This window comes from Molossus molossus, unplaced genomic scaffold, assembly GCF_014108415.1.
Source record: "Molossus molossus isolate mMolMol1 unplaced genomic scaffold, mMolMol1.p scaffold_m16_p_10, whole genome shotgun sequence".
Taxonomy (NCBI): Eukaryota; Metazoa; Chordata; class Mammalia; order Chiroptera; family Molossidae; genus Molossus; species Molossus molossus.
In genome coordinates this window covers 45,965,171-46,037,259 of record NW_023425345.1, presented here as the reverse complement: position 1 = coordinate 46,037,259, position 72,089 = coordinate 45,965,171, and the positions used below count along the sequence as shown (strand labels likewise).

General features: G+C 36.8%; 2 protein-coding genes across 4 annotated transcripts; one reads left to right on the top strand and one right to left on the bottom strand.

The window, feature by feature from the left end:
• Positions 1-14,400: 14,400 nt before the first annotated feature.
• Positions 14,401-41,007, bottom strand: IRAK4 (interleukin 1 receptor associated kinase 4). 3 transcript variants are annotated; one of them, XM_036252144.1, is made up of 13 exons: positions 40,941-41,007; positions 39,891-40,157; positions 33,515-33,684; positions 30,532-30,677; positions 29,302-29,478; positions 28,106-28,266; positions 27,134-27,198; positions 22,612-22,726; positions 21,939-22,048; positions 20,412-20,595; positions 19,497-19,559; positions 16,325-16,483; positions 14,401-16,193 (listed from the first exon to the last, which is right to left on the bottom strand). In XM_036252144.1, exons 3-13 carry the CDS (start codon positions 33,673-33,675, stop codon positions 16,158-16,160), a joined length of 1,377 nt encoding a protein of 458 aa, XP_036108037.1. In that variant the 5' UTR covers positions 33,676-33,684; positions 39,891-40,157; positions 40,941-41,007; the 3' UTR covers positions 14,401-16,157. The 3 variants fall into 3 exon arrangements, with proteins under 3 accessions (XP_036108037.1, XP_036108036.1, XP_036108038.1); XM_036252143.1 differs by lacking the exon at positions 39,891-40,157 and having other exon boundaries at positions 40,941-41,006; XM_036252145.1 differs by lacking the exons at positions 14,401-16,193; positions 39,891-40,157 and having other exon boundaries at positions 16,346-16,479; positions 40,941-41,006.
• Positions 41,008-42,740: 1,733 nt separating this feature from the next.
• PUS7L (pseudouridine synthase 7 like) lies at positions 42,741-70,400 on the top strand. Its single transcript, XM_036251763.1, has 8 exons — positions 42,741-43,666; positions 52,803-52,962; positions 54,945-55,137; positions 60,052-60,150; positions 61,705-61,786; positions 63,782-64,062; positions 68,187-68,240; positions 69,467-70,400. The coding sequence occupies exons 1-8, from the start codon at positions 42,757-42,759 to the stop codon at positions 69,791-69,793; spliced, it is 2,106 nt and encodes a 701-aa protein (XP_036107656.1). The 5' UTR covers positions 42,741-42,756; the 3' UTR covers positions 69,794-70,400.
• Positions 70,401-72,089: the final 1,689 nt, after the last annotated feature.

The following is a 72,089-nucleotide window of genomic DNA, read 5'->3' as shown; positions in this document are numbered from 1 at the left end:
AAGGGGTGGAACTTGAGGGTCCAACTGGGGTGATCAGGGAGGCTGTGTCACTGGACCCTACAGGACACCTGCTACAATAGGCCACCCTAGGAAGCCTAGGAGACATAGCAACTCTACCTAATATATAGAAACAATAACAGGGAGGCAACCAAAATGAGGAGATAAAGGACCATGTCCCAAATGAAAGGACAGAACAAAACTCCAAGAACTAAATGAAATGGAGATAAGCAATCTAACAGATACAGAATTCTAAACACTGGTTATAAGGATGCTCAATAAACTTAGTGAGGACCTCAAGAGCATTAAAAAGGACCAGTCAGAAATGAAGGATGCACAGTCAGAAATGAAGGAAGCACTAACTGAAACAAAGAATAATTCGCAGGAAATCAATAGTAGAGTAGAAAAAGCCAAGAAGAAAACCATCTATTTAAAATATAAGGAAGCAAAAAACACCCAGTCAGAACAGCAAAGAGAAAAAAGAACCCAAAACACTGAGGATAGTGTAAGTAGTGTCTGGAACAACTTCAAATGTATCAACATTCACATCATGGAGGTGCCAGAAGGAGAAGAGAGAGAACAGAAATTGAAAACTTATTTGAAACTAATGACAGAAGACTTCCCTAACTTGAAGAAGGAAGCAGACATATAAGTCCAGAAAGCACGGAGCATCCCAAACAAGATGAACCCAAAGAGGCCCACACCAAGACACATCATCATCAAAATGCAAAAGGTTAAAGACAAAAAGAATCTTAAAAGCAGCAAGAGAAGACCAGTTAGTTACCTACAAGGGAGATCCCATAACACTGTCAGCTAATTTCTCAAAAGAAACTTTGCAGGCTAAAAGGGAGTGGCAAGGAGATTCCAACATGACAGTGGAGTGAATGGAAGCTACACAGACCATCTCCCAGGACCAAACTGTAATTACAACTAAAGTAAAGACAAATCAACAGGAAAAAGCAACAGAAAAGCAGCTGCGAGGACCATACAACCAGGAATAATGAACCAATTCTGGTAGGATTGCACAGGCGTGAGAGGGGGGCTGGGAGCCCACGGACAGCAGCGGTCTTAGCTGTGAGCAGTGCCCTCAGGGTTAAACTCCCAGGCCCGCTCTACAGTGCAGAGGGCCAGGACAGAGCACTAAAATAGCCACAGCCACTCACCTTGGGCTCTGGCAGAGGCAGGGTGAACAGGACTGGAACTCTGTGGGGACACTTGGGATTTGGAGGGAGCTCAGGGCTTTTGCTGAGTTGCAGGACAGTGGTCATCTTACTCCTTCCCAGGGCTCTGGGGAGAGGTGGCAACCCCTCCTTTGAAGATTCAGCCCCACCCTGTGGGCCATTAAAATGCAAATGGAGGCCCATTAACAACCAGCATCTGCCCCACCCTCAGGAAATCCCCTTAAACTGAACACCTGAGGGAGTTTTTCATTCAACTGAGAAGCCAAGGCTCTTCAAGTAACCGCTACTAATAGCCTCCAGGCAAAAAGCTAGAGGATAACTGAACCATTCCTGGGCTTGCTACTCTACCCAGGAGAGTGAGACTTGACAGTGGTGATTAACATGGGTCCTCCCTCGCTCATCCAAACCCAGCAGAGGGAGCCACAAACAGCAGAATACCAACACCCACAGGAAACATTTGGCAGGCTTCAAAACCCACTGAGATAGCCTAAATGGTGAAACAAGAAAACAAATCTCAAATGAAAGAACAAGAGACCTCTAGCAAAGATGAGATAAATGAAATGCAGTTAAGCAAGTTAACAGAGCTAAAATTCAGGGACATGATCTTGAGGAAGCTCAACAGCATGTGTAAGGACATTAACACCATGAGTAAAGACAAAGAAACACTGAAAATCAACCAATTGGAAATTAAAAACCACCAAGAAGAAATGAAGAGTGACATAGCAGAAATAAAGAACACATTGGAAGGACTAAACAGCAGAGTACAGGAAGCTGAGGACTGGATCAGTGAATTAGAAGACAGAGTAGAAAAAAATCAACCAATCAGAACACGAAAAGAAAAAAAAAAACAATTAAAAAACAGGAAGACAGCTTAAAAGAACTGTGGGACACCTGGAAACATAATAATATTCTCATTATAGGAGTCCCTGAAGAAGAAGAAAATGAGCAAGGGTGAGAGAATATATTTGAAGAAATAGTGACAGAAAAATTCCCTAATTTGGTGAAGGAAGAAGGCATTCAAGTTCAAGAAGCACAGAGAGCCACAAGTAAGAAGAACACAAACAGGCCCACACCAAGACACATAGTAATTAAAACGCCCAAAATTTTAGGACAAAGAGAGAATCCTAAAGGCAACAAAAGATAAGCAACAGGTTACCTACAAAGGAACTTTCATAAGGCTCTCAGCTGAATTCTCAACAGAAACACTATAGGCAAAAAGGGAATGGCATGAGGTAATCAAGGTCATGAAAAACAAGGATCTGATTCCAAGACTACTCTACACAGTAAGGCTATCATTCAAAATAGAAGGCCAAATAAAGAGTGGTGATTTTTTTTTTCCAGACCAAAAAAAAAAGGCTAAGGGAATATATTAACACCAAACCAGCACTGCAAAATATGCTAAAAGAACTGTTGTAATTAGTAGAACAAATAGGAAGAAAAATATAACCAAACAAAACAAAAATGGCAATAAATAAGTACATATCAATAATCACCTTAAATGTAAACGGTTTGAATGCTCCAATCAAAAGACACAGAGTAGCTGATTGGATAAGAAAGCATGACTCATATATATGTTGTTTGCAAGAGACCCACCTCACAAGAAAAGACTCACTTAGGTTGGAAGTGAAGGGATGAAAAAAAATCTTCCAAGCAAATGGAAAGCAAAAAAAAGCTGGGGTAGCAATACTCACATCTGATAAAATAGATTTCAAAATGAAGGCCATAACTAGAGACAAAGAAGGCCACTACATAATATTAAAAAGATATATCCAACAGGAAGATATAACCTTCGTAAACATATAGGCACCCAATATAGGAGCACCAAAATATATTAAAATCTTCTGGAGGACGTCAAAGGAGAAATTGTCAGCAATACAATCATAACAGGGGACTTCAACACCCCGCTGATATCACTGGATAGATTCTCTACACAAAAAATTAGCAAGGAAACAGAGACTCTAAATGAAGCACTAAACCAAATGGATTTAATAGATATCTACAGAGAATTACACCCCAAAATCGCGGAATTCACATTCTTCTTAAGTGCACATGGGACAGTCTCAAAGATAGACCACATGTTAGGGCACACACTAAGTCTCTACACGTTCAAGAAGATTGAAATCATATCAAGCATCTTCTCAGATCACAATGGCATGAAACTAGAAATCAATTGCAACATGAACATGCAAAGACATTGGAACACATGGAAGCTAAATAGCATGTTATTAAATAAACAATGAATGGGTTACCGAGGAGATCAAGGAAGAAATTAAAAACTTCCTGGAAACCAATGAAAATGAACACACAACAACACAAAATCTATGGGATCCAGCAAAAGCAGTTCTGAGAGGAAGTTCATAACACTACAGGCCTATGTCAAGAAGCAAGAAAATTTTCTAATAGACTATCTAACCTCACAACTTAAAGAACTAAAAAACAAACAAAAAGAAAACCCCAGAGTAAGATGAAGGAAGAAAATAGTAAAGATTAGAGCAGAAATAAATGAAATAGAGACCAAAAAAAAAAAAAAAAAAAAACAAAACAGTTCAAAGGAACAATGAAACAAAGAGCTGGTTTTTTTGCAAAGATAAAGAAGATTGATGGACCCTTAGCTACACTCACCATGAAACAGAGAGAGAACTCAAATATACAAAATCAGAAATGAAAGAAGACAAGTATCAACTGACATGACAGAAATACAAAGGATTGTTAACAAATACTATGAACAATTATACGGCAACAAATTCGATAATCTAAGCGAAATGGACAAATTTCTAGAAAAACATAGTCTCCCAAAAGTGACCGAGAAGAGATAGAAAATTTGAACAGACCAATAACAACTAAGGAAATTGAAGAGGTAATTAAGACTCTCCCAGCACACAAAAGCCCTGGCCTGGATGGCGTCACAGGGGAGTTTTACTGAGCATTCAAAGAAGAACTAACACCCATTCTCCTCAAACTATTTCAAAAAATTCAAGAAGAAGGAAGTCTTCCAAATGTGTTTTATGAGGCCAGCATAATTCTAATTCCAAAATCAGAAAAAGACACTACAAAGAAAGAAAACTACAAGCCAATATCCCTGATGAACATAGATGCCAAAATCCTGAACAAAATACGAGCAAATTGAATCTAGCAATACATCAAAAAAATGATTCACCATGACTAAGTGGGATTCATCTCAGGGATGCAAGGATGGTACAATATTTGCAAATCAATAAATGTGATACACCACATAAACAAAATGAAGAATAAAAACCACATGAGTATATCAATAGATGCTGAAAAAGCAATAGACAAAATCTAGCACCCATTTCTGATAAAAATGCTCAACAATGTGGGAATAGAGGGATCATATCTCGACATAATAAAGGCCATATATGAAAGACCTACAGCTAACATCATACTCAATAGGCAAAAACTAAAAGTATTTTCCTTAGGAACAGGAACAAGACAGGAATGCCCACTTTCACCACTCTTATTTAACATAGCATTGGAAGTCAGCCACAGTAATCAGACATGAAAAAAAAAAAAAAAATTAAAGGGATCCAGGTTGGAAAGGAGGAAGTAAAACTGTCATTATTTGCAGATGGCATGATATTGTGCATAGAAAACCCTAAAGACTCCATCAAAAATCTACTAGGCTTAATAAATAAATTTGGCAAAGTAGCAGGATACAAAATTAACATCAAGAAATTGACAGCATTCATATACACCAATGATGAAGTCACAGAAAGAGAAACAAAGAAAACAATCCCATTTACCATTGCAGCAAAAGAAAGAGATACCTAAGAATAAACTTAACCAAAGAAATAAAGGATCTATTTGCAAAAAACTACAGGACATTGAAAAAAGAAATACAGGAAGATATAAAAAAGTGGAAGAACATACCTTGTTCATGGATTGGAAGAATTAACATCATTAAAATGTCCATATTACCCAAAGCAATCTATAGATTCAATGCAATCTCCATCAAATTACCAATGATATATTTCACAGAACTAGAACAAATACTTCAAAAGTTCATATGAAACCAAAAAGACCCCGAATAGCCACAGCAACCTTGAAAAAGAAGGACAAAGTAGGTGGATCACAATACCAGATATTAGGTTATACTACAAAACTACTGTATTCAAAGCAGCCTGGTACTGGCACAAGAACAGGCATATAGACCAGTGGAACAGAACAGAGAACCCATAACTGGGCCCAAGACATTATGCTCAATTAATGTTTGACAAAGGAGGCAAGAGCATACAATGGAATAAAGACAGCTTCTTTAATAAATGGTGTTGAGAAAATTGGACAGCTACATGCAAAAAAATGAAACAAGACCATCAACTTACACCATATACAAGAATAAACTCAAAATGGATAAAAGACTTAAATGTGACTCATGAATCCATAAAAATCCTAGAAGAAAATGTAGGCAACAAAATTTCAGACATCATACGCAGCAGAATTTTCACTAATGCATCACCTAAGGCAACAGAAACAAAGGAGAAAATGAACACATGGGACTACATCAAACTAAAAAACTTCTGCACAGCAAAAGATACAATGGAAATGGAAAGGCAACCTACTGTATGGGAGAGCATCATTGCCAATGATACATCAGATAAGGGGTTAATTTACAAAATATATAGAGTACTCATACAACTCAACAGAAGGAAGACAAAGAACCCAATTTAAAAAATGGGCAGAGGAACTAGATACCTCTCCAAACAGGACATACAAATGGCCAAGAGACATGTGAAGAAATGCTCAACATCACTAATCATCAGAGAGATGCAAATTAAAACAACTATGAGGTATCATCTCACACCTGTTAGAATGGCCACCATCAACAAATCATTAAACAACAAGTGTTGACAAGGGTGTGGAGAAAAGGGGACTCTAGTACACTGCTGGTGGGAATGCAGACTAGTGCAGCCACTATGGAAAACACTATGGTGTTACATCAAAAATTAAAAATTGAATTGCCACTTGATCCAGTGATCCCACTTCTAGGAATATACCCTAAAAAGCCTGAAACAGCAATCAGAAAGAATATAGGTACCCCCATTTTTATAACAGCACTATTTACAATAGCTAAGATCTGGAAACAGCCCAAGTGTCCATCAGTAGACGAATGGATAAAAAAGCTGTGGTACATATACACAATGGAGTACTATGTAGGTGTAAGAACAAAAGATCTCTTATCCTTTGAGACGACATGGAGGGACCTGGGAAGTATTATCCTAAGCAAAACAAGCCAAGCAGAGAAAGACAAATATCACATGATCTCACTTGTTTGTGGAATATAATGAACATAACAGTCTGAGGAATTGGGTAGACCCAGAGACATGGAAGTAGGGTACAGACTGACTGCCCTCAGAAGAGGAGTTGGTAGGGGGGAAGGAAGAGATAAACTACAGAACTTATACGTGTGTATGCATAGCCGATGGACACGGACAGCAAAGCCAAGTCTGTGGTGGGGCAGATGGGGAGGAGGGTATCAATGGGGAAAAAAGGAGAAACATCTATAACAAAAATAAATTAATAAAAATTTTTTAAAAATAAATAAATAAATAAATAAAAAGAAAAAAAAATCACCATTAAAAAAAAGGAAAAAAGGGGGAGTGGCAAGAAATTTTTAAAGTGATGAAAAGCAAGGACCTATGACCAATATTACTCTTTTCTGCAAAGCTATCATTTAGAATTGATGGACACATAATTTTCCAGACAAGAAAATGCTAAAGGAGTTCACCACCAAACCAGTATTATATGAAATGCTGAAGGGTCTTCTTGAAGAAAAAGCTAAAAATTATGAAAAATAAAATGGCAATAAATACATATCTATCAACAATTGAATCTACAAATGAAATTAGCAAGCAGAACAGAAACAGACTCATAGATACAGAAAACTTTTCCATGGTTGCCAGATGGGAGGGGTGTTGGTGGATGGTCAAAAAAGGTGAAGAGATTAAGAAGTACAAATTGGTTGTTAGACTGATGAACCTCAATGGGAAGGGGGGGTGTGAGAAGAGATAAACCAAAAATGTATATACATATGTGGGTAACCAACAGACACAGACAATGTTGTGGGGAAGGCAGGAGGAGGGCAGGGGTAAAGAGGAAGTGGTCAATAGGAGAAAAAGCAGGAACATCTGTAATACAATACATCTGATACCGGAGCATCATCTTCAGACATTTTGATATATTAGGTGGGCCCAGGAATCATAGTTCCACAAATGATTTATGTGTAGCCATGACTGGGTACAGTTTGCATTAAATGATGTAAATTGAATAAAACTTTTTCCTCCCATTCAATAAACAGACCTCATGAGTATTATTATGTACTGGTATATAATGGTAATGATTTGTGGTGACATACAGAGTAGAATCCAGACTTTCCTGTTGCCCACTAGATTCTGCATTATTTAGTCCATGGCTCTCTCCTCCTCCCTTGGTCTTCTCCATCTCAGCTGTTTGCTGTACCTCTAAAGGCACATTGCTGCCTCAGGAACATATAGAGTGCCGTTCCCCCACACTGGATCACTATCCTAATATCTACATGCCTTCCTTCCTCACTTAACACAGGTCTCTGTTCAAGTGTCCTCCTTAGAGCTTCCTTGACATATATACATGTGTATGCACATATTGTTTGTCCTCTCTAAAGCACAAGCTCAATCAGGATAAGGGACTTGGTTTTATTTACTGCTATATTCTCAGCCCTAGATCAGTGTGTATAACACAGTGGATATTTTATCTGTTGAGTGAATAAAAGAATGAGAGATTTACCTTTCCTTAAAGGACAGTGGAGAAAGAAGCACATGCCAGCAGTTGTAGGTACAGCACAGATGCTCTGGCCTCCATCACTGTATTTCTGGTTAGGGCACCTACAGAGCCTCTTGCCCTCTGGAAACCATGGTTTCTACCACAAAAGACGCCAATATTGACCCCTTCCTGTTCAGCAAGTGTCTTCCGATGGGAATCCTCATTTATCCGACTGTTCTGGAAAGACCAAGACCAGCCTCTGCTCAACTGCCAGTGCTGATCCACCACCATATACACTGGCTAGGATTCAGCCAGGCCCTAGCCCCTTGTAGAACTCTGGATGCCTAATGTGAAGAGGCAAATCATTCACAGGAGTTAAATTAATTTGTTAATTTTCTATTACCTAGCTGTATGAATAAGACAACATGGGTCATATCTATACATGTGCATGTGTGTGTGGGGGATGCTGCCACTTACTGGCTAAATGGCTGAATCAGTTTTGCACTGCTAGCATACTAATGTATAACAAAGTACCCCCAAATGTAGTGATTTAAAACAGTAGCAAATCATTTTTCATTGTCTACAGTTAGACCAATTCTCTTCTGGTTGTTGTTTGCAAGGTATATATTTTTCATCTATTTTACTGTCAACCTATTTATATATTTGAATCTAAAGTGTGTCTCTTGTAGACAGAATATAGTTGGATTATGCATTTTTTACCCATCTTCAATCTGCTGTTTCATTGGAGAATTTAGTCCATTTACATTTATGTAATTACTGAGAAGGTGAGATTTACATCTACCGTTTTGCCATTTATTGTCTATATTGTCGTTCCTTATTTTCTCCATTACTTCATTCTTTTGTGTTAAATTGATCAATTCTTGTGTGATATTTTAATTTCCTGTCATTTCTTTGTATTTTTATCCTCACCGAGGATTTTTTCCATTTATCTTCAGATAGAGTAGAAAGGAGGGAGAGAGGGAGAGAGAGAGAGAGACACACTTCGGTGTGAAAGAGACACATCTACTGGTTGCCTCCCACATAACCTCGACTGGGTCTGGGGCAAACTGCAACCAAGATACATGCCCTTGACCAGAATCAAACCCACGACTCATTGGGCCACAGGTGGACGCTCTAACCACTGAGCAACTGGCCAGGGCTCCTGTCATTTCTTTTACCATGTTTTTAGGTAATTTTCTTAGTAGTGTCCTGGGACTTATAAATAGCATCTTAATTTATAACAATCTAGTTTGAAATAATACCAAATTAATTTCAATTGTACACAGAAACTTTGTTCCTATATAGAATTGCTAGTTGACATTTTTTTTCTTTTAGTAATTTGAATATATCATCCTATTGCCTCTGGCCTCCATGGCTTCTAACGAAAAATCAGCTATTAATCTTATTGAGGATCATTTATACCTTGCTGCTTTCATAATTGTCTTTGAGTATGATGTTTCTAGGAGTGGATGGCTTTGAGTTGATCCTACTAGCAGTTGTTACTTTCTTGCATGCATGGATTAACATTTTTCATCAAATTTGGGGAGTTTAGGGTCATTCTGTCTTTAAATATTCTTTCTAGCACTTTCTTGCCTCTCCTTCTTGGACTTCCCTCATACACTGTTGGTAACCTTGAAGTGTCAGACAGGTCTCTGAAGATCTCCTTATTTTTCTTCATTCTTTTTTCTTTTTGTTTCTCAATTTATTTATCTTCAATCTCGTAGATTCTCTTGGTTTGTCTGCTCAAATCTGCTTGAGCTGCTCTAGTGAATTTTTCATTCCTGTCATTGTACTTTCCAACTTCAGGAATTCTATGTGGTTTCTTTTTATAATTTACCTCTTTCTTGATATTCTCTATTTGGTAAGACATTGTTTTCATACTTTCCTTTTGGTCTTCAGACATAATTTCCTTTAGTTTTTTGAACATGTTTAAAATAGCTGATTTAAAGCCTTTGTCTAGTAAGTGCAATATCAGGGCTTCTTCAGGTATCATTTCTATTGATTTTTTTTTCCTGTTTATGATCCATACTTTGTTGTTTTTTTGCATGTCATTTTTGTTGAAAACGAAATTTGGCAACTCTGAAAATCAGACTCTGCCCTCCTCCCCAAGGTTTGCTGTGGTTGCTAATTGTTTTAGTTGCTGTTTATTTAGTGACTTAAGTAAACGACTTAAGTAAAGTTTCTATGCTTTATTATGTGTGGCCAATGAAAGCTCTACTCAGCTTAGTCATCAGCTAATGAATGGACAGATTTCTTTAAACATCTGTAACCAATAAATCTCCCAGTATTTGCAAAGGGCTCTGTATACATGTCAAGACACATCTTCCACAGCAGTTTAGAGTATGCCTTAGTCTTTACTTCTTGCTTGTATGGAGTGTGAAGGTCAGCCAGAGGTAAAGCTTAGGGCCTTCTCGGGTCTTTTTATTTTGAGCATGTGAATGGCCTTCCTCACATGCATGGCTTTCTAGGTTCCTAAGAATATGTTGGAGATTTTCAAAGCTATGGATATCTCGTTCCTCTGCATTTTTTAAAAGCTTTTTGTTTAGCCTATTGTTTGTCCCAACTGTTATTTATCACCTCAGGCAGCTGTGATTAAAATATTTGCCAGTAAATGTTTTTGACAAATGACTCTACAGAGAGGCTTTTAGCAGTAGGTGAGCTTTAGTCAGGTCAAATAAAGATAAGACTTTGAATGGGGTCTTCCAGGGAACTGCCAGAGAGATCAAATAATTATAGTTTGTCTTCAGAATAAGCTCCAGCTTTGTTCTGCTCCCTCTGGTACCAAGAATGTGGGCTGTTATTTTTCAACGCTACCACTGAGCTAGGGTGCAAAGAATGAGAGACTAGGATACGTTAATATGCCACAAAGCTTGTTCTTCCTGAGATTCAGCTGTTTTTCTTGGATAAATATCTTCTGGGTTGCTGCAAGATTTTGGTTAGTTTCCAGTTCTGAAACGATCAGTTTTCATTATTTTTATGGAGAGGTGAATTTTCAGAACTCCTTTGTCATTTGCCAGGCCTGAATATTTAAGGGCAGAAGTTATTGGTTTTTCTTGGCCACAAAAGAATGTTTTATGGCAAGGATTCCTAATATATTTAACAGGATAAACTATAGCATGTTCCCTCTACTAACTTATGAATTGATTTAAGAATATTTTACCACCCTGGCCGGTTTGACTCAGTGGTTAGAGCATCGGCCTGCGGTCCAGAGAGACGTGGGTTAGGTTCCCACTAAGGGCATGTACCTTGGTTGCAGTTTGTCCCCGGCCCTGGTTGGGTCATGTGGGAGGCAGCCACTCGATGTGTCCCTTTCACGTCGATGTTTCTCTCTGTCTGTCTTCCTCTCTTTCCCTCCCACTCTATCTGAACAAAATATGGAAAAATGTTCTCAGGTGAGGATAATATATATATATATATATATACACACACACACACACACACACACACACACACACATATATCTCCAAAGAATGGCACTAATGGAAGTGATATTGAGGTGTTTTTTGTTTTTAAAAACAACTACAGGTCAGCATTTCAATAATTTTAAGGCCTCTCACTAACTTATAATAGTCAAACTCTGTTATCATTATGAAGATAAATACTAGTCTTCCTCTAAAATATATGATGGGGATATACATCTCTTTATAATAAAAGTTGTTTCATTTTTCAGAGATTTTATTAAGTAGATGAGGAGCTAAGGATGTGGACTCTGTTTAACTTTTTAAATATAACATTGTGTAAGTTTAACAGGTACAACAGTTTAAGGCATACCATGTGTTGATTTGATACACCTATATATTGTAATCAACACTTATATATTGTAGAATGATTACCACTATAGTATTAGCTACTTTTTAGTTCTTAAAAGAGGTGGAAATGCCATCTTGCTGTTCGAATGGCTGCAGCAGGAGAAAGGATCACTCCCAGTGTAGGGTTTGGATTTCAGTGCTGAAGGACAGCCTCTGAAGATTTAATTCATGCTAACTTTCAAAAGACTTAGGTATAAACCAGAATGTGATTTTATTAATTCTAAAAAGATACTCTGCAATAGAAACTAATATGTAGTTGCAATAGTCTTTGTCACTGTGCATTGTCTTCTAAAAGCAAATCTAGATAAGAAATAAGAAATCAAAATCAAAACGCTGCTAGATGAGCATGGAGTCAGTGCAAGGAAAACCGATTCGATGACCTTCACAAAAATCATCACCAGACTACCATGATGCAGACATAGCCAGTAGAGGAAATATGTGACATAATCTGGACCACAACATTCCTCCCCCCCCCCCCCCGACAGCAGTAGAAACATTATGACAAAGATTTATTCATCATTCCTGAGACTATACATTGGTAGTAGCCTTTTTTTTTTTCCTTTGAGCTTATGTGTTGTTAAAGCTTCTCGGCCAAGGGAATCCCTCGGTCACAATATATAGTTTTAATGTTTCTAACACCTGTCACTTACTACCTGATACTGTCTTTCTTAATTATTAGCATCTCATCTGAACAGAGCTTCTCCTGACAAGCTCTTTGGGAACAAGGACTGTGGATGTATCCACTACTTTGATAAATGCCTGAACCATAGAAAATAATCAAATATTTGTTGAATTAATTTATTATTGTTTTAGGTGAGAGTATTTTATAAGATGATTTTCCTAATTTCATCAGAGGAATAAAATATTATTTACTGGCATTGCCCCCATATTGACTATTTCTGAGACTAAATCTGAATGATTAAAAATCTATTCCTATCTTGTAGTGGAATAGTACAAACTTTAAAGGAGTCTGGATAGAGAATGGTCAAAGCGTATAAACTTTTAGTTTTAAGATGAGTAAGTTCTTGGGATCAAATGTCTACCATGGAGATTATAGTTAAGAACACTGTATTGTATACTTAAAATTTGCTAAGAAAGTAGATCTTAAGGGTTTTCACCATACCAAAAAAAAAAAAAAAAAAAAGGTAACTATGTGAGGTGTTGGATTTATTAATTAGCTTGATTATGATAATCATTTCACCATGTATATATAAAATCAAGCCATCATGTTGAATACCTTAAATACATACACAATTTTTATTTGTTAAGTATACCCCAATAAAGCCGGAAAAAGTAAAATACATGCTTAGTTTGAAAGTGAATAACAGGACTATGAGTGGCTGAGGCCTATGGCCATTTAATATGGCCACAGCACTGAAAAGTGGACAGAGCAATAAATGATTTAGAATGTCTTAAATTTCTCTTAATTATATATTAGAAAAGTAAAGTAAAACATTGAGTAATGCTCCTATTGCCTGCCTGTTCCTCATACTAAGTTGAGAGAAAATAGAATTTAAAACTGTAAGTTGGCTGACTAGCAAACCAATGGGCCAGAAACATGGGAATAAGGATAGTTGTTCTTTCTGGAAATGGGGTTGGTAGGTGGTTCTCAGCCATGTTGTCACTGTCCATTGGTTCGCACAATTAGTTGTTGAAGGCAACACTGAAAGTTCACATCAAAGCTTGTAAAACCTGTCAAAAGTTTTTTTCAAAAATCTGTTTAAATTTTTTTGTTTCTGTAAAAATTAGAGGGAAGCATATTCCAAATGAAGTTAAGAAAAAGCTTCAACTAGATGTCGCCCCGCGTTTGTCATTTCTGCCTCAGAGAAACACGTGCAAAGAGCCTGGACATTATTCTCCTCAGGACTTTAGTGAAAGTCCTGTTCATGTCTGAGCTGAGGACAACCCCTCCATTATTCATTCCCAAATCTGTGTGAGTCATACAAGTTCAGTGGTCCATGATACATCACACACAACCAGGCAAAAACATGAAACAGTGTGGTTAAAACTTTGGAATCTTGGATTTACTATACTATTTCTGCCCAAAAAGCTAAGGTGCAATCTTATTGTAAGGGAAGCTATGCCCAATTTTGGTAAATCTGATATCAATTTTATTTTATGGAGTGAAAACATCTACCAAATAACACTGTAAATTTTTCAAAATCAATAAAATGGTTTACTCATTTAGAAAATTTAAATATAGTTCAGTAACAGTCTACAATCAGATATAAATATGTCATTTTACATAAATGCTTTTTATTTAAGAAATAGTTAATTATATTTTAAAATAACATAATTATGTTCAGTGTTATAAATCATACTGTGCCTCAAATTATGTGGATTCCCATTGAGATGAATTTGACTAAGTCATTTTACTTATTTTTCCCTTTTAAACTAGCAAATGTTTCTTTCTGCTTAAATACCTAGTTTACAAAGGTGATTAGAAAGATGTGCTATTTTTTTAAAGCATTCTGTCTTTTGTTTTCTTTTTAAATGAATGATTGTTTCTATTTTTTTAAATTTTTTTCTTTATTGATTTTTAGAAAGGGACAGGGAGAGAGAGATAGAAACATTGATAAGAGAGAATATCGATTGGTCGCCTCCTGCATGTCCCTCACTAGGGACTAGGCCCACAACCTGGGCACGTGCCCTCACTGGGAATCGAACCGGTGACCTCTTGGTGCATGGGTCTATTATCAACCACTGAGCCACACTGGCCAGGCAGATGTGCTATTTTTGCTTCCCAGGAAAGCATGGAGGGTCTAAACAGTACAATATAGAGGACGAGCATCTTGTACTGTAGCTCACTATATATATTCTTGTTCTGAGTATGTTAATGAAAGAACTAAAGATAGAAAGCTTATTGAATGAATAATTACAGACTAGTTATTCCTTCTATACATATTAGCTTTTCTATCAGACAGTTTTCATACTTAAGTAAATTACTTCCTTTTGTTCATCCAAACCTGAAAAATCAATTTTCAAATAATATAAACCAATTAAAATTTTTAAACTTAGGAGAAATAGTTCAAGTCATTAAAAAAATCAATTTATCACTACTACTATCCAGAGGTCTCTCACTCTGTAGTAAAACAAACTAACAAACAACAAGAGTAGGGACTGAGGAAAATTGAGAAATCCAGTGAAAATCAGTACACTTCAAGCCCCTGGTATACACACTGTTTAATCCCCATCGGCCCCTTGAGTATGGGCAGAAGCTGTGAACATGACGGTATAGCCCCATGGGAGCATCATCACAGGAATATCTGTATTCATTTTCTATAGCTGCATAATAACTTACCACAAACTTAGTGGCTTATAGTAACTCATTTATTATGTCACAGTTCTGTATGTCAGAAGTACAGGCACAGCTTAGCTAGATTTGCTACGGAGGGTCTCACAAGGTCAAAATTTACATGTCAGCTGGAGCTATGGTATCATCTGAAGTCTGGAGTACTCTTCTAAGCAAATTTAGGCTCTTAGAAAATTCAATTTCTTGTGGTTATACATCCGAGGTCCCAGTTTGCAATGCTGGCTGACAGCCAAGAAGGTAGTCTCATTTCCTGGAGGCCACTCTTAGGTCTTATCCAAGGTGGTGGCCTTCTTACTTTTTTAAGGCCCACAGGAGTCTCAGACTTCTTGTAAGAGCTCACCTTATTAGGTCAGGCCCACCCAGCACAGTCTGTCTGTTAACACTCAAAGTCAGCTCATTAGAAAACTTAAATGCATCTGCAAAATTCCATTCACTTTGACATATAACATCTAATTATGGCCATATCATGGGAGTGTCATCTGGGATTATTTGGCTTGTGGTGACTAATTGCTTAAAGTAGAACACCGTTAACGTGACTCCATAAACAAATGACTGTAATAAAATTTTATAATCATCTATATAAACTTAAAATTTTATATCACTTTGTAAGTTACAAACTACTTGTAAACATTCTGCATCCTTTGATTTTCATGACTACCTGTTAGAGAGGCACAGTAGGTATTGGTCCAATGTTACAGGTGAAAAACAAACAAGGCTCAAAGCAGCTAAGAGAGTGCCCACGGCTTTACAGAAAATTAGTAGTGGAGCTGGGCTTCAGCCCAAGGTCTTTTCATTCTATGGTCTGGACCTCTTTTTTGCTAGTCCTGTAGTTTTCAATTTGTGTTTGGTGAGGTTCCAAGAAGACGTCCAGGGAGTACTGCAAGACTGAGGGTGACACAGAGAAGGCAGGACGAAGGGTTGATATGGCAGCTCTCCTTCTGTTTGTTCTCTATGCTGGGAGTTCTTCATAAGCTTCAATAACCACTGCACTGCACCATGCTGCCTTGTTAATGGTAGAAGGAGAATGTTTACTAAAAGCATTTAGTCAAAAAACGTTTTTGATAACTAGATGTAAAAAAGCCAAAAGTCTATCCTATTAAAGTTTTAAGAAGCCGTCATTTCTTCCAGCAGCTGTTGGACCTTTTATAAAAAAAAGAAAGAGAGAAAAAACAAAAAGAACCCCATTAAATAGTCGGTTTGAAATGTACACTTAGAAAAAGATGATAAACCCCACCTCCTTCACTTTCTAAATGAGTGTAAAAAATTAATACCTTCTTAATATCTGGTCTCTTATTTTTCTTTTCATTCAGACACTGACTGGCAACAGAGTACATAGTTTCAACGGAAGTGAAATCAATGTCATTCATCTTCTTATCAATATAATCTTCAATGGTCTTTTCTTCATCTTCAATTTCTTCATTAATATCTAGCTTTAAAACAAGTGTTAAAACTTTAAGAGTTTCAAATGAAAGAAAAAAAATCAGAACATAAATTTTAATTATTTAATTTATTTCATAATAACATGTACTCTTATTTTATTATCTACTTTTATAACCATATTAAGAACTGAAGACATACAGAAGAAACCTTATTTATACATACATACACCTCCTAGGTACTTCCCATTTGCCTTCTAATTTTTGTATTCATGTTGCTCAGCTAATTGCTGTTATGCTCCCATTAGCAGCATTTACTGGGCTGTCAGCACAAGGTGGTCTGCTTCTTGATCTGCTCCTGATAATGCAGTTCCAACCTCTAAAACAGACTCCCCCACCTTCGTACACTCTCACTTCTCTATGGGTACTCAAACTGTTGAATCAAAGAGACAGGAAGAAAGAAAAGGGGGGCAGGGCCATGAAAAAGTAATGAATAGGGAGAGAGGCACTGGACTTGGATGATACAATGGGTTGAACAGTGGCGTCAAAAAGATATGTCGAAGTCCTAATCCCCAGAACTGTGAGCATGGCTTTATTTGAAGAAAAAGGTCTTTGTACTGATGTAATTAAGCTACCCAGGTGGGCCCTAAATCCAATGACAAGCATCTGTATAAGAGACAGAAAGAGACAAAAACCAACACAGGGAAGAAAACCATGTGATCACAAAGGCAGAAACTGGAGTGATGTGGCTACAAGTCAAGGAATGCCAACAACCACCAGGGGCTAGAATGGGTAAGAAAAGATGCCCTGGCCGATTTGGCTCAGTGGTTAGAGCGTCGGCCTGCGGTCCAGAGAGACCCGGGTTCGGTTCCCGCTAAGGGCGCGTACCTTGGTTGCAGTTTGTCCCCAGCCCTGGTTGGTCGTGCGGGTGGCAGCCACTCGTGTCCCTTTCACGTCAATGATTCTCTCTCTCTCTCTTTCTCTTCCTCTCTCTCCCTCCCACTCTACCTGAACAAAAATGAAAAAATGTCCTTGGGTGAGGATAAAAAAAAAAAAGAAAGAAAGAAAAGATACTCTCTCCCCTACAGCCTCCAGAAGTAATGTACCCCTGACAAAACCTTGGTTTAAGAATTCTGGCTTCCAGAACTGTGAGAATACATTTTTGTCATTTTTTAAAAATCCTTACCTGAGGATATTTTTCTATTTATCATCAGACAGAGTGGGAGGGAAAGAGAGAGAGATAGAAACACTGATGTGAGAAAGACCCATCTACTGGTTGCCTCCCGCACGACCCAACCAGGGCCAGGGACACACTGCAACCAAGTATGTGCCCTTGACCACAAGTGAACCCACGACTCATTGTTCTGCTTTAACCACTGAGCCAAACCGGTCAGGACACATTTTTGTCATTCTAAGCCTCATTTTGCGGTAAATTTTTTTTTTTATGGCAGCCCTAGTAAACTAATACAGATGGCAAAGACTATTTGTGGGAGGTCAATGTAAACTCTTCAGAAACTCTTCCAAAAAATAAATTTTGATAATATTTGGGTAATGGCAGAATATAGTGATATAAAGGTTCTTTAACAGACCACTCTCTTTTAGTTACACCTGTATTAAAATCTCATTACTTTATAGTCATACCACATTCAAACTTTAATAATAAGTCAAAGAGTATACTCTTTCTTGAAGTATTATGATTTTTATTATATGAGGATAAGCAAAACTTGTGGCTGAGATGGAGTGTATGTTTTCTGTATGACATACTTCTTCAAACCGTAAATTTGAGGCTTCTATAATATTCTGAAGGGGAAAAAGCCTCAGGTGGAAAGATGGAAAATTGTACGCCTTCAGACAGGTAGGCCTTGCTTAAAAGATATACAACATAAGGTAGTAAAACACTGTGCTTGCTTACTGTCCTCCTGGATTATCAGTCTACACACTTTCTCTGTATAATTCAGTCCATACCCCAAACTACATCTATGCCTGTACACGAATGGCTCAAAACTGCACCTGCAGCCTGGGCTTCTTTCCTGACCACCAGCCACCCATGAGACAGAATGTTAAATTTCAGTGTGTGCCACCGTAGAAAATTCATTATAAAAATAATAACTTTTCACAGTAATATTATGTTCTATAAATATACTTTAATGTGAAATATTATATAGCATGTAATATTACTGCATTACTACATGTCCAGAAAACCATGGGAAGCTTTACAATGTAGTTTTATAAGGAACGCTGTAGCAATATTATAATATATGATATTATATTCAAGCTTTTCTTAAAAGAGTATGGTACTCAGCTCTTGAGCATATATATTATCCCTTTGACTTTCTAATCCCCATTCTGGGAAAATAATCTGGTATACATATATTGTGTGACTGTGTCACACTGGTTTATCCCATTAGAACGTATTAATTAGAATAAAGTCAGTGTGGTTATTTAACGAATTTTAAGAAAACCTTATACATGATAGCAGATATTTCTATAAATCTTCAATTTTATAAAAATACCCTAAGTTCTTAAATTTTATTACATAGGGAAAAAAGGGGCATGACATAATTTTCCTATAGCTTTAGCATTCAGTTAGTGTATTTGTGTCATTGTTAATGAATGTCTAATATAACAAACACATAGGTGATATGTCCTATAACTTCATAAATTAAATACTCCATAATAGAAAAGAATAAAGAATTTTGCTAGGAATTCTATTCTGATACAAATTTGAATAGAAATCATGTTTTTCCCCTCTGAGCTAAAAAGGCTGTTAGTAATCGCTCTGAAAGTACCAAATAAAAATATACTGAAGATGACCTCAGAAATCATATAGTTCTATTCCTACTTACCTGCAAAGAAACTAGAAAACAAAATATAAAAGTGACTTTTTTAAGCTTCACAAATATTTCACGGCAGACCTGAGATTAGAAATATCTGATGTTCTTTCTATATGCCGCCATGTAATTGCCAAGAGAAAATGACATTTCTAGATGCCAAATTTATCCATATAAACTTAGATTGTAAATACAAAGAGAAAACAACTAGGAAAAAAAATGAATCTTTCCATTACCAATAACTGAGGTTCCCGGTGTTCATCCACAGCTGGAAGTCCAGTTATTATTTCTAGTAAAACCTATGAAGACAAAAAACAACAAATCCATTAATGTAACACTCATGGCAACATATAGACACTGGAAGAAATATGAATCTTGATTATGAAATCTGATGAGTCATTTCCACACACTGCATTGTCTTTTAGAAATTAAAGCAGAAAGAACATGAGCGGTGGTCATTCCTCACCACCCTTCCTTCACTTCCCACCCATCTTCACAAGCAGTTCGTTTCTGTTGGCAACTTACTAAACAATCAGCTCCACTCCACGTGTGCTGGACACTCCTTTTCCTGTTTTGCAGGGACTTCTTCACAAGCATAATTTTCTCTGGCTCTTAGGAGAATATTATTTTCTAAACTTGAGGCATATCCTACAACCCTGTGCCTTGAGCTCACAACGCTATGAAGTTAAATTTCCATATATAAAACACATATGAGAAAATAAGATGAACGAAGAAGCACTCAATTTCTCCAACCGCCCCACTCACTCCTTACTCCATCGTAAAAGTTATCAGGAACAGACCGGTAGGTCAGAGAATGTCAAAGTGTATTTCTTTTAAAAAATATTTTATTTTTAAAATATGACACTAAATACTGAATGACATTATTTATTTAATGCACTGATTCAATTTAAGTTTCATACTAATTCATGACGATAGTGTGGCCAAAAAATCGTTTCTTGCAGTCATTTCAGAAATCAATATAAAAGCAATGCAAAGTTGGAGATGTTTTTGTAATTTTCTCATTTAACTAGAGGTTAAAGTGAAAAATTTACAGAGAGCTAAGCAAAACACGAATATTCAAAACAGTCTACTTCAATTTCATAATTATTACCAAAATGATTACTGTTACAAATTATATATACGAAACATACCACACCAAAACTGTAGATGTCGGATTTGGGTGTTATTTCTCCTCGCAAAGCTTCAGGTGCCATATAAGCGGTTGTTCCCACGATTCTGCTAGTCATGACTGTCTGGGAAAACTTCTCCGAGGCCCGTGCAAGCCCAAAGTCAGATATTTTAGCTGTAAAGTCTTCATCTAGTAAGATATTTGCACTGAAAAAAATGTCAAGTTCAGAGAAAAAAAATGTTTTTCTTTTCAGGTAAGTCAAATGGTTCCTTAATTAGGTGTATGAATGTTTTTATGTATGTATGTATTTACGGAGTATAACATGTTATAATGTACACCATAAAAACCTGAAGTTTGTGTAAATAAATCTACATTTCAAATTAAAGTACAGTGACTGTCTTCCTTTCCTTTTTGTTTCTTGAGGAAAAATTTTAGGAGAATAAAAATGAAATAATGCTCTTTACATCAATATTTTCATTATGTCACAACTAATTTATTATAGGGTCATTTCCCTTAAAGTCTCTCAAAGCACTACCCTTAGTTCCTTTCCTAACATTTCTAAATTCATTTGAAAACAAAGTTCCAATCCAAGTATCTCAGTTATTCATTCATTCATTGATTCAGTTTTTGTTCGATCTGAAATCTTTCTAAGAAGAATATAGCTAAAAGATCTTCCTTCATTCATTATATACATTCACTCATACTTTCATTCCACAAAACTTATTAAGGACTCCCTGTGTATTATAGTATTTAAGTTCAGTGCTGGACATGAAAGAATATTCAAATCTTGTCTGTGACAAAGGTACATGCATAATATATATTTTTAATACTCACCCAAGGATATATTTTTATTGATCTTTAGTGGGGGGGGGCAGCAGGGGTAGAGAAAGATTGATGTGAGAGAAACAGTGATCAGTTGCCTCCCGTACATGCTCCCCAACTGGGGATAGAACCCACAATCTAGGTATGTGCCTTGACTGGGAATTGAACCCACAACATTTTGGTATATGGGAGGTAGCTCCAACCCAGTGAGTCACCCAGCCAGGGCCACGCATAATTTTTAAAAATCCAAAAAGTACTCCATAATTAGGATATTGGGTATAAAATGCAGAGAGAACAACTACATGAGTAAAAGAACTGGAGAAAAATCCAAGGAAAAGCATGCTTAGTCTTGAATGATTATTAGAAGTTGATGGTTAAATGAGGGAAAGAAATGCATTTCCGGTAAATAAAGCAACATGTAATAGTGATTAGAACATAAAAACATACGACCAATTTCAAGAAACTAGTATCCAGGCTTGATTTTTAGGGCTATAACCTGGCAATGTAGTGAATAGATAAGAACTGGTACAGACAGGTTAAAGGCTGATCAGAAGGGTTTGCAATAAAATCAACAACAGATAGTGAGGGTCTAAAGGCAGAGCACCTGGGAGAAAAAGGACACCCATAATCCAGGAGTGATCTAGGTTAAGACATGCATGGACATAGTGAATAGAAAGAGGGAGAGCAAATTATTCTTTAAAGATGGTTTTCCAAAAGTAGCATTTACCTTTTAATATCTCTATGAATTTGATGGTTTTCATGTAAAAAACTGATGCCATTAGCTGCACCCTGAGCAATCCTGCATCTCATGTGCCAAGACAGTGGTGGAGTATCATCCTTATGAAGAAACAAACCAATTTAAAAAACAGGATAAAAATACCTACAGATAATATATAACAGAAAAATTTTCTAAGCAACTTTAAAAAATGTTTTTATTGATTTTAGAGAGAGAGGAAGAGAGAGGGAGAGATAGAAACATCAAAGAGAGAGAAATATCCATCCATTGGCTGCCTCCTGCACATACCACTGGGGATCAAGCCTGCAATTGGGCATGTGCCCTGAGTGGGAATCGAACTGGCATCTGTTGGTGCATCGGTCAATGCTCAACCAACTGAGGCACATGGGCTGGGCCTAAGTAACTTTTAAATGAAGGTTAGCATTTTTCATTTGACAATAAAAATATGTAAGAGCATCATCAAAGTCTAGCCTTGACTAATATTTTACATTTTAGATAATCACTTAAAAGAATGGAAACCTCAGTTTTTTACATATCAACTGTAATTTTCATAGAGCAGGAAAACTACTAATATTAATGCAGTTTAAATGATCCTGCCACAAGGTGAATATTAGTATCCAACAAAGAAACAGAAAGCCAAAATCTAATGAACAAAACATCTTACCAAGCAAGACAGTCTGTCCAGTAGTGAACCATTAGGCATGTAAACATATACTAAGCAGAGGTCATCTCCATCACTTGAGAAACCAAGTAGTTCTACTAAATTTTTATGTTGGCACCTGTGACAAATAATTTTCCACTCAAAAATTATTATGATACATACATGTATTCGGCTGTAGGTGGGAAGTTATTCAATTTAGAGCATTAACAGAAAAAAGAGCAAAAAAATAATATGCTTTATATCATATGATATGTTTATATGTGTTTCTTGTAATTGTTTAAAATTTTCTATAAACAGTTCCCCTTCTAGTCAATACTGATCAACTTAGAAGCAAAACCTCTTTCTATTTTATAGTAAAAGTTCAATAATTCAGACCACCGGAAGTTGTTAGTTTGGTTAAGGACTATGCTGATGTTTACCTTGTTTAGCACAATTTTCAATTATTGCACAAACAAGATTTCAAAAAGTCTGTTGAAACCTGTATGACAACCCTTTCAAAGCACTGATTTACAGACATCTGATCTTTAATCACATCTAATTTAGACATTTCTGATATTTAATCATATCTGATTATAACTTAACTTGAGTTTCTTTTTGTTTTAATCATTTCTTACTTTCAATTACAGTTGACATACATCATTATGTTAGTTTCAGGTGTACTTGTGAATAAAAATCCAAAGAGAGTTGAAATATAACAAAACTGCAGACATTTGTGATACAGTAGCAAGAAAACTGGGCTCAGTGTTCAGTCCTATGCCTGAAGTTCAGCTCTGCCACCTCCTGGATATGTGAACTATAGCAGATGAACAACTCCCTGAGCCTCAGCAAATTTACCTGCTAAATGTGGATAGTAATATGTGACACGGATGCTATGAGAATTAAATGAGCAAATATTAAGAGCCTAGAAATGTACCTAGAACATGACAAGTATTCCATCTAAGTGCTTACTCATTTGTTCGTTCAAAATGATCTATAAATCTGGCATTTCATTATTTCAAATCAGATTTTGATTTGAAATTAGTCTATCCTCAAAAATATTTTATAAAGTGTAAATTAAAATGATAAGTGCTCCATGTTTCAACAAATTGACACATTTTAGAAATGAGTAGATAACATTTGCTGAGTTTATATATATAAAGCACTGTAATAATTTACCTGCTTTAATTATTCCTCACAATAACATAATGAAGAACCCATTATATTATCCCATTTTATAGATAAGAAAACTAATGGATAGAGAGTTAGTGAACATGGCTAAGGTCATTCTGCTAGTAAGGTACAGAGATTGATACTTATTAAAAATAGCAATAATATTCAGTGGTGGTGAGGAAGCAGTGAAATTTGAAATCGTAATACATTGCTGGTAAGAGTATTAGTTATCATACCTAGCTATAAGGCCATTTAGATATTATACTTGGAAAGCCTTTAAAAAGTTAATGCATTTTGAATCAGTAATTCTTTTTATTTTTTAATTTTTTTTTTTTTTATCCTCACCCGAGGACATTTTTCCATTTTTTGTTCAGATAGAGTGGGAGGGAAAGAGAGAGAGAAAAACATTGACGTGAAAGGGACACATCGAGTGGCTGCCACCCACACAACCCAACCAGGGCCAGGGACAAACTGCAACCGAGGTACATGCCCTTAGCGGGAACTGAACCTGGGCCTCCCTGGACCGCAGGCTGACACTCTAACCACTGAGCCAAACCGTCAGGGCGAATCAGTAATTCTTCTAGGACTCTACCTGATGAAATAGCAGAGTTGCATTTAAAGATTTATGTATTAAGAGATTTAAAGGAGCTTTAATTTGTAATATTGAAAATCAGAAACAAATCTATCAGGATAATGGTTAAATAAAATATAATACTCATATATGCTAGAATTATATACAATAGTTCAAAACATTTAAAAAATTATTATTATTATTATTATTTTTAATCTTCACCCAAGGATATTTTCCCATTTATCTTCAGATAGAGTGGGAGGGAGAGAGGTGGAGGGAAAGGAAGACAGAGAAACATCGACGTGAGAGGGACACATCGACTGGTTGCTTCCCTTATGATCCTAACCAGGGCCAGGGACCAACTGCAACAGAGGCACTTGCCCTTGACTGGAGTTGAACCCACGATTCATTGGTCTGCGGGCCAACACTCTACTGCTGAGCCAATCTGGCCAGGGTTTAAAAATTTTTAATGATATTGGGAAAATGCGACACAGACATCATGAAAAAAGTATATCAAATATGGTTGTCAATGGTTATCTCTGAGTGATACAAATAAGAGATGACTTCTATTATTTTAAAAATATTTTCCTGTATTTCCCAGATTACTTACTTTGAAAAAATTACTTTTAGGGTTGAAGAGTAGGGGTAGGAGTGGGGAGAACAAATCATAAAAGTGTTTTAATTTTTTTATCAGCGTGCATTATTTTTATTGTAAATAAATTAATTCCAGTCTATTATTTCTTTCTTGAGGTTAAGCAACTAGAATTGGTGATTTATAGCAATGGATCTAATGAGGATCATATTAAAAACTCAGCTCTGGAATCCGACATATCTGGATCTGACAGATCCAGCTCTAATATTTATTGGTTATGTGGCGTTGGGCAAGTTATTAAACTTTCTAAATCTCAGTAGAAAAAAAGATATTGGGGGAGAGGTTAAAGCAATTATTGTGAGGATTAAATGAAGCAATGCACATAAAAGACATTGCACAGTGCCTGGTGTATTATATATACTCAAGTATCAATTACTGTAATTATTAGAATAAATTTCCTAATTTGTTTCTGTTACTTTTCCTGACGATACCCAACAATATTCAAGCATACTGGGTCAATGCCTTGTAAGCATTCTTGCATATAACACTCTCCTGCTTTATAGGTGTTAACTTATATCTAAGGGTCTATTATTCCTTTTTTAAAATTTATCTTTATTGTTGCAAGTATTACTGATGTCCTCCATTTTCCCCCTCTTGATAACCTCCTCCCCACTGCTTTCACCACACTTGTCTGTATCCATTGGTCATGCATATATGCATATAAGTTATTTGGTTTATCTCTTCCCCCCCTCCCCCCCCCTCTGAGATTTGTCATTCTGTTCAAATGACAGATTTGCTTAGCATAATGCTTTCCAGGTCCCTCCATGCTGTCTCAAAGGGCAGGAGAGCTTTCTTTTTCACAGCTGCATAGTTTTCCATTGTGTAAATATACCACAGCTTTTTTAACCACTAATCTACTGATGAACACTTGGACTGTTTCCAGATTTTGGCTATTGTAAATAGTGCTGCTATAAACATAGGGGTGCATATATTTTTTCTGATTGATGTTTCAGTCTTCTTAGGATATATTCCTAAAAGTGGGATCACTAGGTCAAATGGCAGTTCCACTTTTAATTTTTTGAGGAAATACCATATTGTTTTCCATAGTGGCTGCACCAGTCTGCATTCCTACCAGCAGTGTGCTGGAATACCCATTTCTCCACATCCTTGCCAGCACTTGTTTGATGATTTGTTGATAGTCATTCAGGCAGGTGTGAGGTTATACCTAATAGTCATTTTAATTTGCACCTTTCTGATGATTAGTGGTGTTGAGCATTTTTCCATATGTCTACTGGCCATCAGTGTGTCTTCTTTGAAGAAGTATCTATTCAGGTCCTCTGCTCAGTTTTTAATTGGATTGTTTGTCTTCCTTTGTTGAGTTGTATGAGTACTTAATGTATTTTGGAAACTAACCCCTTATCCGATATATCTTTGGCAAAATATTATTGTTCCATACAGTGGGTTCTTTTCATTTTATGCTGCTTTTTTTTTTGTTGTTTTTTTTTTCTGTGCAGAAGCTTTTTAGTTTGACGTAGTTCCATTTATTAAGTTTTTCCTTTGTTTCTCTTGCCCTACGTGATGTATCAGTGAAAACTTAAGGGCCTATTATTCTATACTTGTTTTTTATCTCTATAATTTATCTCTCATAAATTCTGGGAGCAGAAAACACGATAGTGGAAGAAAGTTGAAATTCTATGTAACTTTGCTGTGATTTAAAATAATGACTGCTGCCCTGACCAGTTTGGCTCAGCGGTTAGAGCGTCAGCCTGCGGTCCAGAGAGACCCGGGTTCAGTTCCCACTAAGGACATGTACCTCGGTTGCAGTATGTCCCCGGCCCTGGTTGGGTTGTGTGGGTGGCAGCCACTCAATGTGTCCCTTTCACGTCGATGTTTCTTTCTCTCTCCCTCTCTCTCCCGCCCACTCTAGCTGAACAAAAAAAGAAAGAATGTCCTTGAGTGAGGATAAAAAAAACAAAAACAATATAAAAATAAAATAATGACTGCTGTTTAATCTAATAGGCATAAGGCATATGGGTACGTTTAGTCATAGAACTGTAGTCAAAGTTCTTCCAATTCCTCTAATCTAAACCCTTTATTTCATTTGTACATATTTGAAAATACCACTAGTTCATGGCATACTCTGGGTGACAAACCAGATCTCTCACTCCCTGCCACGCTCTTTTCCACGACACCACACTGCCAAATAAACTTACTTTGCCATTACTTTTATTTCTTGATCAAACTGTTGTTTTAGTTCTTCAGTACTAATGTCAACCACCTGCAAAAATAAAATAATATGCAACATAACACAATACAATAACCCTACAGCTTTCAACCCTAGAATGTGGCTCAAGAGATTGATTGGCTGATACTGCTTTCCTCAAAATAATAAGACATTTTTCTCCCTGCTTTATAGAACAACTGAGAACTAGAAATGTAATGATTTGCTCAATTATATGACTGGTTAGTGGAAGGAAAAAAGTCTTATAACCCATGTAACCATATAAACCTCACTGAGTTATTGTGGAAGCAAAAAATATAACATGAGACTTCACTGCATAAACATTTAAAAAAAATTCTGTGGAGCAGAACACATATGCCAATTTGAAGGCAAAAAGAAAAATAAAACCTGCAAAAGTATCTTTAGCATATATAACAGGGTGACTGTGTTTATAATATAAATATGTACTATCTATATTGGTATTTTTAGAATAGAACAACAAATTTAAAATATAACTAATCAATAAGTTAAAGGTGAATATCCTAATAGAAATGGAAACAAAGGATATAGACAAGAAAATTTTCAATTTGTTTCTTAATGTACATCTTATGAACTTTATTTTTAAATGGGAAAAGCAGTACAAGTAAGTCATTTTTATAAAATTTTCTGAGCATCTTACCATTTGAATCTTTAGTATGCATGAAGCACTGTGTAAAGCAGGAGATCTCAACTTTATTTTGTGAATCTCCCATGACTGTATGTGCGCATGACAACATTTTTGTAGGGATAGGGCCCATAATTTTCAACAGATTTTTAAATGTTAAGAATTACTAGCTTAGAATGATATTTAAAGAAAATATGACTGAAATAATATAGTTCCTAAAGATTAATTTAAAACGTATTATATAGCACACTAGAAAGTAACTTCCTTTAAATCTTTTTATTCCTTAAAACTATCACTTACTGCAGCAAGCCTCTTCACAGCCACAGTTCTGTTGTTCACAAAGCCTTTATAAACAACTCCAAATCCGCCCTCTCCCATTTTGTTGCCACCAAGAGAAATAGGTCGTTCATCAAAGTTATTGGTAACATCCTTCAATTCATAAAATGAAAAACTGTGAAAACCTACAATGCCAATAAAATAAGGAAAAAGGTGCTTCAATAAAAAAGAAATTGGTTTTAATAATTCCAGTCTTTTCTCAATCTGTATTTTATATTTACATACTTATTACTGTGGGTTACACACAATGGGAGAGAGCAAAACCATTTTTAAATAAAAATTTTAGTCACTTATTTTCTTTATAAAATAATTCTTTCAAGTTATGTAAATATTTACTTATTGCCTCTACTCACTGATAACACACTGACTTATACAATGAAAATGGAGCTTAATAAATCAGGAGGGAAAAAAACTACGAAAGAGCTATTGCCAGTACGCACAAAGGAGACATTTGTTTTTAGCAGTAATGGTCTTAATAACAAACCACTGGTGCAGCAATTTTCAACCTTGTTCCTCTCATGCACACATAAGATAACTACTAAAATTCTGTGGCACACCAAAAAATATGTTATATTTTTCTGCCTATCAGACAAAAAAATAGGCAGCATGGAGAGACCTGGAGAATATCATGCTAAATGAAATAAGCCAGAGAAAGACAAGTATCACATGATCTCACTTATACGTGGAATCTAATGGACAAAATAAAATGACAAACAAAACAGATCCAGAGACATGGAAACATGGAACAGACGGATAAACCTCAGAGTGAAAAGGTGGTGATGGGGGTGGGGAGCTGGGCGGGAAGAAATAAACCAAAGAACTTATATGGGTATATGCAAACCAATGGACACAGACAATAGTGTGGTGAACGCAGGGGTGGGGGCGGGAGCGGGGAGGTAGGGGTCAATGGGGGAAAAAAGGAGGGACATCTGTAACACTTTCAACAATAAAAATAAATTTAAAATAAAAAATAGATATAATTTTGATTCATTCACACTGGACAGCTATTGTTGTGTAGGCTGCTGTTATTTTTTTTGACAGTCTAAGGAAAAGAGGTCAATAGCCCTGTCTAAATAGTCAGGATTGCATGTTTTAAAAATTCTTGTGGTGCACGGTTGAAAACTACTGCACTAGTGGAATGCACTGCAAATGTCACTTACGTGTATCACTAACTTCTACACTTTCTGGACTTGAGGAGTCCGGTGGCGTATAATTTTGTTGAGGATTCTGCACAGGTGTCACAAATGCCTTGTCTTTGTCAAAGAGAGGCATCTGATTCTGCTCAGCTGTCACAGGTTCTTTACAAGGCAGTGTATTAACGGTTTTGGGAACAGCATCTGCCAAATGAAGTAAGATACAAGTTGTCTTTCCATAGAAATAGTGTTTGTGAAAAAGTTAATCTAGAAACTTGGTTCATTTAACACCATTGCAGTTTCCATGTTAGCCCCATATTCTCACAGCACACACAAGAAGCTACCTAGTAAGAATTTTGTTTTGTTAAAGATGGGTAAGGCAGAGTTTTTAAAAAGTGGTCTATGAGCCACCTGCATCAGAAGCACTGAAGTTTAAAACACAGACCTTGCCCTGGCCAGTTTGTCTCAATGGTTAGAGCGTTAGCCTGCAGACCAAAGAGATGCGGGTTTGATTCCAGTCAAGGGCACGTACCTGGGCTGCAGTTTGGTCCCTGGCCTTGGTCGGGGTCATGTGGGAGGCAACCAATTGATGTGTTTCTCTCACATCAATGTTTCTCTCTCTCTCTCTCCCCCTCCCACTCTATCTGAAAATAAATGGAAAAGTATTCTTGAGTGAGGATTAAAAAAAGACCAAAGACCTTGAACCCAATTCCAGAATTCTGATAATGATGTCTACAATAGAGCTCAGGAAACTACCTGTTTACAAAAACCCCAGATGATTCTTATGTACACTGAAGGGTGAAAACCACCAATGTAAATGACATCAAAGGGAAAAAGTAAGGTTAATAGGAAGGCAACAAGACACTAACCCATCAGGATACAGTGTAGGGAAATCATGACCACAGAGTCCCATTGGGGTAGAAGTGGAGGGTGAAAAAAAGCAAGAGCCAAAAAAAAAAAAAAAAAACCCAAATAAAAACAAATTCCCATCCTCCTAACTTCCTATTGGCACCAAACTACCTTACTTTAATGGTGGGATCAGGCTCAATTACGAAGCCTCCATCTCCTTAACAGCAAGCAAGTCTGCAGTGCCCTATGTCTGGGGTGCTTGTTAAGAGTTGGGGAAAGAATGAAAAGGAGTCTCAAATGTCAGGTTCATCTGCTATGAGAAAAAAGTAAGAGTAAGAAGAAATGGTCCTATTTCTGCCACTTGTCTGTCCACCCTCACGGTTGATGCCCCAGTCACACTCAGTTTACCTGGCAGCAAAAGATTCGCAGGAGCAAAAAACTCATTTTGGATCAAAAGATCCACGAGATCACCGACTGTGCAATTTGTGGTGCCCCAGTCAAACAGTAATTCACCAGTGGGACTTTTTCCAGTTTGAAGTAATGCTTCAAATCTCCTTAAAAGCAACGAAATATAAAATTACTATGTAAATAGAGTTAACATAAAAATAGTAATTATTCCCTTGTCCCTTTCTCCAGCAGCACCTCCTAGAATATTAAAGAAAAGGGACAATAAAAGAATACCAGAAATAATTACAGAGAATAGGAAAGACAGGCAGAATGAAAAAAGATGTTGAAGGTGATGACAGGTTAACACATACTGAGCACTTACTGAGTATTTGCTCAGTGGGCTACAGGACGTACACATATGAACCATTTAATTCTGAAAGATACTATGAATATCATACTACTTTATAATGAGAAAGCCAGGTGTGGAGAGGTAAAGTAACCAGCCTGTAGCCACAGCCAATAAACTGTATCTAAATTGAGATCCAAATTCAGATTTCATTTGACATAAAAGTGCGTTTTCAACTTACTAAGCTATATTACTTCCCTACATGACATATTAACTCTGCTAGCCATATGATTTTTAACAAACCAGCTTGCTTAAAGATATCAAATATTCATAAACTTGGAGAATTATTCCTTTGATCTTAACTGTATTTCAATTAAAAGAAAAACACTGATCAGTTTTTCATTCCCACTTCCTTAAAAATTAATTCTGAAAAAAAAAAAAATTAGTTTTGAGCTTGGTCAGTGTGGTTCAGTGGGTTGCGTGTCATCCCATGCCCGGGAGTTCTCCGGGTTCTTTTCAGGTCAGGGCACATGCCCTGAGTAGCTGGCCCGACCCCCTAGTAGGGGGCGAGCAGGAGGCAGCCTATAAATGTTTCTCTTTCTCGTTCTCCCTTTCTCTATTTCTAAAAAAAAATTAATGAAAACAAAACAAAAACACATGTATTAAAAAAAATTAGTTTTGAAAAGTAACGCTTAAAAACTTGTTTTTTCTTTCAAATTTTTTATTTTGAAAAATTTCAAACCTACAGAAAAGTTGAAAAAATAATACCATGAACAACCATTTACCTTTCATAGATTCACCAACTGACCAATTTGTAACAATTTCCAAGTTGTGCGCTTACTCTCCCCCTCTCCATCTGTGTGTGTGTGTGTGTGTGTGTGTGTGTGTGTGTATCACATCTGGAGGCACATAAGGGCAGTTTGTACCATTACTCGTGACACAAAGTGTGATTACTTGGTTAAAAAGGTGTGCTTCAGATTTTCTCTCTTTTTATAGAGAAATTTCTCTATTTCCTTTTCATAATTCATAAGCAACCTATGGATAATACTTTCAAATCTGTGCAGTCTTATTCATTAATAACTTTTCATGTTGTGGTTTTCAAGCACCCACTGATGAGACTTGTGTGAATAAATTACTCATTGGTGGTTGTAAACTGGTAACTTTTTTCTTTTTTAAAAAATGTGTTTTAATTGTTCGGCCAGTGTGGCTCAGTGGTTGAGCGATGACCCATGCACCAAGAGGCTGCAGGTTAGATTCCCAGTCAGGACACATGCCCAGGTTGTGGGCCCGATTCCCAGTGGGGGGCATGTAGGAGATGGCCAATCGATGTTCTGTCTCTTGGATGTTTCTTTCTCTCCCTCTCACTTTGTCTCTCTAAAATCAATAAAGAAAAAAATGTTTTTATTGATTTTAGAGAGAGAAAGGGGGGGGGGAGAGAGAGAGAGAGAGAGAGAGAGAGAGAGAGAGAGAAATAAAAATACCAGTGAGAAAGAGACATCGATCAGCTGCCTCCTGCACACCACCTACTGAGGATAGAGGCTGCAACCCAGGCACGTGCCCTAATGGGGAATTGAACTGGCAACCTCTTGGTGCATGGGAAAATGCTCAACTGAGCCACATCAGCCGGGCAGTAACTTTCTAATTCTATTGTTCCTTCAATAATTATTTGCTGCCATTATTCTGAAAAGAAGGGCTTTTTCTCCACACTACCACTGCCTCAACTATCCTCTCAAAACTTTTAATAGTAATATGAAATAGTAATATCTTTAAAAATAGGCTGCCAAGCTTTAAAGTGAAGCTTCTTCTAAGTAATTTAAGATGTTCATCCTTCACATGAGGAAACATTTCCTAGAAGGGAGCTATGGTTTTAGGTTCTTTATCAGGTTAATGCTGAAAATCACAAATGCATTTCTTTTCCTCTTGGTTATAAAGACATATTTTGACATAAGTTTGAGCTAAAATAACTAACCAAAATTAAATCTATAATTATACTCTACACTAAATCAAGCAGAAATGAATAGAGAGAAAGAACAGAAATTATCTGAAGCTACTGTTGAAAAATCCTGGCTAAGAACTAAAAACTCTGTTCATAGATATATATATTTACAAGCAACTAGGAAATGTCACTGAATTTCCAAAATACACTGTTAAAGTGAATTAGAGATTCACACATATAAAAGTTTAGGCTCCAGCATTTTGCTAGCAATTCTTATAATATTCTTATGTTACTTCAAACTGGAAATGACAGTGTGAAGCAGAGTGAACTGTACTTCTCAGATTGTCAGAGAACCAGAATAAGAGTGGGAATCTTGGGTCACTTGTCTTCTCTGCTCTCTGGTCTGGTTCTCTCTCTCTCTCTCTCTCTCTCTCTGTTTCTCCCTCCCTGCCCCGCCCCCATCTCTCTCTCCTCCTGTCTCTCACCCCCACCCCCAAAAAGTGGGAATCTTGATTCTAACCCCAAAACTTATTTTCCAGATTACAATATTAGCCTAGCTGAATGAAGCAAACATTGCAAAAAAAGGAGGGGGTACTTATTACTATTATTTCCCTGGAGAGTGGTTTCTTTTCTGAATGGCAATATTAGACAGCACTTATACCTATTAATCATTCTAAATTGTGATGTAAGAATTTAAAAAGAAAAATAATTTTATATGTTACCTTATGTGAAACTGATTGTATCTATCATCACCAGATGGTTTTTTAATAGCTACGGCTAACTTCTTCCATCCTTCTTGAGGATCAATAAAATCTGACAGCTTTCTAATTAGTCCAACGTTGAGGCAGCGCACATATGTTGATGGTGTTATGGGTTTGCTCATCTTCTATTCCTGTAATATAAAAAATTCTCATTAAAATTTTACTGTTGTCTTAGTGATGACATCTGTAAGCTTATATCTCACTCTTTGCTATAGCATATGAACTGTTGGCAAGTGACTACACCATAACAAAGGATCAGTCCAAAGTCAAGTACAGCTGACCCTTGAACAACACAGGTTTGAACTATGCAGGTCCACTTATATGTAGATTTTTTTCAATAACTACTATATATATATTTTTTCTTATGATTGTCTTAATATTTTATTTTCTCCAGCTTACTTTGTTATAAGAATACAGTATATAATACAAAAATGTAACATACAAAATATATGTTAATTGACTATATTATCATTAAGGCTTGTAGTCAATAGTAGGTTATCAGTAGTTAAATTTGGGGGAAGTAAAAAATTACACACGGATTTTCAAATTTTGGGGTCAGAGCCCTTAACCCCTGCATTGTTCAAGGGTCAACTGTAGCTGATAGCCTAAGAAGAAATTTAAATTGTAGTTTATTTGTCTATCTTCTAGGCTTGCATTTTCCCCCTACCTATAATAGCAATTAAAAAATTAGAGGATTTTTCTTTCCTGACATATTTTCTGAGTGAAATTTACACAAAAAGTAAAAAGTTTACTTTTTTCCAGAAAAATTCCTGTGAACATATTCAGGAATAAAATCTATTAATAAAAGAGATTTATTTTTCAATTTAATAGTTTTATCATTCAGTACTTAACTTCTATGAAATATTTATGCAACACTCTTTGGTAGAAGTAAAAAAAATATATATCCGGAAATAATCTGTGTAGCATTAAAGGATATGATCCATGCACCAACATTTTACATAGCATGCTCTTCCTTGACACCTCCACCTTTTTTGCGTTCATCCGACCTGCCTGATCACAATTCATTCCCTATTAAGCGAAATTCTGTGGTTCACCATCTTAACTACTTTCCAGACAGAACCTTTATTTCCTCTGTCCCCCTTTTTCTTCTGCTACCCCACCATGGAGAGTTGCAGCTAGCAATAAATCTCACAATTTTAGTTGTACACCAGCGCTGCTGAATATAGCTAGAGAACTAGATGACAACTGAGCAGATTGGTGTGAATATAAATGTATGGGGATCCCTTTTCCATTGGGCCTTCTACATTGCTACTAATCCCTTTACTTGTCTTCACTCATTGTCCTTAGCAACTATTTCACACATTTACCTCTCTATAAGTGGCTTTATTTGATCTCTGTGTCCCTCACTCTCAACAGGTGGTTACCTTTCCTTCTAATTAATTAAGACAAATAGATTCAGATATTCTTCTGCCAATTATTGTCCTGCTTCCCTATATATATTGACACCTCCACCTTTTTTGAGTCCATCCAACCTGTCTGATCACAATTTTTAAGATGCAATATAATTAATTTTTGAAGTAAGGAATATATTCATATGGTACAAAATCCAGAAGCTATAAAAGAGTAGGAAGCAAAAAGTCTCCCTGTATCCTAGGCCTCTATATTAGCATTCTCTTCTAATTGGCCTTCTTTGATCATCACAGCTAAGAAGGTCTATCTGCCCTCAATCTAATTATCTTTCATCACTGCACAATGTATTTGTAATCATATATTTATTTGTTTAATTGTTTACTAACTGTTTCCCCCATTAGACTATCAGTTCCATGAGTTCAGGGACTATGATCATTTTATTCATTAATATTAATGAGTGACTAGCACATTGTAGATATTGGTGTTAAGTGTTAGGAATTAATTTCCCGCCCAGTACCATGCTAGATGATTTATACATTTCTTAATCCTCACAGTGACTAAGGCAGTTGTATCATCTCTATTTCACAAAGGTAGCAAATTCAAGCTAGGACTTGAACCCATATCTGACTCCAAAATTCACGACATATGTCTCTACTTATTTAACTCAATGCCTTGCTCATTTCATGCTCTTTTCTAGAAAAAGCAGACATTTACTTTCAATCTGTCATACATTTGCAAAATATGTGTATCAGGCTTTGTACTGAGTCAGCAATTTTCAAGCTTTTTCATCTCACAGCACATATAAACTAAAATTCTACGGCACACCAAAAATATACTTTTTGTCAATCTGACAAAAAAAAAATAGGTATAATTGTGATTCATTCACAGCAGATGGCTTTTGTGGTGTTGGCTGCTGTCATTTTTTTGTTTAACAATCTAAGGGATAAGAGGTCAGTGCCCCTGACTAAATAGGCATTGCATGTTCTAAAAACTTGGCGGCACACCGGTTGACAATCGCTGTGCTTAGTAATAGGAGCTACAGAGAACAGAAAATCTTTGTTTTCAAGTCTTTCAGTCTAGAAGGGCTAAAACAATTTTGAGTGATAAATGTTGCAAGAGGGGTGTACAGAGTGTTATGGGGCCCAGAGAAGGAGCAGCAAGCTGAGCTGGTCTGAAGGAGCTGTCTCAAGACAGATTTGGGTATGGTGGGAGGATAAAAGAATGAGTAAAAAGGATTGAGGATAACCTTCCTCTGCTAGATAGATTAGATAGATGGATGGATGGATGGATAGATAGATAGATAGATAGATAGATAGATAGATAGATAGGCAGGCAGATAGATAAAGTTGAGGCAGCAGTAATAGCACAGGAGAGCATGGGTTAGGCTCAGAGGATGCATGTCATTAAGTAATGAGAGATGAGATCAGGGAGGCAGGCAGGGCCAAATCATCATGTGCCTATATGCTACGACAGGAATGTAAACTTTATACTAAAAGTTACAGGGTAGCCACTTCGGGATTTTCAGAGAAGGTATTATGTGATCTTATTTGGTTAAGTGGATTCCTTTAAATAAAGATATGAAGAGAGACCAGTTTGAAAATTTTGCAATAATCTAGGAGAAATGAAAACCTGGAAAGAGTATATGATCAAGGAATGGAGAAGAAAAAGATTACAAGATTTAGGAGACCAAATCAAAATAATTTAATGACAGATCAGACATTAGAGTGAAAGAAGAGTGAGGGAAACAAAGAAGCTGATTCCTGGCTTTTTTGGCTTGGGCAATTAGGTAGATGATAGAGGAAATAAGTTCTGCTCATGTTAAACGTGAAATGTCTACTTCTGTCACCATCCAGGGAGAAAGCACTTGGTAGATATATGGTAGAGCTTAGGAGAACGGTTTAGGTAAAGAATGCTTACTCTATGAGCATTCTCATACATTTGTATATGAATAGTTGGTTGAAGTAGCAAGTAAATATGAAGTTGTGTATTTGAATATATAGAATATGAAGAAATAAAGAGAAAGAAGAAGCTTTAAAAAGTACTGATAAGTCATGGAAGTAAGAATAAAAAAAACAACTAGATGGTAGCAGATTTCTACAGTGGGGAGATAGGTTAGTATGAAAGATTCGATAAAGGTCTTTTACTGGTAGGTGTGTTAGATATAGAAACCAGAAGGCCACTGGGTGACTAAGAATAGTGGTAGTGGAGCAGTGAATAAATGGTAGAAATGCTTTCTCCAGGAAATCTGGCTGTGAAGGGAATAAAAATAAGAAGAAAAGGAGAGGGAGAGGGGAAAGAAGAGAGGGAAAGGAAAATCAGGAGAGGGAGGGAGGGAGGGAGAGAGAGAGAGAGAGAGAAAGAGAGAGAGAGAGAGAGAGAGAGAGAGAGAGAGAAAGAGAGGTCAACAGTTCTCAGTACCCTTTATACGCTTAAATATTATTGTGCATTCCAAGAGTTTTTGTTTATGTTGGTTATATATACCAATATTTATCATATTAGAAATTGACACCCAGAAATTTAAAAAAATAATAAATGTACTATATGTTAACATACATATTTATTTAAAAAATAAAATATTTTTTCCTCAAAATAGAAGAGCGAATTGTTTTACGGTTTTGCAAATCTTTTTAGTGTATAACTTAGTAGATGATAGCTGGATTCTCGCATCTATCTGCCTCTGCATTTAATCTACTGCAATATATTGTTTTGGTTGATGTATATGAAGAAAATCCAGCTTCACACAGACATATAGTTTAGAAAGAAAGAATTTTAATAGCTTTTTCACAAGTTAGTAGATATTTTTCTTTGATACCATACTAAAATTTGACAAGACATAATTCCTAAAACTTCATTGCAATGTGGAATCTGAACCCATACAACAAACTTTGTCATATTAAAATCCATTGTACTCTTAAAACTACAATGAGATATCACCTCATACCTGCCAGAAAAGCTACCATCAATACATCAACAAACAACAAGTGTTGACGAGGATGTAGGGAAAAGGGAACTCTCGTGCATTGTTGGTGGGAATGCAGACTGGTACAGCCACTGTGGAAAATAGTATGGAGTTTCCTCAAAAATTTAAAAATGGAACTGCCTTTTGACCCAGCAGTCCCACTTCTGGCAATATATCCTAAAAATCCTGAAACACCAATCAGAAAGAATATATGCATCAATATGTTTATAGCAGAGTTATTTACAATAGCCAAAATCTGGAAACAGCCTAAGTGTCTATCAGCAGATGAGTGGATAAAAAAGCTGTGGTACATTTACACAATGGAATACTAAGCGGCTATAAAAAAGAAGGAACTCGGACCTTTTGTGACAGCATGGAGAGACCTGGAGAGGATTATGCTAAGTGAAATAGGCAGTCAGAGAAAAACAAATACCATATGATCTCACTTATATGTGGAATCTGATGAACAAAATAAACTGACAAACAAAATAGAAATTGAGGCATGGATACATGGAACAGACTGACAGATTTAGAGGGGACTAGATGAAAGAGAGTAAAGAGATTTGCTAATGAACATATATGCATAGCCCATGAACACAGATAAGGGGGTGGGGTGGGGCGGGGGCTGAGTGGAGGTGGGCAAAGGAGGGGGGAATTGGGGACATAGGTATAGTGCCAACTATATATATATATATATATATATATATATATATATATATTTCACAAAAAAATCCACTGTACTCTGAATATAATTTTGATCTTATGAACCTCCTGAAAGAGACTTGGGAACCTCTGAAAACTGCTGATTTAAGACTTAAGCTTGGCATAAGATACAAAAGGAATATTAGATAGAGTATAGGTTAAGAGGTCAGCTTTGAATAGAAGGAAACCTCTTCTGAATCTAGAAAGAGGGAAGCAGAGGTTTGAATATGGATATATTTGAAGGGAGAGAAAGAATTCCCACACAATGTTATTTTTCTCTGTGAAGCAGGAGGTAAGATCATTTGGGGCTAAGTAAAAAAATTGTGTAAGCACCTTGAGGGCCACCTGGTAAACGCCTACTATCTCTTCAAATCCAATGCAAAAGGTACTATTGACTTTCCTAATCTCTTTTGCTTCAAACTGTCACCTAGTTGTTATTTTATTATAACAATTACCATGTTATTATTTATGTATCTACCTTCTCTCCTACACGGTCTCCTCTCCTGGAGAGAGATCCAACCAAATTCAGCTTTAGTAGCTACTTGTGTTAAATAAGAGAAATACTTTTTTTTTTTTTTTTTAATTAAGAAATCCATATGCCACTAGATTTTGCAGTTGCTCTATTTATATTATTTTTCTTCTTTATTCATATTTCTATATTGTGATTGACAAAGCTGGTAAAAGTAGAACTGCTTAGTAATCCTAAAAACTAAAGATAAATATATAGGGAATTGAGAATAAAAATAGTCTATACTAAAGCCAGAGATAAATTGGGTAGCTCTCCAGCACCCAGATTTCTAATAGATATGATGGTATGGGGGTGCCAGAAAAAGAAAGGCTTTCTAACAACTCCTCCACACATATATGCGTGAAAGTTCTACATCTCAAATTTAAAAAAAAATTTAAAAAATATACATTTATATATCACCCTTAACCCATAGTTGGAAGAACATGCACCAAAATGTTAAGTGTGGTTATCTCTTGAAGGTGTTTTTTTTTCTCTTGAAAGTGATTTTTATGGAGGTTCTTTCATTTGTTTTTCTGCATCACCAATAATGAAAATAAATGATCTGTGCAGAAACATTTTTTTTAAAGTATCACCTCTTTCAAAGTGTTCGAGATTTTACTTTAGTGCACTTAAGTAGAATGGGATATATTGCTTACAAATAAATAAATAATTAAATATCTCCATGATTATTTTCTCATACCATTAATTTTCATGGTAAAGAAACACTATTCATGTTTTCAAACAAGACAGTTCAGACAAGCATACAAAGTAAAGTGACCATTGAGAAATATACTAACACCAGTGTCAGCTTGTGGAACCCAGCACCTTTCCACTCCTATACACACTTTTCAAACAAAGTCCCGAGCCCAAAGCAGGATTTAAAAAGTTCTTGTCAAATGAATCAATAAAACTTTAAGACTGCTTCATTAGCACTCCCAGCAGAGGAAAAGTGCAGAGGGGTGGAGGGAAGATGGACTCTGAGGGTGCATGGGCCTGGTTTCCAGTATAGCTCTTCCACAAACCAGGGCAATAACACAATTCACTGGAACCCTTGGTTTCTTCATCTGAAAAACAGAGATGGTAATATCTAAGAGATGCTATTAAAGTCAGCAAATGCAAAGGATCTAATCCTGTCAATCACAGGTGATAAAAAAAATGTAGTGGATTATTTTATGGCAGAAGTTATTCTTATATCTCATTTTTTAAAAAAGTAGAGTTGTATTTAAGCTCAATTTTCAGAATAGTGAGGGTCTAACGCGAGAGCAGATGGAAGAGGTCTGAGAATACAGCTAAGCTTTTCAGATTATGTCGGCTTTATTTGATCCAGCACCGCTTCCAGACTGCCAGGTACACCCATCCTGTCTGACCCCTACCACCCTCTCCACGTTCTAATTTCCCGGAAGCTTGGAAGCCGGAGAAAGAATCTAAGAAGAATCTTGGGGATGCGCAGCTCTTCCCACGTCCCGGGCATCTCTGCCGGTGCTGGCCTTACTTCCTGGTTCTCAGGCAGGATTGCGTAAACGGGTTCTCGGAACACACCGCGGGGAAGCCGCGGGCCGGGAACCGGGTCCAGCTCGGCCACGGAATGGCTGGGTGACGCCTTTCTACGCCCAGGTTCCTCCTCAGGTCCGCCTCGCTTTCTGATCCAGGGGTCTACCCAAGGGTTCACTCTGCAGCCAGCTCTGCCCACGCAACCTACTTCCTCTCTAACTTTTCTCACTTGGAAGATAAGGCGATTTTCCTTCCGAAACGGTCCCTCAACAACCCTTGGGCAGAGGGACGGCGGCCGGGGCGCGGACCTCCGACAGCCGGAGGGGAAGAAGGCGCACACAGTCGGAACCCCTTACCTGCCCAAGCACCAGGACCCGGGCCGGACCGGACCTTGCCGTGCTTAGCCAGCAGCTGAGGAACAGGGCAATGGGGCGGGGCGGGCTCGAAGGCGGGGCGGGGCGGAGCCTAAAGGCGCCCCGCCCTCAAGCCCGCCCCGCCCCGCCCTTCCTTTTAGAGCCTTCAGGCGGCTTCACACTGAGAAATTCCAGGTCTCGCGTGAGGCGCTACTGCAAATGGGCGCCTGGCCCTTTAAATACGCCTCAGTCGGAAGCTAAACAGTCTGCCTTGCGGCACGCGCACAGCGTTGTTCGGGGGATGCTTTCACCTGGACGTCAGGTAGACCGGGTTTAGCGTCTTGCGCGATCCCGGGCTGGGTTGGGGCGAAGAGATGGTTAGCATTGGGGCCCAGACTCTTTACCTTCAAGAGGAGGTGACGTGGGCTAATCCTGCGCCTTGGGACAGGCAGGGGTCGGGGAGGGAGAAGCAAGTGGAGGTGCTGGCGGGTCGGGGGTACATTGGGACACCCCGGAGGCCACGCCGCCGCAGACTTTGTTTCTGTGGCTTGCTGACAGGGTAGGAAGGAGTAGCTCCGCCGAGCTTTGGAGATGAATGAAGTAAGAGCATGAGGGGAAAGGCGCCACCTTCCTCCATTTCTAACATCTTCAACCAGCAATTCCCCTACCTTGTGTCAGGTGACTCTCGCCCTCCCCACCCCGCACCCTCATCAGCAAATCTGTTGCTGAGCAACACTGCACGTGGGCCCCGCCACTCTCCATCTTGGAGCCACTATTCCACGAAGATGCTTGGTTGTAATTCCCTCTTAGAAACATCGTTCTAGCTTAGAATGTCTTCTTCCTTTTACTGGGGAAAGGGTGAGTTATTATTATTATTCTTTTCAAAGCCAGGCCTACAACTGTGCTCTGATTACATTGTTTTCCAACTCCTCTTCATCAGTTACCTTGCTCAGTGCCATCAGTTATCTTACTAAAACATCTTTTGGGATTGTGTCATTTCCTACCCAAACACCTCCAGTGGCCACTCATTGACCACTCGGTGGATTCTAAATCCTTGACAGGGTATCACATGCCTTACATAGTTTGTCACTAATCCAGCTATATTTTCCAGAACTGTACTAGGAAGCATTTTCTCTTGCAGCTCTGTTATCTGGGCTGTTCAGTTTTCTCTAACACATCACATATTTTGTTTGTACGTTGGCTTGGGTTCATTTCTTTTTTATTTTCCCCTCACCCGAGGACATTTTTCCATTTTCTGATAGATAGAGTAGGAGGGAGAGGGAGAGAAACATCGGTGTGAAAGGAACACATCGAGTGGCTGCCACCCACATGACCAACCAGGACCGGGGACAAACTGCAACCGAGGCACGCGCCCTTAGTGGGAACCAAACTCAGGTCCTTTGAACTGCAGGCCGCCGCTCTAACTGCTGAGCCAAACCGCCCAGGGCTTGGCTTCATTTCTATTGCTTGGACAATTTTGAGGACTTAGATGGCCGCTTCTTGCATTATGCCTTTACTGATTTATCACAGGCAGAAGTGATCTCTTATTTCTTCCTCTTCATTCTTATAACTCTTATTTTGTACTAGTTGTTTCATTTATTCAACAGTCACTATTAATTGCTTGCCTATTATGTGCTTGACAGTCTAAACATGAGATAATCGGTGAATAAGGCAGAAACGGTTCTTGCTCTGGTGGACTGAAAGGGAGAAGGAAAATTAAATAAATCTTGCAAACATTTATACTTTCGTTATTCACAACTTTTCTTTCTGGTAACTAACATTGCCTTTTTGTTTCTTTTGTAGACATTGCTATTTAAGAATGGAAGAAGATACAGATTTTAGAATAAGGTTTAGTTCTTTGTGTTTCATTACTGATCATATTGGATTTCATGGCACTATAAAAAGCTCACCAAGTGACTTTGTTGTTATTGAGATTGATGAACAGGGACAGTTAGTTAATAAGGCCATTGATGAACCTATTTACGAGATTGGTAAAGTACTGCCTGAGACAAATAATTTTGCCAAAAAACCAAAACTAGGTTTTCAAAATGTATCCTTTGAAGAGAGAAGCAACCAAAAAGTCAATACTTTAGTCCCATGCTCTGATGATGACAAAAATCATGAGTCTGGTTCAGAAAAAGAAGATACAATCAATGATGGAACTTCTGGAGATGAAAAAGGAAAAGTTTATGCATTAGGCTCTTTGTTAGATGAAAAAACTAATGAATTACTGAATCAGTTTGCCTGTAATATAAAAAAGAAATGGAATTTTAAAAGTGAGCTAACTGGACCATCTCCTGAATTCTCACTAGGCAGAATTCTTGACAAAAACCAGAGGGCTATTTTGCACAGTGCTGTTCGGCAGAAATTTCCTTTTTTAATAACTGTAGGAAAAAACAGTGAAATTGTTGTAAAACCAAATCTTGAGTACAAAGAACTCTGTCACCTGGTATCTGAAGAAGAAGCATTTGACTTTTTTAAGTACTTGGATGCAAAGAAAGAAAATTCTAAATTTACCTTTAAACCTGATACAAACAAAGACCACAGAAAAGCTGTTCACCATTTTATCAACAAAAAGTTTGGAAATCTTGTGGAAACCAAATCTTTTTCTGAAGCTAAATACAATGTCGGTAATCCCAATATAGTGATAACAGTAAGATTTCGTGAAAAAGCATACAAGCACAGGAAAAGGTCTGTTGAATGCCAGGAAAGAAAAGTTATATACACAGGTAATTTAATAAGTCATTCCCATTTTCTTTGATAAACTTAGTTAAAATTGTAACTCAGTGAAAAAAAAACAGTGAAAGCTAAATAATTCAAATGCTTGAATAGACTTGTCCAAAAAAGGATATTGGAAAAAATATATGGGTCTATTTTTGAATGGATGATAAAGACTCAAATTACACTAATTGTAGAAATTAATCCTGTTGATGACAGTGTGGTTAACATAGACATTTATACTTAACAGTCACAAATATGTAAAGTTGAAACAGTTAATTTTGTGTTTAATAAGATTCATTAGAAGTAAGTCATTTATTTTTATATTTTTTAATCCTCACCTGAGGATATCTTTCCATTTATCTTCAGATAGAATGGATTGGAGGTAGGGGGAGAGAGAGAAATATCAGCGTGAGAGGGACACATCAACTGGTTGCTTCCGGTACGACCCTGACCAGGACCTGGGACAAACTGCAACCAAGGTACATGCCCTTGACCGGAATCGAACCCGCAACTCATTGGTCTGAGTGCCAGTGCTCTACCACAGAGCCAAACCGGCTAGGGCTTTAGAGAAGATGTTCTCAAATGTTATCATGCGTTATAATTACCAAAAGAGCTTCTTAAGACAGATTTCTGAAACCTTTTCTCAGAATTTCTGATTTAGATGTGGCCTATGGCTTTCGCAATTTCTCAGGAGGTGCTTTTTCTGCTGGTCTGGGGACCACATTTTGAGAATTGCTATTCTCAGTTCCTAGGATGGGATGGTACTGATGAAATCTCACTCTACAAGTTTGGCTGACCACGTTTAGTTGGCCTATATTCTCCATGAGGCATGGAAAATGTTTCAGATGGCCATGTTTTATAAATTTGTATAGCAAATCATTTAATATAAAAGTAACCCAAATTTGCCCAGATGTGTGTGGCACAAAAACAAGATTGTGCTTTGTAGGGACTCTGTGGTGTAAATGAAAAGTGTTTGGACCTTGGAACTGTGTGGGTTTTATTTCACATTATGACTTTAGTTCATAAAAAGATTTATGACCTTTATAATATCTTTAAGGCTTAGTTTCTACAAATGTAAAACTAGAGAGACTAACACCATGGGTAAGTTACTTAACAATTCCTAACTTTTTTTTTTTTTTTAATCCTCACCCAAGGACATTTTTCCATTTTTTGTTCAGATAGAGCAGGAGGGAGAGAGAGGAAGAGAGAGAGAGAGAAACATCGACGTGAAGGGACACATCGAGTGGCTGCCACCCGCACGACCAACCAGGGCCGGGGACAAACTGCAACCGAAGTACGTGCCCTTAGCGGGAACCGAACCCGGGTCTCTCTGGACCGCAGGCCGACGCTCTAACCGCTGAGCCAAACCGGCGAGGGCAACAATTCCTAACTTTTGGTTGTACTTTAAAAATGGGATAATAGTAAATTATAATTCACAATGATATTCTAGGATTAGAGGAAATAATTAATGAAAATGTTTAGTACATAATAGTTACCCAAATGTTGGCATCTTCTCTCCTGAAAATTTCTGGCTGGTTGTGTGACTTGTTGTTTCCATGAGAAAGTTGCTAGTATATAGGACTTGACACATGAGGCATGCAGTAAATGTTAACAGATAAGTATATTTATAAGGACAACAAAACTAGCTTTACATGTAGGGGAATGAATTGCTGATAGTTATTTAAGCATCTATAGATTTTTACTATTTGAAATTCTAAAAGTATTAATTTGAGTTAATCAAAAAAATTGTGGAAACTTTTTACATATTAGTTTACATTAGTTTTATAAAAACTATGAATAACTAGAGGGATATGTTTAAGGGAGGAATGGATGGTTAACTAGAGGATAGTAAAAAGATACCAGCATACCTAGAAGTCCAAGAACAAAGAAAAAGACATAGATAAACTTTGCCTAATCTAAAATTTTGCTTAGGCCAACCTTTTGTAACAACAAAACTAGATCATATTTTAAAAAATTTTTTAATAAGTAGACCTATCAAAAAAATAGAACACTTTAAAATTTTATTTATGTATGTATGTATTTGTTAATTCTCACCCGAGACTATTTTTTCCATCGATTTTTAGAGAGAGTGGAAGGTGGGTGGGAGGGGGGGGAGAGAGAGAGATAGAGAGAGAGAGAGAGAGAGAGAGAAAGAGAAATGGAAATATCAGTGTGAGAGAAACACATCAACTGGTTGTCTCCTGCACCTGCCCTAACTGGGGCCAGGGATCCAACCTGCAATCCAGGTATGTGCCCTTGACTGGAATCAAACCCAAGACCCTTTGGTGCACTGGCTGATGCTCTAAGCACTGAGTCACACTGGCCAGGGTTGCCATCTCTCAGCCTGCTGGGATCAGTGCAACACAATGAAACTACAAGTACACGCTGCTTGGAGTGAGAGGGAGCTTTGCAAGAGAGCAAATGTTTCAGATCTCTGGATGCAGTCTCATTTATTTGCAGATTGGTACCCCCAGGTTATAAGTGTATTTATGTAAATTATTTCCTTGAGATGGCATTACTGCAAACCATACACCCTGGCTTTGTCTCTTGCTTTTTACAGGAAGAGACCTTGAAGCCAAAAGATAACAAACCCTTATTATTCACATGCAAATGAAGCACCCAATACACCTGTGTGGGCCAAGTTTCATTCCTCCCAACCCCCCACCCCCGGCCAGAATTCCGAGAATGCATTAACACAAGGTTGAGAGTGCTTAACACAAGGTTACAAAAGGTCCATCTTCCAAACCCCCAACCGCACACAGGGCAAAAAAAAAATTCTGTTTTTTTCATTGTAAAATATATATAGCATAATTTTCCATTTTAACTAATTTTAGTGTATAGTTCAAGGGCATTAAGTGCATTCACTACCATCCATCTTCAGAACTTTTTCATTCTTTGAACTGAAACTGTTCCTGTTAAACAACAACTCTCCATTACTTCTTCCCCCAGCCTCTGGCAACCTTCATTCTGCTTTCTGTCTCTATGAATTTGAATACTTTAGATATCTCATGTAAGTGGAATTATACAATATTTGTCCTTTTTTTTTTATCCTCACCCAAGGATATTTTTCTATTTTTTATTCAAATAGAGCAGCAGGGAGAGAGAGGAAGAGAGAGAGAGAGAAACATCGATGTGAAAGGGACACATCGAGTGGCTGCCACCCACACGACCCAACCAGGGCCGGGGACAAACTGCAACCGAGGTACGTGCCCCTAGCGGGAACCGAACCCGGGAACAATATTTGTCCTTTTGTGATTGGCTTATTTCACTTAGGTTAAGGTCCTCAAGGTTCATCCATGTTAGACATGTGTTAGAATTTTTTTTCTTTTTAAGGCTGAATAATCTTTCACTGTATATAAATACCCTATTTTATGTATCTATTCAGCTGCTGATGGACATTGGTTGTTTCTATCTTTTAGCTGCTATAAATATAAACATATATGTTTATATACGGCCCTCTTTTCAGGCTGTTTTTGGTATATACCCAGAAGTGGAATTGCTGAATCAAATGATAATTCTATGTTTAATTTTTTAAGGCAGTGCCATGCTTTTTCCTAAAATACGTTTTTGAAGAAGGAATTTTATGAAAGATTTAAGCATCCAAAGCATCCAATGCAATTTTCATTTATATACTGTATTTCTCAGCTCTGGAAGTTTCTTTTTTTTCCCCTTAGGTCTTTGATTTCTTATATATTCATGCTTTCCTATAATCTTCGAGCCTATTTCTAATAGGCCTTTAAAAATATTTGTCGGCTAATTACATCTGTCATTTCTGGGTATATTTTTATTGACTGATTTATTTGGGTATGGGTCATATTTTTCTGCTTCTTTGCATGTCTAGTAATATTTTTTTGAGGTCAAACATTGTGAGTGTTACCTTGTTGAGTATCTGGATTTGTTGTCTTCTTTTAAAGAGTGTTGGACTTTGCTTTAGCAGGTAGGAAGTAATTTGCAGATGCATTTGAGGATTCATTTTGAGTTTTATTAAAGGAGGTATAGAGTAAGCTTTCCTCTAAGCTAGCAGTTCTCAACCTGTGGTTTGCGACCCCTTTGGGGGTCGAACGATCCTTTCACAGGGGTCACCTAAGACATAATAGTAGCAAAATTACAGTTATAAAGTAGCAACAAAAATAATTTTATGGTTGAGGGGTCACCACAACATGAGGAACTGTATTAAAGGGTCACAGGATTAGGAAAGTAAGCGTATCATATAGCTCTACTATTATAGCATGATCCTTTTGTGGTTTCTACTAAATGCCCTTGCTTTATATATATATAATAGTTGATATTTTTAGAGAGAGGGGAAGAGAAAGAGAGATAGAAACATTAATATGAGAGAGATACATCCATCGACGGCCTCCTGCACGCCCCCCATTGGGGTCTGAGCCAGCAACCTGGGCATGTTCCCTGACCCAGAATCAAACCAGGACCTCTCAGTCCATGGAATGACACTCAGTCCACTGAGCCACATCGGCCGGGTCTGACTGCCCTTGCTTTTCGATTAGATTTCTCTCTGGCCTGGCTCCCACTTTGTGTAATCTCTGGCAGGTTACACATATGTGGTACTTCATTGTCCAACTTGGTGGAGTGTGGTAGTCAGCATCTACATGGCCCCCAGTGGTCTTTTATTACTGGTATTTATGCCCTTCTGTATTCTCCACCTACACTGAATCTGGGCCAGCCTGTTTGACCAATAGAATACAGAAGAAATGACAGTGAGTAACTTTTGTGGCTAGATTGTAAAAGGCATTTCATATTACTCTGACAGAAGCAAACCATCATACCTTGAAAATGCTCAAGAATCCCTGTGGAGAGAAACTGAGGCCCCACCAGTAGTCAACATTAATTTACCACCTATGTGAGTGAAGCAACTTGAAGCAGCTCCTTCAGATTCAGCTGATGTTTCAATTTCACAGTAGACCCCAAGCCAGAACTGACCAACTTCTGAATATGTGACCCACAGAAACTGCAGGATAGTGCATTAATCTGCTCAGGCTGCCATAACAAAATGCCATAGATGACGGGGTGACTTAAACAACAGAAATTTATTTTCTCATTGTTCTGGAGACTGGAAGTCCAAGATTAAGATTCTAGCAGTGTTGATGTCTGGTAAGAGCTATCCCCTTGGGTTTCAGGTAGTCACCTTATCTCTGGAGGCTCACATGAGCGCTTCTTTGTGTGTACACGGAGAGAGAGCTTAAGAGAAAGCTCTCTGGTGGTTTATAAGGACACTAATCCTATTGAATCAGGGCCCCTCTTGTGACTTCATTTAACCTTAATTACTTCCGTAGAGGCCCCATCTCCAAATACACTGGGGTTAGCACTTTATCATATGAATTTGGGGCAAGGAGTATAGATATTTAGTCCATAACAGATAATAAATGGTTTTTGGATTTTTATGTCACTAAAGTCCCCTGTAGGGACTTTAAGGGCATGTCTCATGGATTCCCTGGGTTAAACAGTAATTCTAGGAATTTAGGGACGTTTTCCCTCAGCAGCTTTAGCAGAAGCCCTATTGTAGAAAAGATCCTTTCTTGACAAAATATGAGTGTATTTTGGGCTAATAGAGTGAACCCAAAGAAGACCTACCCAGTTTTGAAAGGGTCAAAGATAGTATAAAATAAAGAGAAAACTTTGGATGTTTTAATCTTTAAAGGCAGGAATTAGGCTGGGAAAACTACTCTGCTGTAAACAGGCTCTTTTATGGAAACAGAAGGTTTCCTCAGAGGGCACAACTAAGACCTAGAGCAATCATTTCCAGATATTGGTAGGACTGAATTCTAATAAAGGAATAATCAACATATACCTGGCTAAATTTAAAATTGCTGCATACCAGTAACTTCTAGGTATTTCCAGTTTTTCCCATTTGAACAGAGACTGTAGTACTTGTTCAGTGTGTTTCAAAGCAGATTTGTCTCATGTCACAGTCCTTCATAGTCTTCATATTAAGAGAAATTATATTTGAGGATTCTAGTACAAGATGTACTCATGGAGCCTCATTTACATCTGGACCTAACTTAGATGAAAAAGTGCTAGGATTTGCATTGATGTTTTTTTAGCGCAATGAGTCTTTGGAGCCTTGGGAAGGAATGAGTATATTTTGAATGGGGGTGGGCCATAAAGTGTTAGAACCAGAAAATAGATTGTGGTTCTCAAGATCCAAGAAGACTCTCAATGATCTGGTGTTCATACAGAGTGGCCTGTGTGACCAACAGAATATGACAGAAGTGATGGTGTGTGACTACTAAGGCTAGATCATAAAAAGTATTGTACTTTTTGCCCTTGTTTTTTGTATTGCTTGTTCTGGGATAAGCCAGCTACCATAATGTGAGAGTACTCACACAGCTCTTTGGAGAGGAACTGAAGCCTCCCCTCAACAGCTACCTCCCATCAACTTGTCAGTCCTGTGAGTGAGTCCCCTTAGAAATGGATCCTCCAGGTCCTGTTAGGTTTTTGAATAACTGTAGCCCCAGGCACATCTAACTACAGCCTCCTGAGAGAGTCGGGCTAGAACCAAGATCCTCTTGATTCCTGACCCTCAGAAATATTAATCAGCAACAAATTCAAGGGATCAGCTATGTGGATTTCTGGAACTCTTTCTTTGCATGGCTTCCTCTTATCTGGTACTCTGGCCTAGGAATTCCGGCCCACTCAGTCTTCCTGAATTTCATCTTCTATGTTTGTAATTCAGCAAGACCATACTGCTCCAGCTGGATTCCTTCTCCCCATGCTATGGTCCAGAAAGTACCTCTAAATAGAAAACCAGGGTATCATCTGTTTCCCTTTTCTTTGGATCACAGTTCTGCGTTACCTGTTCTCTAGTGTCTAAAAACAGGTGTTTCATATGCTTTGTCTAGTTTTCTGTTCATTTACAGTTGGGGGTCAAGTTTGGTACCAATGATTCCAACATAGCTAGAAGTGGAGGTCTAAAATTGAAATTTTAATTTAGCCTACTTGATTTTCTTTTTAAATCTTCAATTCTTTTTTCAAATAATTAAGTGTTATAAATCTTATAAGTTAAACTTATAAATTTAGTGACCTTTAAGTTGTTCTATGTTTCCATATTGTTTATTAATTTAATGAGATGTCGTTGTAAAAAGACAAATTTAAACCAATTAGATGTTTTTAATTGGAATTACTTAAGTCTCATTCTTTTAAACATTGCGGGTATATAAGACATTAACACAAATACTAAAATCATGGATTTGATTCTATTAAATATTTCTATTCTAAATTCTAAATCTTCGTGGCTAAAAAATGCTTATGTACTGAAGTTAATCAGCAACAAATGGATACAATCTCAAACAATTTGAAAGTTTCTTCTTATATGGCTGAGTTTGCCTGATAACCACTGAGTGATGTGCCCAGATTGTCAGGGTCAGATTCAACACATTGAACCCTACTTTCAAACACATGAACTTTAGAACTTCAAGGATTGATTTCCTACCCTTCTTCCTTTATATATTATACTTCCCTAGTCTACTTTTCGAAGTTTGCAACTTCTAGACAGGCTGATGTAATACTTGATAGAATTTTGCATTTCTTTTAAACTCTTAAGATTATTTTAATGAATTCTGTCTGGTTCCATAGATTTGGTATACTTGAGGTATTATATTTTTTTACATTATTCCTAATTGGTTTTCAAACATTTTGTTTCCAGAATCCTTGGAGAGTATAGCTCTTTTAAACCATTATGAACTCAACCAGCTTTTGTTTATATGGTTATTATCCATTGATATTTGATCTATTAGCAATTAAAATAGAAATATTAAAAATATGAATTGTAAGATAAATATGTTACTAGTAATGTGATAATATTTTTAATGAAAAATGACCATATTTTTCTATTAAAAATTAGTGAGAAGGATTGTATTAATTTTACAGGTCTATAAATATTTCTATTATCTGACATAAAAGAAGTCCACTAGAACTATCATTTCTTTTTCTGGTGTAATTTTTTTGTTTTGATTGAAGCAAATAAACAAAATTCAGATTTACATAAGCATGTAGTTGAAAAAGGGAGAACATTATGGACTCCCTGAAATGATAGGTCACAGAAATCATACAGATATTAAAATATTTGATATTTTGATCGTTCTATTGCTTTGACTGTTTGCCATACTTCTATTCATTTTTCAAGCCCCCACAGCAGCCACGCTTCTTTCTCAAATTCTCTTCATACTCCCAGGACTGAATGCTCCCAAAGCAAGGGTCATTTTGTTTTATTGGCCATTGTATCTTTAGCCTAGCATATCTTCCCAGGTCATTTTATTTAAACTATAATTAGTCCTATCATGACAATAGCTGAACTATTTTGAGGTTATAATCCCTACATTTTAAATGTGGGCTTTTAATTTTATTTTGAGACAACTGATATAAACAGCTACCTTGAAATCAGAGGTTTATATTCACATTCATTTGGTCAAGATACCCTGAAAGTGTATGTAGCACGCAGAATTAACTTATATGTTTCTCTCCTTTCCTCTACTTCTTTCATCAGCTCTGTAAGAACAGGAGTCATACTACATTTAATTTATCACTGCTGTAACAGAAAATTTGGAGATTTCTAGAAAGCTGTTATAATAGTACAAAAAAAAAAATGACCCTAGAGGTAAAAAAAATTACGAAATACTGCCCTGGCCGGTTTGGCTCAGCGGTTGGAGCGTCGGTTGGAGCGTTGGCCCGCGGTACAGAGAAACCCGGGTTTGGTTCCTGCTAAGGGCATGTACCTTGGTTGCAGTTTGTCTCCGGCCCTGGTTGGTCATGTGGGTGGCAGCCATTCAATGTGTCCCTTTCACATCGATGTTTCTGTCTCTCTCTTCTTCCCACTCTATCTGAACAAAAAATGGAAAAATGTCCTTGGGTGAGGATAAAAAAAATAATAATAATTACAAAATAATGGACAGTGTTTGAATATTCTTCAGAAGTTATAGTTTTACACATTAACAATTTTTAAATATTTAAATAAAAATATAAACCCATTTTTTCTTGTAAAAACAGAAACATTGAAAATATACTATGTTGCATTGCAGATTTTTAAATTAAAAATTTGATTTGTTATATTAATCTGTTAGACTGCTAAGAATGTACTTGATGTATGGTAGGCGCTTTATTTGTAATGTAGAATTTTTTTTTTTTTTTCAGCCTTTACCCTACGAAAAGAAAATCTAGAAATGTTTGAAGCAGTTGGTGTTTTAGCTGTCAAACTTGGTGTGATTCCTTCAGATTTTAGTTATGCAGGCCTTAAAGACAAGAAAGCCATCACCTATCAATCAATGGTTGTTAGAAAAGTGACTCCGGAGAGGTAATAAGACATTACTTGATTAAAGAAATTTTTCCTTTCTTATTGCATCAAATAAGTAAATGTAAGATTAAACTCTAAATACTACTAGGAGCATATTATCCTCATTAATATTAATTTAATGAGTACAGGCTTATTGAACAAATTCTGCAATGATAATATAACTATCTTTTGTATACTTATGTTTTAAACTTACATTGCAAATAGTAGGTAGTTTTAGCATAGAAACTTGAGAAGTGGCCAATTTTAAATGATCAACATTGTTTCTAAACATCCTATTCTATATTCAAATATATTTATATTTAGGGTAGTGTCTTACAATTCTTTTTTTCTAATTACTATAATACATTTACACTTTTATTGTGCCTCCTTATATTTAAAATAAATCATTATTAAATAGAAAGTAAAGTAGTCAAATATAACTTCCCTTTAGCTCAATTGGTTATTAAAAGTAGAAGTACATGTTCACTGTAGATTTAGAAAATAAAAACAATTACTGTGTAAAAAAGAAATTAAAAGTCATTAATAATTGCACTACTCAGAAAGAACCACAATAACATTTTTAAAAATATGTTTTTATTAATTTTTAGAGAGAGAGGAAGAGAAAGGGAGAAAGAGAGAAACATAGATCAGTTGCCTCCTGTATGAACCCTGACCAGGGATGGAAACTGCAACCTGGGCATGTGCCCTGACTGGGAATCAAACTGGCAACATTTTGGTGCATAGGACGTTGCTTAACCAACTGAGTCGCACCACCCAGGGCCACCATAACATTCTATTTCCTTCCATACATTTTTCAGAGACTATACTACATACACACGTTGTACAAAGACTTTTTTATATATGTGAAAATCATATTGTATATGCAATTTATATTTTTTTATAATTCTCCCAAGAAAATTTATATCATGAAATATTTCAAAATTATTTCTGTTATTTAATCTATAATTTAATGTTTCCTTAGTTTTGTATATAGACATTGGTTTCAGTATTTCACTGTAAATAATACTGTGATTAATACTATTATACTTAAATCTGTGCCTTGTAGATACTTTTAGAAAAGTTAAATGATTGGGCCAAAATGGAGCCTAATGTAATGTAATATCGACATGTTAACCCTTAGTCATAAGATGTTGCAGGATGCACTATTTACAGGTAAACTTCTAAGTTCTAATATGAGGGACCAAAATATATATATATATATGATTTTGTCTTTATGTCAAAAGTGCAATATAGGTAAGAGAAAAAGACTTTGGATGTTAAAAGCTAGTTTTTAACTACCAAAGACAAATTTTATTGATTCCTAGGAGAGAGTTCTTTGATTTGGCTTATGGGTGTGGGATTTTAATTACCTGTCAAGTAATAGTAAGGTTTTAGCCAATGCAGAAAATCTGAAGCTATATTTGAAAGGGCAGTAAGTCAGACAGTCTGTCTAATAAAATAGATAGTTACTATAAGGACTATAGAAAATATGAATATAAAGAACAATTTGCATCAGTTCTTACAGGATCTTAAAAGTTGTGCTAAAATAGTTGTAATCTATTCTTTAGATGTTGGGGTAGAATTGAAAGAGTGAGTAACTAGTTGTTCAAAGCACAATTTTGGGAAAATCCTCTAGTGCTAGTAGTTTTTCTTGGTAATATTGGGGGAAGAGAGACTGAGGAAGAAAGGAACAAAAGTTCAAAAGATCAAAAGAACAGTTAAGAAACTGTATCACTTGAACTAAGAAGAAGTCAAAAAGCCTACATAGATTGAGTGATAACATTAGGAATATATGTCCCATTTCTTAAAATAGCTGGTTAATATAATTCTATAATAATGGGGTTTTAGTGCACATTTGTTGAAATAACATTAACTTTGGAAGATTAAAAAAAATTTGTTTTAGTGTTGTGATATATGTAAGTGGTTACCTGGCAACTAGCATTTAAAATAATACTTTTTGAAATGCAAGATTTAACTGAGTCTATATGATTTATCATTTATAGGTTGAAAGATATTGAAAAAGAAATTGAAAAGAAAAGAATGAATGTGTTTAATATTCGGTCTGTAAATGATTCCCTTAGACTCGGTCAGCTCAAAGGAAATCACTTTGATATTGTTATCAGAAATTTAAAAAACCAAATAAATGATTCTGCAAATCTGAGAGAGAGAATTTTGGAGGCAATAGAAAATGTTAAGGTAAGAAAACTCAATTTTAAAAGAGTATTATAGGAAAATCTTTATAGTCCCTCTATTTACATTGAAGTAAGAAGGGAAACGTTTTCCTTTTTATTTGCATATATAGTTTATGTATAACTTTTTTTATTGATTTTAGAGAAAGAGAGAGAGGAAGGAAGAGAGAGAGAGCGAGAGAGCGAAAGGGAGAGAGGAGAGAGATTGATTTGTTGTTCCACTTATTTATGCATTCACTGGTTGCTTCTTGTATGTGTCCTGACCAAAGATTGAACCTGCAACCTTGGTGTTTTGGGACAATGTGCTAACCAACTGAGCTACCTGGCCAAGGCCTGTATAATTATTTTTTTAAATGGTAACTAGGGCTATTTGGCTTATCTTTACAATTTCTTCATAGTACATTTTTGTATTGAAAAAAAATAAACAACTTAATGTAACTAAAAATAGTATGTATAGAATACCCCAGAGATGGTGGAAAAATAAAGCTATCTGTATAAGAAGAATGTTTTTTAGCATCTACCATATAGAGTAATATTTTTAGGGAAAGGGATTAATTTTTTTGAAACTTTGTTCAGTAATTCTTTCCAGAAATCATGGAAAATTACTTTTTAGAATTATACACAATCTTTTTTCTTTTCAATCTAATTTTGAATTTAGTTTCAATGTATACAAATGACAAATCATATACACTGTATTTTGTGTTACAGTAAAAAAAATTCTTAACACATATTTTTCAATGACATTTGCCAGGCATTTAAATATATAACCATATATATATAACCATATATAACCATAGCCTTCGGTCTGATCATCTAGACAATGGGTCAGCAAATATTTTTCTATAAAGGGCCAGTAATACATATTTTTGGCTTTGTAAGTACATGGCCTCTGTTGCAACTACTCTATTGCTATTGTGTGGAAGCAGCCATAGATAATACATAAATAAATGAACATGACCATGTTCCAATAAAACTTTATTTACAAAAACAGGTGTTGGTCCAGATTTGACCTGTTGTCAACAGTTTGCCAACTTCTCAACCATTGGAGCTTTAAAAATTCTCAGCAGTCAATCTACTCCCAAACCAATGAATTAAGAACCCTTGGGGATGCAGTTTAGGCATTACTATTTTTTTTTTTCAATCCTCACCTAAGGACATTTTTCTATTTATCTTCAGAGTGGGGGGTGTGGGGAGGGGGAGGGAGAGAAACATCTATGTGAGAGAGGCACACTGATTGGTTGCCTCCTACACAACCCCGACCAGGGCCAGGGACAAACTGCAACCGAGGTGCATGCCCTTGACTGGAATCGAACCCATGAATCTTTGGTCCGTGGGCCAACATTCTAACCACTGAGCAAAACCGGTCAGGGCAGGCATTGGTATTTTTTTTAATTCCCAACTTATTTTACTCTGTAGCTAATATTGAGAAACACTAATTGACGTTTCTGACTACAAAGACCTTTTTATACAATTTTATGTCTCCTCTCCTGGAAAATAAACAAAAACTGTTTTATAATCAATATTATGCCTTATAGTCAAGAAACTATCTTCCAGTTAAATCCAACACATTCACCTGTATGTAGGAGTTCCCTGATTGTATACTCTATGTATAGTTTTATTACCTGAGAACCACTTGAGTTGGAGGGGACTCCTCAGCTCTTGTCACTCTCTCAAGAAAGAATTCGGATGAGTGACAGAAAGCAGTGGTGAAACAAAACAAGCAAATTTATTAAGGAAGCAATGCAAGCACATTTATTAAGAATACACTTGACATAAAACACAAATGGGCAACTCAGCTAATCTGAGCACTGTGCCTGATGGTGGTGATTCAAGGGTTTTATACTCCCCCCTCCCCCCATTGGTTTCAAGGTTTCTCTGCCAGATATCTTGGGCAACAGACTAGATTTCCCTCTTACATTGATGTGGCCTTTCCCATAGTTTATGAGACAATCTGGCAATTTTATCTTGGCAAGTTCCAAGACTGCTGACTTCTTTGTTCACTGGGTGAGATAAAGGCCCCCTTTTTTTCCTCCTTCCCCTCTGCCCTATCAACTATCTATCCTGACAGTTTTTTCCTTTCTTTTTAGACCTGCCTAAAATTTTTTTTCGCCTGAAAAACTGCTTTTAAATTAATATTTCTTACAAAAGGAAGGAGTTGCTATATTGTGATTTATAAGAAATATATATTTGGTCATTCATATGACCAAAGTATATTTTCATATATATTTTTGATCTTCATCTACAGTTACTGGTTCACAGCTCCCAAATCCCTTGGAATTTCCTGTGTTCAGAGTGATAGTGTTGTATTTGTTTTGTTAATAAGGTGACATTTTTAATGCCCCTGAGGATAGGGGTTGGCTTCCAATGGAGCCAACCTTGTGATTACAGGGTTGTAACTTTTAGAACCACCCCTGAAGTGGGAGCAGTAGCGGGGAGGGGCCGAAGTTGGAATCAATTGCCAGCGGCCAATGATTTAATCAATCATGCCTCTGTAATGAATCCTGCATAAAAACTCAAAAGGAGGGTTCATTGGGAGAGTTTCTGGGTTAGTGATGCCGGGATATTGGTGTACCTGGAGAGGGCATAGCAACTCCGCACCCCTTTCCACATACTCTGTTCTATGCATCTCTTCCATCTGGCTGCTCCTGAGTTACATAACTCCGAGTTAATAAATCGGTGATCTGGTAAGTGAAATGTTTCTCTGAGGTCTTCAAGTCTCTCTAGAAAATTATTTGAACCTGAGGTAGGTGTCTTGGGACCCTCTAATATAAAGCCAGTTGGTTGGAAGTACAGGTAACAATCTGCACTAAGGGCTGGTGTCTGAAGTCCAAGGAGTGTTTATTATAACCTTCAGTCTATCAGAAGCATATGGGCAGCCTGGGTTTGTGACTGACCGGCATCTGCAGGTGGTGGGGAGTGAGGCAATCTCGTAAACTCAACGCTTAACCTGTAGAATCTATCTCTGGGTAGATAATGTCAGGATTGAGTTGAATGGTAGGACACCCAGCTTTTGTCAGAGAATTGCTTGTTGGTGTGGGAACTCCCTCTCCACATTGAAATTGGGTGCTCAGAACACCGAAAGAGGGGGTTTCTCTGATCTCTGATAGCATTTATTGCCTGTCTCATTTGGTACTTGTGAATATACACTGCTCATTATAAAATCTTCATTCGGAATAATCCTAGCATTAGCCAACTTTCTTTTAGTTCTCATTGATAAGAGAAGGGCGTAGAGAAGCCCTGAAAATAAGAGTCTTTGAAGTTTTGTTTTAGAAGGTTATGTATCTGATTGCTATAAACCTTGCTATTTCCAACCCTAAGTAATTAGAAGGGGTGGATAACAGTCTTCTGCCTATTCTAGGATATTATCTAATGTTTTTTTTTTTTTTAATTTGAAATAATAAAAAAATATTAAGTATTAGATTTAATACAGGGAATACTTTATCTGCAGTTGATTTTTGTGAATAGCATGAGGTAAGGGCCCGCCTTTTGTACCATGCCAATAACAAATTGTCTTAGCATTTTTTATTGAATAGTCCTGGAGTTGGTGCTCAATAATAATTGTTGAATGAATAAATATATACTCCCCTCATAAAGTGAGTGTGGAATGCTCTTTTATCTTTCAAGAAACCATCTGGGCCTGGTATTTTTTTTTTTTTTTGTAGGAATATATTTAACCACTGACCAGTGTCTTTAAGTGGTTGCAGTAGTAAATTACAATTTTCTCTTCTTGATGAAGTGACACCATGCCATTGTCTTGGCCCAGGCTTTCAGACCTGAGATAGCTGAAAGACAAACTGTTATAGATAAAGGAGCCAGGACTTGCTGGATTTGAAACTAAATCTGTTTTTTATTCCAAGCACGTCCAAGCAGCAGAAGAGTCTCAAAATAAGAAAGAGCTTCAGAGCAAATATCAGATCTAATACTAGGAAATCAATTCATTATATTTTTTCCAGAACTTTCCTCATTTTAGTACCAAAAGTCCCACATCCCAGAAAACCCCTCAGTAATATGAATGAAATGCTGACATTTGTAAAGCTTTTTTACTCATTTTACTTTCTAACTTTTAATTATTTATTCTTCTCCTTTTTAATTCTTTAACTGTATAGCATTTCTCAGACCATTGGGTCCTCATGTATATATTGCTGATTACAGGATTCTTTTATTAAGATGGATATGAAGAGAAAAATTTGATTATATATTCTGATGCGATAATTGTATTTATTTGTCTTAGTTCAGGTCTATAACAAAGAACCATGGACTGAGTGACTTTTAAACAACAGAAAATTATTGATTATAGTTCTAGAAGCTGGAAGCCTGCAATTACAGTGCCAACATAGTTTTCTCATTGTATTGTCACATGGTAGAAAGAAGAGTAAGCAAACTCCATAGTCTTTTCTTTCTTTCTTTCTTTCTTTCTTTCTTTCTTTCTTTCTTTCTTTCTTTCTTTCTTTCTTTCTTTCTTTCTATTTATTTATTTATTTATTTTTATCCTCACCCAAGGACATTTTTGCATTTATGTTTAGATAGAGCAGGAGGGAGAGACAGAGGAAGAGAGAGAGAGAAACATCCATGTGAGAGAGACACATCGAGTGGTTGCCACCCACATGACCCAACCAGGGCCAGGGACAAACTGCAACCGAGGTACGTGCCCTTAGCAGGAATCAAACTCGGGACTCTCCGGTCTGCGGGCCGATGCTCTAACCGCTGAGCCAAACTGGCCAGGGCCATAGTCTTTTCTTATAATAACACTAATACTATTCATGAGGGTTCTACCCTTATGACCTAATTATCTCCCCAATTCCCCATCTTCACATACCATCACATTGGAGTGTGGAATTTCAATATATGAATTTGGGGGGGACACAGGTATGTAGTCCATAACAATATACTTTTAATTATTTGATTTTTTTTCTATTTATAGAATAAAGGGTTTGTGAATTACTATGGACCACAGAGATTTGGGATGGGAAGGAAAGTTCACACAGATCAAATTGGATTGGCTTTGTTGAAGAGTGAAATGGTATGTATTTTTTGAAAAATATGATCTTTTTTTCAGTTGTACTTACTCATAAACCAGCTCCTTGCTTTCTTAACCTAGTACATATACACGTGAGTGCACACACATACATATACCATAATCTACATCACTGAACATGTACATTGAACGGCTACTATATTCTTGACATCAAATTATAAGAAAGCAAACTATATGCAATGTCCAGTATTGTTTCTTAACAGAGAATTGACCAATACTCACCAAATTTGAAATGAACTGGATAGAAGATTTAGAGGAAACTTATACCCTGAAATTTTAGAAATCTGGTGTCAACTTATATAAAAGCTAGAGACTAAAAAGGAAATAACAGATTTGAAAAATTATCTGACTAGTTTCAAATGAAGCTATAAATTAATGTTACAAAGAAGAGGCCACATTTGCTCAATTAAAATTATATATATGTTTAAGATGAATATTTTATATATATAATTACATATTGTATATATACACATATTTTTGCACTGAATGAAGTACACATAACAAAAACCTACAAACCTATAAAAAGTATGTACTTGTATAAATGCAAGATTATTCATATGTTAGTATCATACTCATTTGTGTTATAATATGTTTTCTTGAGTGGAAGAGAAAGAAACAGCACTTTTGAGAAGCATTGTGAATGTGAATATTATCCTATATGAGGAAATAAGGTTGAGAGCTGATGAAGTCGACCACATCTGCAAATTTGTAGTTGGTATTGCTACTCAAGGACACATACTTAGAAATAAATTACAGAGTAATAAAATACAGGAACTAGTAGATTTTTTTAGAAGAGCATCTTTTCATCTATTTAGGTTTTAAAAGAAAATATTAAAGTTGGCAATTTTAAAAAAGATTTTGGCAATTATTTTTAAGACCAAAGAATTCTGAGACTTGAGAAAATGAATGAAATTAGTGGCTTGCCATTCTCTTATGCTTGTTTCCTTCCCTATTTGTGTGGTGTGTGTTGGTCAAATCTGAGTTTTATGTCATTACTTTACGCTTTTATTCATACCTCGATGACAGAGGTAAAAAATGACAAGAAGAACTATGGAAGGTATGGGAGAGTACTTTTTATGGTCCATAATATTTTAAACCTGTATATAAGTTTGCTTTCTACAGAAGTTTGAGTATTTAATTTTTGAAAGCTTAAAGATAAAATTGCAATATCAAATATAATTTTTTTTTTTTTTTTTATCCTCACCCGAGGATATTTTTCCATTTTTTGTACAGATAGAGCGGGAGGGAGAGAGAGGAAGGGAGAGAGAGAGAGAAACATCGACGTGAAGGGACACATCGAGTGGCTGCCACCCACACGACCAACCAGGGCCGGGGACAAACTGCAACCGAAGTACGTGCCCTTAGCGGCAACCGAACCTGGGTCTCTCCGGACCGCAGGCCGACACTCTAACCGCTGAGCCAAACCGGCCAGGGCTCAAATATAATTTTTTAAATGCTTATTCTTTTTAGATGCATTTTTTAAAAGTAAGTAATATGTGATTTTTATTTAACCTATATTTGCTTGCTTGATTTTTAAAGGGGAAGGCTGTAAAATTATTTCTTACACCAGAAGATTTGGATGATCCTGTAAATAGAGCAAAGAAATATTTTCTTCAAACTGGTATTTAAAAGTTTCTTTACCCCATCTATACATAGCCATGCAGATATGTAATATAATGTTATGTCAGCAGGAGGGCATTCATTGTAACATAAATGTGATAAGTAGATTGTAATATAGTGTATTTAATCATTTTATTATATGCCCTAAATACTCCATTTTTAACCCGATCTTAAGGACTTTTGTGTGTTCTAAATCTTGCTTGATCTAAATCCTCTGAGGAGATAAGAGTTCCCAATTCTAAACTTGTACTGATGGAAGTATAATTCACTACAACTAGAAGAGACAAAAAAAATTAAATAAAAGAACATTTATTATATCTGATTCTTTGTGCGTTGTTTTTGGTCTAGTTGCCATTCAGCTCTGACTGCTGATTTTGAAAACTCTAGTTCAACAGGATGCTATATATACAAAATGCTTAATAGGAAACACTAAAGAAAACTAGTTATGAGTGTGGGTTCTAGAGTCAATGTACATGGGTGTAACTCTCAGCTTTAGTACTTCCCAACTGTACGGGCTTATGCAATTGTTTAGCCTCATTGTTTTAGTTTCTTTGTCTGTAAATTGAAGCTAATAATGGTACCTAAAATACTATTATGAGGTTTAAATAAGATAACAGATGTAATGCTCTTAAAATAGTGGCTGGCACATACTAGATACTGAGTATATATTACTTGTATTTAAATAATAACAGCAACCATACCATTTTATATTCATTCAAATATGTGATCTACATAGATGTGCATACCGAATTTCACTTACATTGAAATAAAGGACATCGGTTTTTAAAAATCTCCATTATTTGTAATTATGTACATATTGTATATATGTAATTATTTGTAAAGAGAGAAATATTTTTATGCCATACCATAATCTATAAATAATAAAGGCATTTCAAAATGTTATGAGTAATGTAAGTAATGCTAAAGAAAATTCAAAGTAACTTATTTGTTTGTCTCTATTGTAGAGTCCTGAGAGAAGATAATTCCCTTATGCAGTGATTTTTAAACTTTAATGTTTATAAGAAACCTGATACAGTTATTAAAATGCTGATGCCAAGGCCCTACCTGAATCAGCATCTTTAGAGTCTCTCATTTTAAAAAACATCCCACCAGCAAGGCCTAATAGTGTGCTTGAGGGATCCAGATATCAACTCTTGCTTATTCAAAACATTCTGTGTAAATGTCCAATAATAGTTCATATATAATTTATCCTAAAGAGAGAGAGAGAAACATTAATGTGAGAAAGAACATTGATCAGTTGCCTCCTATACATGCCGGACCAGGGATTGAACCTATAACCAAGGTATGTGCCCTGATCAGGAATCAGACCCGCAACCTCTTGGTGTTCTTCAACCAAAAGAGCCACCCGGCCAGGGCCATAATAGCTCTTTTAAAATCTCTAGGCTCAGCCCTGGCTGGTTTGGCCCAGCAGTTAGAGCATTGGCCTGCAGACCAGAGAGTCCTGGGTTTGGTTCTAGCTAAGGGCACTACCTCAGTTGCAGTTTGTCCCCAGCCCCAGTTGGGGTCATGTGGGTGGCAACCACTTGATGTGTCTCTCTTTCATTGATGTTTCTCTCTCTCTCTTCTTCCTTTTCTCCCTCCAGCTCTATCTGAAGATACATGCAAAAAAAAAAAAAAAAAATGTCCTCAGGTGGGGATAAAATCTCTAGGCTCAGAGGTTTATTTAATGCTCTTTCTTGAAGTCCTCTGAAGTAAGTTAGCTTATCTTCATTCTGAAGTAGGTATTATTAATGTGCTCTTGTTATTTTTTTTTTAAGTAGGGCAAATGAATGGATCATGTGATTGATTATTTTTATTTAAAAAAAAAAAAAACCTCTTCAAGTGTAGCTAGGTTTTATTATTGGTACTGAACATCTTCATATTCAGGTGTAAAAGACAGCAGTTGATTGACTGTCATTTAGAGAGCATAATAAGGGTCTTCATAACTGGTCTTTCAATAAAAGTGGTTGACTAACTGATTTTCTCTTTATTGCAGAAGATGCTAAAGGCACACTTTCACTGATGCCCGAATTCAAAGTTCGAGAGAGAGCATTGTTGGAGTCATTGCATCGCTTTGGCATGACCGAGGAGGGTTGCATCCAGGCATGGTTCTCATTTCCCCATTCTATGCGCATTTTCTACGTTCATGCATATAGCAGCAAAGTTTGGAATGAGGCAGTATCTTACAGACTTGCAACCTATGGATCAAGAGTGGTGGAGGGTGATTTGGTGTGTTTGGATGAAGATGGTGATGATGAGCATTTCCCAAATAATAAAGTAAGTGTCATTTCATCTGTGTTTCCCAGGAGTAGTTACCTTAGCAGGAACGCCACTTTTCAGAAGCCCTTGTTTTAGAAGCAATTTAAAACTAAATATGGATTTTATTTCTTAACGTATATTTTGCTCATCTCCTGCTTCTACTTTGCTATTAGCTGAGGCTTAATACATGTCAATAAGTGGAAAACTAAAATAGTGGTTTGAAGTAAAAGGTACAAAGATAGTAAACCTTCCTTTGAAGAACACATTCTTTAAAAAATTACACAAGTAATGCACAAAACAGTTTCTTTAAAAATAAAAACCAAAACATTGCAGAGGCAGCTGTCATCCCTGTCAGCACTGTTGTGATCCCCTCCTTGTCTCCAGAAGATTGAACTCTGTTGTTTGGCCTGTTTCCTTCTAGATCTTTTTCTAGGCTTTCACATAAATATCCACGGAAAAGATTTTTATTTTTTCTGTGCTTTCACATAAATGTCCACAGAAAACGATTTTTATTCTCTTAGTTAACACCGAGAAAAGACAAGACAAGACAAGACAGAGCTTAGAGGCTCAAAGCTTAAAATATGAAAAAAAAAAAAGAAGATTCTATTATAACGGTATATAGGGCATGTAATGTTGTCTGTATTTCTTTTGTGTAAGTGCAATTTCACAACTTGCTTTTTTCTTCTTAACAATACCTCAGAAACATTTCTATTCATGTCAACTAGTGGAACCCTCCTCAAACTAACTTAAGGAGAGCAGACAGGAATTTATTGGCCCTCATAACTGGAAGTCTGTGATTGATTCAGGCCCAGCTGTACCAGGGTCTTATGCAGTATCGTACTTCATCCCTCATCTTCTTGAGCTTTCAGCTGTTTTTCTGTTAGATCCTTCCTCAGTCTGGCTTATTTCTTTAATGGCAAGATTGTTATTAACAACTCTTGGCTTATTTCTCACGACTTCTCCAGAAAAGAGGGGTTTTTGCCTCAACAGTTTCAACAAAAGCCAAGGAATTGAGTCTGTCTCAGTGACTAGGAATGGCATGGCTTGGGTCACAATTCCCCAAACCCATCGTTGTGGACTGGAGTGTGCGGTTTTAAGCCTGTGTTTCCAGGGCTTCTTCCTGGAACCATTCCACCCAAACTGCGTTTGAGAACTGGGAGGGGAGCTCCCTAGAGAATGCGCTACCAGAAAAGAGGTAGTAAAGGCCGAGGAAGCCAGAACAGATGTCTGCTTTATTATTCCATTAAATGGATGGCTTTTGAATATTTAAATAAGAAAGTAATCACTAGGAGCATAAATTACTAAAAATGGCCATTTAATTGAGACACAGACTCTAAAACTGTGTCGAAAGAAATCTAGCAGCATCATAGGTTTTATTTCACCTCATGAATGAAAGAAGAGAAATGTAAATAATCCTCTTCTGATAAATAATGAAAAATTATAAGGTTTTAAAAAAAATGTCGGTGAAATCTTTATTCATTAGAAGTAAATTAATTTGCATTTACTAATCTCCCATTCCTCACTGTACTATAATTCTCTTTATATCTGAAAGAAACATTGTTAATATTTCTTTTAAGGCTATTAACTTAATTTCCATTAAGGGAACTGGTAGCTTGAATGAAGATAACATCTTGTGAGTTTTATTTCTATTGTCTGACTTTTTATAGGTTTGTCTAAATCACTTTGTTTTGTGGCATTTGTGTAAAATACAGTCTGGTGTTTGCTTAACTTTTATTCTTGTTTTGTAATCCTCACCTAAGGATATTTTTCTATTTATCATCAGATAGAGTGGGAGGGAGAGGGGGAAAGAGGGAGAGAGAAACATTGATGTTAGAGAAGCACATTGATTGGTTGCCTCCCGCACAACCCAACCAGGGCCAGGGATCAACCGCAACTGAGGTTCGTGCCCTTGACCAGAATTGAACCTGCAACTCATTGGTCTGTGGGCTGATGCTCTAACTGCTGAGCCAAACTGGCCAGGGCTTAACTTTTGTCTTAATCTTATTGTTGAGAGTATTACAGATGTCCTCCTTTTTGTTCTCCTACTGTGCCCCTCCATCCAGTTCCGGCCCCACCCCGGGCCTTCACCACTCTATTATCTGTGTCCATGAGCAGTGCATAAATGCATATAAGTTCTTTGGTTAACCTGTTCCTGCCCCACCCTCCCTTCTTCCCTCTGACATTCTTTAGTCTCTTCCGTGTTTCCATGCCTCTGGTTCTACTGTATTTATCACTTTATTTTGTTCATTAGAGTCAACATATAAGTGAGATCATGTGAGGCTTATCTTTTGCTTATTTCACTTAGCATAATCATCTCCAGGTTCCTCCATGCTGTATCAAAGGGTAATATTCTTTTTTACAGCTGCATAGTATTCCATTATGTAAATGTACCACAGCTTTTTTATCCATTCATCGACTGATGGGCACTTGGGCTGTTTCTAGATCTTAGTTATTGTAAATAACACTGCTATGAACATAGGGGTACTTATATTCTTTCTGGTTGATGTTTCAGGATTCCTAGGATATCTTCCTAGAAGCGAGATCACTAGGTCAAATGGCAGTTTAATTTTTAATTTTTTGAGGAAACTTCACACTGTTTCATGGTGTCTGCACCAGTCTGTATTCCCACCAACAGTACACTAGTGTTCCCTTTTATCCACATTCTTACCAACACTTGTTGTTTATTGATGTATTGATGGTAGCTATTCTGGCAAGTGTGAGGCAATACCTCATTGTCATTTTAATTTCCATCTCTCTAATGATTAGTGATGTTGAGTGTTTTTTCATGTCTCTTGACCATTTGTATGTACTCTTTGGAAAAGTGTCTATTCAGGTCCTTTGCCTATTTTTTAATTGGATTATTTGTCTTCCTTTTGTTGAGTTGTATGAGTACTTTATATATTTTGGAATCTGTGTTTTTTTAAAACACCTTTCAGAAAACATGTCCATTTTAATATTACCTGAGCAGTACATTATTTAGTAAGTCCACCATTTTTAATTTAGATTTACAGAAGTTAAAGGTTACTTTGACAAGATGTAGCAATAATCTCTGAAATACATGTATCTTATAGACTTCTTTGTTCAACATAACATTTGCAGGGAGTTTTGTGATCAGAATTGTATCAGCTCTTCGTCTTGGAGCTGTAGGAGAGAAGAGAACATTTTCTCCTTCAATTCCTGCTTAGGTCATATACCTCGGTTGCAGTTTGTCCCTGGCCCTGGTTGGGTCGTGTGGGTGGCAACCACTTGATGGGTCCCTTTCATGTCGATGTTTCTCTCTCTGTCTCTTCCTCTCTCTCCTTCCCACTCTATCTGAACAAAAAATGAAAAAATGTCCTCGGGTGACGATAAAAAAAAATAATAATAAAAAATAAATTAATAAAAAAAAAATAGAGAGAGATCATAGTCCTATGTATTTTGGTCAGATCACACCTGGAGTTTTATATTTGTTTCTGAGTTAAACAGTTAAAACGGGTTATTTACTTATAAATAAATAAACTCAAGTGAAAAACAAACAAAGTGAAACTTCATTGATAAGAGTAAAGAATCTAGGGGAAAGCACGCAAATTTAGAGGAGATCTAGACGCTGTATTGTATGGTGAATGCTTTGGGAAGGTAGTCCTTTTGGAATGATGGCAGCTGTCTTTATACTTGAGCTCTCATGTGGTGTCCTATAACAACATTTCTCATACTTAGTATATCACACGCCTCCTACATGTGATACCTATAACTGTCCTATGAAGCATACTTTGAAAAACACCACTTCTCGTAGAGTTTTCCCATAGAGTATGAGGAAGGGGTGGTTTCACGAAAGCAGATTTGTGATTCAGCATAATAAAGAATGACTTTGTAATTTAGAAAAAAGATTGTTGGTGACCGAGGTGAAAGTGTCACCTTAAAATGTTAAACTGCCCACCATAATCTGTGTGTTCCAACTTCAGATATCAGTGGTGAAGGCAGGAAGAGTCATTCAATTTTATGTAGTATGCTCCCCCAGAAACAAACCATGAAAAGATTTTGTTTGGGTATATGTATTTTTATCATAGGAGTCAAATTATACTTAACAGAATTAGGAAACATTGAAGGAATTTGGAACATTTGAGAATCATCCATATTTTTTTTATCATTTTTTAAAAAAATAGGTTCATCTAGTGACTGAAGAAGAGGAATCGGCTAATACATATGCAATACATCAGGTAAATTTGCTTAAAAATTAGTGTCACTTAGATCTAAATGTAGACATTGTCCCCAAAAGACAAAAAGTGAGCCCGGCCCATGTAGCTCAGTGGACTGAACATTGTCCCATGGACCAAGAGGTCCCAGTTTGATTCCTGGTCAGGGCACATGCCTGGGTTGTGGGCTCCATCCCCAGTAGGGGGGCATACTGGAGGTAGCCAATCATGTATCTCTCTCACATCAATGTGTGTGTCTCTCTCTCTCTAAGAAATCAATAAAAACATATTTTTAAAAAAAGACAAAATGTGACCAGTTCTTCTACCTCATATTTTTCTTTTTACCACTTTCAAATTTAGGTATAATACATATACACTAAAATTCACTCTCCTCAGTTTACATTTATATGAATTTTCATAAATGTATACAGTCATATGACTACCACAGAAATCAGGATAAAGAATAGTTTCTCTTCAAAATTTTCCCTTGCCCTTTGTAGTCAACACCCAGCCCCTGGCAACAGCTCTACTTTCTATCCCTGAGGTTTTGCCTTTGAAAGAATGTCATATAAATGTAATCATATAGTATATGGCCTTTTGTATCTGGCTTCTTTTAATTAGCATAATGAATTCGAAGCTCATTAATATGGTGTGGATTTGAATTTTTCGCCTTGTTTTTTTGACTACCCTTTGGTACTGTTCCAGAAAAATGTCTAGAAGTCATCAGCAAAGGAGGAAAACCCCACAATTTTTTTTTTTTTTAATTTACTCATAAGCAGCTGAGGAAATAAACATTACTTTTGCTGTCTCTTGTTTGCTTTTATGTTTTTAAATAAGTAAGAAGAATGTAAAATTATCCACTAAAATACCTGTTATGTGATTGAGCAGTAGGGGATATTTGTGTTACAGAAAGAATATGCTTTCAGGATTGTATGACTGCACAGAGGTTAAGTGTTTGTTGGTTGCTAAATGTACCTAAACTTCTCTTCCATCTCTTCTACCTTAGCAGTCGTTTGTCTACTTGAATTGTTTATCTTAGTTATGATGAGTCCTTCTTGATTTTAGTTAGTTCTTTTCTTTACCTGGAAGCATAAAAAATAAAGTAGTAGCATGTTTTAGGCTGATTGTATGTTTATATTGAGACTGTTCTTACAGATCTAGGTACCAGTCATAAAAATACATTTAAAATATGATCATATATTTTTCTGAAGGTTGTTTCACGTATCTTTTCTTCCCCTTTCCTTGCACAGGTGGTTCTTCCAGTGCTTGGATATAACATTCAGTACCCAAAGAACAAAGCAGGGCTGTGGTACCAGGAAGTACTTAGCAGAGATGGACTACAGACATGTAGGTTTAAAGTACCTGCTCTGAAGCTGAACGTTCCAGGATGCTATAGAAAGATTTTGAAACAACCCCACAATCTCTCATACCAACTAATAGAAGAGCATGATATTGATGGCAGAGCAGAAGGTTCCCACATCGATGAAGCAACTTTATCTCTTTTGATTTCTTTTGATCTTGACGCTTCATGTTATGCTACAGTTTGTCTGAGGGAAATAATGAAGCATGACTTTTAAAACCGGTATCCTTGGTATAACATAAATGTGTCATTCTTTAAAGGAAAGGGAGCTAAAATTTCTTTGACCATCTGCCATGTGCTAGGAGCTTTTTAATTGTTATCCCCCTTAATTACACAATATCCTGATGAAGTAGGAATTTGGTACTAACATTCTGGAAGACATAGCTAGTAAGTGTCAGGGTCTGAATTTAAAGCTCCCAATCCTGTGTGTTTTTTCTATTTAACATTCAGTGACTTTTCTCCTGTGTTATAAAAGTTGCAATCTTTCTGGACTATGAGGAGTATATAATACTACAACATAACATTTAAGAAAAAATGTTTTTGGAGTAATGTTTATATTCTTTAGCTTGTGGCTTAGAATATAAATAAAACTAGATTGTAATGAAGGCATATAGTTGGAGATAAAGATAGATGAAGTGTTTTGTTAACTATTATTGTCATTCTTTACAATCTTTGAAATTACTGATCAGAGAAATACATCAGGGAAATGTAATTCCTCTATTTATGATCATTACCCCAGGGTAGTTTACCCCTTTATGAGGTAAATAATGTTCAATGAAGATTGAAATAAAAGTTTTTTATACAATTTCTAATATCTTGACATACACTGACTCCCCTTTCCCCACCTCAATATCTAAAACACAGATTTTGGAGTCAGGCAGATCTGGGCTCAGACTCCAGGTCTGACACTTAGAAGTGAATTTGGGTATGTTGTTGACTCTTTCTGAGGCTGCTTTAAAAAGTCAAGATAGCACCAATCTCATAAGCCACAAATAATAGGATTATTCCCACCTTTTATGTTGCTAGAGGAAAACATTTGGCTCATTTAAAAATTTAAATATTTGTTGGTTTAACTATTTTATATCATAAGTCATCCTTAACCACTTTATATTAATTAAATATTGGAGGAAATGGGAAGATCTGAGCATTCTTTTTTTTTTTCTTTGTTGATTTTTAGAGAGAGAGGAAAGGAGAGGGAGAGAGAGACAGAAACATCCATGAGAGAACATTGATTGGCGGCCTCCTGCATGCCCCCCCTGGGGATTCTGCCTACAACCTGGGCATATGCCCTGACCAGGAATTAAACTGGCGACCTCTTGGTGCAGGGGTTGACACTAAATCGCTGAGCCACACCAGCTGGGCTGAGCATTCTTTACTTGCTAGTAGCATTATATAATGAAATTTAAAAAGCAGTATACATTACATATCAGTAATGTAGCACTTTTATATACTTTCAGTCAGTCAAACCATTTTGGGAATATTAGCATAAAGACATAAAATTTAAAGGAAGAAAAAGAGCTCTGGCCAGTTTGCTCAATGGTTAGAGCATTGGCCTACAGACCAGAGGGACCCAGGTTCGGTTTCCATGAAGGGCAGTTTGTTTCTGGCCCTGGTTGGGGTTCTGTGATGGCAACCACTCGATGTGTCTCTCCCACATCGGTGTTTCTCTCCCCCCCCCCACCCCGTTCCCACTCTATCTGAAGATAATGCAAAAATGTCCTCAGGTGAGGATAAAAAAAAAGGAAAACGGCTAGATAAAAATGCAAAATTTGCTTATTGCTGCAGCATTTTTATATATAATTAAAGAAATTAGAAATAGTTTGAAAGTCCAGCATTAGATAATGAAAGTAAGTAAAATGAGATGTATCAATTGATGGCAAAACATGTTAATTATTAAAAATGATGATGACAGCTTTAGGTATGAGAAAATGTTGCCCCTTAATAGCAAAACATATATTACAAAGACAGTACCTACTCTGAATACAGCTTTTTCCATAGAGACATGTTAGCACAGTGATTAAAAGCATAGACACTGACTGAGAAAAAAATGGTGACGGAGTGAATGGAAGCTACACAGTCCATTTCCCAGGACCAAACTGGAATTACAACAAAAATAAAGACAAATCGTCAGGAAAAAAACGAAAAGCAGCTTGGAGAACCACATAACCAGGGACACTGACTCAATCCTGGTAGGCTAGCGGAGACACGAGAGGGGGCTTTGAGCCCACAGTTGGCAGCAGCCTCAGCTGGGAGCAGCGGCCTCGACCAGGAGTGATGGCCTTAGCTGGGAGCAGCACCCTCGGGTTAAACGCCCAAGCGACTCCACAGCGCAGAGCTGGGACAGAGGCTAAAATAGCAGCAGCCACTCACCTTGGGCTCCAGCAGAGGGAGGGCACACTGGACTGGAACTGTGTGGGGACACGGGATTTGGAGGATGCTCAGAGCTTTTGCTGAGTTGCAGCCACGCAGGACTGTGGTCATCTTACTCCTTCCCAGAGCCCTGGGGATAGGTG

Bases quoted from the DNA above. Each gene is read 5' to 3' on its own strand.
- IRAK4 (XM_036252144.1), bottom strand. From the start codon at position 33,675: ATGAGCAAACCCATAACACCATCAACATATGTGCGCTGCCTCAACGTT. The intron at 22,049-22,611 runs GTAAGATGTTTT...TTTCTTCATAAG, and splicing joins TGGACAGACTGTCTTGCTTG to GATGATACTCCACCACTGTC. The intron at 20,596-21,938 runs GTAAATGCTACT...CATTTTTTTCAG, and splicing joins ATTCATAGAGATATTAAAAG to TGCAAATATCTTACTAGATG.
- PUS7L (XM_036251763.1), top strand. From the start codon at position 42,757: ATGGAAGAAGATACAGATTTTAGAATAAGGTTTAGTTCTTTGTGTTTC. The intron at 55,138-60,051 runs GTAAGAAAACTC...TTCTATTTATAG, and splicing joins AGGCAATAGAAAATGTTAAG to AATAAAGGGTTTGTGAATTA. The intron at 68,241-69,466 runs GTAAATTTGCTT...TTCCTTGCACAG, and splicing joins ATACATATGCAATACATCAG to GTGGTTCTTCCAGTGCTTGG.